This window comes from Actinia tenebrosa, unplaced genomic scaffold (genome assembly GCF_029948245.1).
Source record: "Actinia tenebrosa isolate PJP-AT-01 unplaced genomic scaffold, QUT_ActTen_1.0 PGA_scaffold10__47_contigs__length_13832649, whole genome shotgun sequence".
Taxonomy (NCBI): Eukaryota; Metazoa; Cnidaria; class Anthozoa; order Actiniaria; family Actiniidae; genus Actinia; species Actinia tenebrosa.
In genome coordinates, this window is record NW_028292570.1 from 12,197,191 (window position 1) to 12,265,008 (window position 67,818).

The 67,818-nt window shown below is 37.6% G+C and overlaps 4 protein-coding genes across 6 annotated transcripts; all 4 read left to right on the forward strand.

Moving 5' to 3' along the window:
• Positions 1 to 964: 964 nt before the first annotated feature.
• Positions 965 to 11,135, forward strand: LOC116307460 (NACHT, LRR and PYD domains-containing protein 3-like). Its single transcript, XM_089026979.1, has 7 exons — positions 965 to 1,114; positions 1,835 to 1,897; positions 2,345 to 2,563; positions 3,376 to 3,558; positions 3,892 to 4,054; positions 5,906 to 6,591; positions 8,894 to 11,135. Exons 6-7 carry the CDS (start codon positions 5,919 to 5,921, stop codon positions 11,011 to 11,013), a joined length of 2,793 nt encoding a protein of 930 aa, XP_088883105.1. The 5' UTR covers positions 965 to 1,114; positions 1,835 to 1,897; positions 2,345 to 2,563; positions 3,376 to 3,558; positions 3,892 to 4,054; positions 5,906 to 5,918; the 3' UTR covers positions 11,014 to 11,135.
• Positions 11,136 to 15,520: 4,385 nt separating this feature from the next.
• On the forward strand, positions 15,521 to 31,434 carry LOC116307462 (uncharacterized). Of its 3 annotated transcripts, XM_089026991.1 has the most exons (7): positions 17,487 to 17,616; positions 18,021 to 18,118; positions 18,232 to 18,313; positions 20,292 to 20,840; positions 21,373 to 21,534; positions 25,939 to 26,187; positions 30,575 to 31,434. In XM_089026991.1, the coding sequence occupies exons 4-7, from the start codon at positions 20,312 to 20,314 to the stop codon at positions 30,610 to 30,612; spliced, it is 978 nt and encodes a 325-aa protein (XP_088883117.1). In that variant the 5' UTR covers positions 17,487 to 17,616; positions 18,021 to 18,118; positions 18,232 to 18,313; positions 20,292 to 20,311; the 3' UTR covers positions 30,613 to 31,434. The 3 variants fall into 3 exon arrangements, with proteins under 3 accessions (XP_088883116.1, XP_088883117.1, XP_088883115.1); XM_089026990.1 differs by lacking the exons at positions 17,487 to 17,616; positions 30,575 to 31,434 and adding an exon at positions 15,521 to 15,669 and having other exon boundaries at positions 25,939 to 26,444; XM_089026989.1 differs by lacking the exon at positions 30,575 to 31,434 and having other exon boundaries at positions 25,939 to 26,444.
• Positions 31,435 to 33,406: 1,972 nt separating this feature from the next.
• LOC148913082 (importin-7-like) lies at positions 33,407 to 37,328 on the forward strand. Its single transcript, XM_089026399.1, has 5 exons — positions 33,407 to 33,417; positions 34,501 to 34,640; positions 34,773 to 34,843; positions 36,411 to 36,537; positions 37,169 to 37,328. Exons 1-5 carry the CDS (start codon positions 33,407 to 33,409, stop codon positions 37,321 to 37,323), a joined length of 504 nt encoding a protein of 167 aa, XP_088882525.1. The 3' UTR covers positions 37,324 to 37,328.
• Positions 37,329 to 43,431: 6,103 nt separating this feature from the next.
• Positions 43,432 to 58,253, forward strand: LOC148913083 (uncharacterized). The gene is made up of 9 exons (XM_089026973.1): positions 43,432 to 43,542; positions 43,665 to 43,682; positions 44,572 to 44,952; positions 46,064 to 46,159; positions 47,592 to 47,675; positions 51,324 to 51,404; positions 52,000 to 52,116; positions 52,882 to 53,565; positions 56,025 to 58,253. The coding sequence occupies exons 1-9, from the start codon at positions 43,449 to 43,451 to the stop codon at positions 58,136 to 58,138; spliced, it is 3,669 nt and encodes a 1,222-aa protein (XP_088883099.1). The 5' UTR covers positions 43,432 to 43,448; the 3' UTR covers positions 58,139 to 58,253.
• Positions 58,254 to 67,818: the final 9,565 nt, after the last annotated feature.

Consider the following 67,818-nt stretch of genomic DNA (forward strand, 5'->3'; position numbering starts at 1 on the left):
CATCATCAACATCATAATAATCACCATCACCACCATCACCACCATTATTTTTATCATCATCATTCATCAATATCATTACACCACTATTTTAATGGTGCTGCTTCTGCTGATATGATGAAGTGTCAACTTGCTCATCAGAACCATCCAAACCAGTAGCAGCAGCAAGGCCAGCATCAGCCAGGAAAAATACCAGACCCAAAACAGCCATGTCCAGGCAGAGACCATCATCAGCCATGAGGCAACGTCCAGGAAGCTATATTGGTCAGCGTCCAGGTTCATCTTTAGGTTCTTCTGGTAATAGTTTTGAGCTGTCTGGTATATTTCAGGGTGATGACAGCAGCGATCTTACCCATGGTAGGATTTGATTTACATTTTAGAATATGAAGTACTGTACTTAAAAGGTACCAAAGTGTGATGTCATGAAATTCTGGATTTTGCAATTCCATGTTCAAATGTTCATTTTAGAAGAGAACAACCACATTGCCTTATACATTTCTTCAATGCATGTCAAAAAATGTCCTGAAAATATTGCTCCAAGATTATCAGAAGTACTTACTAGTATTACACTTTTGGCTTTTGCACCACACAAAGTCTCTTTTTTATGATTGTTTTCTTGTTTAGGTTCTGGTGAGGTAATCTGTGGAAATATCTCAAAAGCCCTTAAGGCAAGAAGAAAGGTTAGTACCTGTCATATATGTCTGACTGACTGACTGAATGAATGAATGAATGAATGAATGACTGACTGAATGACCAACTGACTGACTGACTGACTGACCGACTGACCAATCCACTGATTGACTGATTGACCGACAGACGGACGGACGGGCTGACTGACTGACTGACCGACCAACTGACGGACTGACCGACCAACCGACCGACTGACCGACCGACCGACCGACCGACTGACTCACTAATTCTGTCTCATTCATTCATTCATTTATATTTCTTATTTTTAACGGAATATCAAAGCTTTTAATTCAGTTATCCCTCCTTTTACCACCAACTCACCAATTCATACTCCTGAAAAAAGCTATGAAGAAGAAAACAACAAACAATTCCCTTCAAAACACGATGTCTTCACGGAGCTGAGGGAATGGAGGCAACAGTTTGCAAAGTGAGTGACAAAACAAGGCAATTTTATTAGTCAATGAATTAATTTTAAAATGAGACTTGTTATTGTCATCTTAAGAATCAATTACATTTTGCACATGGGGTGGGGAGGGAGGGGGAAAGGGTATGGTTTGGGGGGGGGGGGGGTTAGTATAGTAAAGCAACCCTAAGCGAGTATGATTTAAAGAAGGGAAAGAATTTATGGTATTTAATTTATATTTCAAATCCATGTTATGCCTATTATATTTCTATTTCTGTAAATTTACTGTTATGTTATATCAGGACTCCAGTTAAACTAACCTTGATAAACTGTTATGTTATATCATGACTCCAGTTAAACTAACCTTGATAAACTGTTATGTTATATCAGGACTCCAGTTAAACTAACCTTGCTAAACTGTTATGTTATATCAGGACTCCAGTTAAACTAACCTTGCTAAACTGTTATGTTATATCAGGACTCCAGTTAGCTAACCTTGATAAACTGGATGTCTCTGTATAAATATTGACTTCAATTATCTCTTCAATAATCTTCTCCTAACACTTCTCTTGTGTTCTGCTAACCCCTGCGAGTTTTATAACTGCACACAGCATGTGTGGCATATTCTATTTCTTCAGTATTACAACTTGATGATGGCTACAGTGAAAGTAAAGTGAGAAGTGGCCATGTATTCTCAGGCCAGTCCCTGAAATATTATCATCATATTATTCTTTGTTTGTTAAGATTCTAAGAGGAAGATCATAAGTTACCAACAAGTGCTGATACAGAATCTAGCCAATCAGAAGGGTGAGTAATGACTACACATTATGATGCCAATGATGATGATAGTTATGATAATGTTTGTGATGGTGATGACACTGATGATGATGATGATAGTGATAATAATGTTGATGATGATGATGGTGATGACACTGATGATGATGATGATGGTGAAGATGATGATGACAGTGAAGATGATGATGAGGATGACAGAGATAATGGTAATGAGATAAGGATGATGATGATAGCAATGATGGTGATGATGAACATGATGATGCCAGATGGTGATGATGATAATGACGATGGTGATGACGACGACAATGATGATACTGATGATAAAAAGGATAATAACTATAAATAATAATAATTAATCAGTGGTTGAATGAAACAACTAAGATGATTAGCCAGAAGAAAATTAATATCTTGAGCATACAAAAATAAAAAACTCAAAAAGAGATGTTGTTTACATTTCAGGGAATCCCCTTTTTCCTCACCAAGAAAAACTGAAGCAGCTGACTCCATTTCCTCGGCATCACCAACCATTCCTCGACCAGAAATGTCACCCTCCCCTCCCCCACCCAAGGAACATCGTCACAAAAGACCATCTCCTTTGGGGAGATCATTACCTACAGCACCCCTGGTGGGGAGGGATCTCCAACGACCACACACTTCTGGAGAGTTTAGGATAAGAAGGTATTGATCAAGACATTATCTACAGTGGTTTTGGTATGAGTGGGAAATTATACGGCAAATGTATAGCCATAACTGTACTGTAGCCGTAACTATGCTATGTGATTTGATGAATTACTGAAGACAATGGGAAGCCATTTTGAATGTTACGGCATGTAGTACCTTGTACGTGCTGTAAGTTAGTACCGTATGTTAACCACTCATACAATAACCATTCTTATGGAAAGCCATTTCAATGTTACAGCATGTCATACCATATACGTGCTGTAAGTCAGTACTGTATGTTTCCCACTCATACGATAACCATTCTTATGGAAAGCCATTTCAATGTTACGGCATGTCATACCATATACGTGCTGTAAGTCAGTACTCTTTGTTTCCCACTCATACGATAACCATTCTTATGGAAAGCCATGTTTCCCTTGACTGCTTATCAGAGGTTTGACCTTTCTTTATCATGGGCTTCCTGTGGAATACAATTAACTTTACCCCTCCCCCCTAAAATTGAACATGTCCTGCCATGTACTGGCATAAGCCTTTTCACAGTTTAAGAATCGATTCCACTGCGCATGCGATTTTATCCCAAATTTCTCACCTTCTTTTGTCTAAACCTTCTTTTGTTCTTAATTAAACAAAAGAAGGTGAGAAATTCGGAATAAAATCGCATACGCAGTGGAATCGATTCTTAAACTATGACTTAGGCTTATTCCCTTGGCTGCTTATCAGAGGCTTGACCTTTCTTTATCATGGGCTTCCTGTGGAATACCCCTCCCCCTACAATTCAATACTGACATATACTTGTATTCCCTTGCAAGGTATCGACAAACATCCACAGAAGAAAAAGTAGAACGGTTACTAAAGAATAAGTTGGATTTGGACGTCAATGAAAATCAATCAATATCTACGGTGGTTGCCAGGACCCCTCCATCAGCTTCATCTGTGGTAGAGACTGAGCTGAGGTCGTCTTCAGCTCCTGTCAGAGCTCTCAGGCGTTAAAGGTATTGATAGTTAATAAATAATCAATATATAATTATCGGGTTCCCTAAGGCATGATGCATTCTGGTCTAGCATGGGTACAAAGCAACACCACTTTAGCCATTCGGAGGTTGAGAAAAACTGGGTTGAGTTGGCATTGCAGTGCATTGTGGGACTGTCTAAGGGTAAACATTTCTCAGATGGCGTCTATTTCGTCCCCTAAACAGTCCCACAATGCAATACCATGCCAACTTGACCCAGTTCCCCCTCAACCATGGAGGGGGTAATATGGTGGTGCTGTAGCAGATTGTCATCTTCTATAGAGGGTTTTAACGGCGGCCATGTTTTTTTGGTAGAGTTTTACCAGACCCACCAAGTACTCAGAGAACATCTGAAGATTCGCCTCAACCATCCAGCCGGTCACCTGTCACTCAGGTATCCCATGGTTACAGGCCTGGTACAGCTGCCGCTGCTCTACAGAAGCGAAGGCTCAAACCAAACTAGTAATAGGTTTGATTGGTAGGTTAGCAAACAGTATCCCCAGGAGGGTGGGGTCAGGTACTTTTAATACAAACAAGATTGTCCGGTGTTAGCTGTAAGAAAAACCGGTGTAAAATGTGCAGTACTGTGCAGTGCCCATTCTTTCCAATACACTGTGCTTTCATGATAGCTATGTTGTTGGACAACAAGCCTAGCAAATTTAACGAGTCATATACCCGGCTACTGGGGAAAGAAGGGGCATAAAATCCCGTTGTGTGTCCGGGATTTGTAAGTTTCATTAATATAACTATAACGAGCGTTTATGTAATGTTTAATAAACGAGCAAGAGTGTTTTATCGGGTATAAAACACGAGGCGCAGCCGAGTGGTTTTAGACCCGATAAAACACGATCTGCGAGTTTATTGAACGGCTTAGAAAACTTATGATGTTTGTTCTCATTGTGTACCGATTTTTTTACGAAATGAACCAAGTTTGATAGAGAAAATCCAAGTTAAAGTTTATGCAAATGAGAACGAATCTATATCAGATATAAAATCACCTTCATGGTCATGATTTCTATTGTGTTTTCTTCATGAATTATTAATGAGTTTTCTAAGTTAAGTTAAACAATTTATTGTAAATAAGGTGCTAAGTAAAGTTTTGATTGATTGATTGATTGATTGATTAATATCCTACACATTCAATCTTTTTGTTTATAAATTAATTAATTGAGATTCATTTTCTCTATTTTTGAGTAAAATATGTTATTTATTGAGCCAAAAACCTGGAATTGCTCTAGAAAATATATAGGAAGGATCTGAAATAGATTTTTGAGTTCAATGGTGGGCAGATCTAATACTTATTCTCAGAGAATGAGGGGGACCCCACGTTTTACATAGTATTGAAAAATATCACCTGTTAATGTTCATTGCATAATACAATTGTTTTGTGAGATGTTTTAGTTCATGTTTATTACATTATGGTATTTTTACTCGAGTGAATATAATAAATCTGACTGGCTCATTGGTCACAATGAACCCTTCTTAGAAGTATTGTGGATGTGAGACTAACATGAAGAAATCCCACTTTTTCTTGATGGATTTAGTGGCATTTCTTTTGTATTCCCATGTTAGCCACAAAGGATGCATTCCGTTTACGTCCTATGCAGCAAATTCTCCTACAGATGATTATGAGGCATTTATTCGCATCTCGTTTGTCGATTTGTGCTGCTTGCAGAGATGAATAGAATTTGAAAGAAAAGCTCTCTCCATTATTGTGTTAAAAATACTAAAATGATTATTCACCTCATCCTCAGGGAATATTGAGGATTAGTAAAAATACACAGGTGATTATTGAAAATCTTGTGTGCTGATTGGTTGAGAAACTCACACTATCACACGATATATAATCACCTCCAGCGATAATCCAAATGTCCACAAAAATGTGTCTTTTATCTTCTTTTTTTCCTAATTTTTCGAAAGAATCACCTGCGTACTTATACTAAAACAATTATTCGCCAAAGGCAAAGTGAATATCGTGGAATATTTACTGAGATGCTAGTCTGTTATATAGCTACCAAATTTTGCAATATAACGAACACTCTCATTGGTTGAAAGATGACCACATCACACTAGCTAAATCCGGTCAGGAAATAAGTTGCACGTGACAAGAATGGTGAAAATAAACAAGTGCACGTGATCAGAGCGTGAAAAAAGCTGATTGTCATTATCATCCATCTACATTCATTAAAAAAAATTTCACGACATATCACAAAATTTGTCGACATATACACACATGACCTCACTCCTTGAATAAAACTTTACTGACCTTCCCCTCCCCAACCTTTTTTCCTGGAACAAAAGTGTTTATTTTTAACTTGTTATTCAACAGAGATAAACCTGATATGGCAACCAGTTGGGCATCTTCAAGTAAAGAAAATCTAAACTTTGCACGCCTTTCTAAGTTATTGATTGATGGTGGAACACGTGCCTTAAGAGATGTATTTGACTCAATCCATTCACCAAGCTCCCTTCACAGGACACTACTCAGTACAACAGTGCATTCTACTCTAAATGGACTGAGGGCAAAGAGGATTCTAAACAAACGACAATGGGACAGACTCTATCCTGCTAGCCGAAGCACAGCTGTCACTTCAGCAGATTTTGACATCACACTGTTATTTGTTCTACTGCGTAATATATGTGGTTTAACACCTCCGTCAACAGGATGGGACAAGCCTCCTGTTGCTACAGACCTGAGTAGAGAAGCTGATTTGGCTCGGGTCAAATATTATAGAAATGAACTTTATGGCCACATCACAGAAACAGTTGTTAGTTACAGTGATTTTGAGAAATACTGGAGTGAAATCTCAGATGTGTTGGTGAGACTGGGTGGACCTCATTACAAACCAGAGATTGAGAAGATGAAAATAGATACAATGGACCCTGAAGAGGAAAAGAATTTTATTGGAGCACTTGAAGAGTGGGAAGAAATGGAGCAGAGATTAATTAGAAAGATGGAGGAGATCCTTGCTAAGAGAGTGAAAAGAAATTCAGCTGATGCTTCACAGGCCAAAGGTGCGTACAATTGTAGCTTTCAGTATAATCATTTAGTATACTCCTAATGTTTTTTCTTTTTTCTTTTTTTTTTTTTTTTTGTTTTGTTAATAATGAATCTCTTGGAATATAGTTTTTTTATTTATTTCACACCACAACTTTTATATATGCCTCATAAAGAAAAAAATAAAATGGGATGTAATCAAAAATGGACAATTAATAATGCAGTGTATATCATTAACTATGGATATTTAGGATATTTATATACTTATTGTAAAGAATTCCACCTGGTTTCCATCTAATTATCCCATCAACTTCCACAACTCAAAGAATACAAAATAATATTTATTTGGACTTAAGGTGTTTCGATACAGTTTCGTGATCACCAAACAGAACTTTTTCAATCGTCGCAATCAGGATGCTTTGCGGCCAACCTGATTATTGGAATCAGAAATCAGGAATTGTACAAGAGTTATTTTAGATTCCTGTTTTAGAAATCAGAAAACTGACTTTTCGGCACTGCCTGGGTATATTGCATGGGCGAAAATACAAGTTTGAAGGAGAGAATGCAGAATTTTGGATTTCCGTTTCCCGAATCAGAAATCGCATTTCTGTTTTCTGAATCACGAATCAGAAATCACAATCTCGCTGACATACGACAAAACACCACGTGTAGGGGAGGGGTGACCACTCGAAAATGCTCTTACTTCCGGTAACATTATCTGCGCTCTATTCCACCAATACCTCTCCCCCCCCCCCCCCCCCCCCCTCTTACCCCCTAGTCCAATAGTTGTTGCTGTTGTTGAACTTCCGCAAAGACAAACATTATAAAAATCAAGTTAGAGCAAAAACACTTGAACTGTGAAATAGAGTCAAACTAGTTACTAACAAATAGTCGCTATTTAGATACTAATAGTCGTTATCACTGAGCCAGAACAGTTTATGACACAACAAGGAATACACAAGAGACCAATACAAATTCACAGTTCAAGTGTTTTTGCTCTAACTTGATTTTTATAACTAATGGTTTGCACCATATAAAATACAAAAGGCATCGAGCGAGAGCAATCACGAAGGAATGCACTGATAGTTGTGTCAGGAATATATTAGCATAAACTTATGAACCGCGAAAAGAGACTGTAGAGTTCTTGCCTTGTGACTTCCCAACTTCAAGGGCCATTTTAAAAATATTAGAATGAATCAACCGACATGAGCTTTAGCAGGTACAGATTATATATCCTTGAGAAGACGTAGCTAAATTTAATTAACAATCGTTCGAGCCGTTTATGAGAAATCGTGGAAAACGCAAAACTTTGAAGATTTGATAAATCTTTACTTAAAAACGCTCTTCGGAAAAAAATTCGTTCTCAAGACCAGCAAGGAACTAGTTGACCAAACGCACACAGTTTAAAAACAAGAGCAACAGCAACGTTTTAAGATATTTTTGAATAATTCTATTTAATAGTAATTTTTTTATACCGAGTGCGCAAAAGCGATAAACAAAACTGAGAGTATGAAATGTTCGTGCGATTTTCTCCAAATCTAACATAAGAATTTCTTTAAATCCTTAATATTTTGTTTGTCATGAATGGGGGATTCTTAGGAGTTAACAGTTTTTCTACAGCACATCTGAATCGCGCGCACTTTTATTTTTTTCAATTTTCGATTTTTCTTCGATTTTTCTTGCGTTGAAGACTTTGATTTTAATAAAATATACATTAGTACAAACTTCAAACCAAGAGCAACAACTGGTATAAGTTCCATAATGATCCAGCAAACAGAACATTGTCAACGCGACGATTGAAAAAGTTCTGTTTGGTGATCACGAAACTGTATCGAAACACCTTAAAAACTTAATGGATTTAGTTTTATTTCTAATATATTTCCAGGAAGGTGGTGCCAGTACCATCGTGTTTCTAAACTAAAACACTTGCATGTATTCATTTCATAAAATGAATTGATATTGGATGAGATCGAGGAGACTGAGAATGACACAGCTGAGGTCTTGATGGTTTAGAATATCATGTGAAACCAAAGCAGCCGTTCTATATTGCTTTTATAAAATATTTTTGAACGATTTTGCGCGAGCGTGTCTCTGTCCTCTGATATAGACACGCTGACCAGCCAATCAGGCCGCGCGTTATATCTCTTATATTTTATAAACCAGGATTATATTATTCTTACCTTTTCTTCCCATTGGAATGACAGTGGATGAATAGCTACTCTGTAGAAATGCCACTGCTAAATCCCATTTGTGTTATTTATTTGTTTATTTTATTCTTCCTGTGTTTTGGGTGGTAAATTGTTGTGTTTTGATTTTCAGAATATACAGAAAAACTGAAGTCATCCATTAAACAGCAAACCGATTTTCTGTTGTCAGAGAAAGAGGATAAGAAAATTAGAACCGATGACATCTTTACGAGTGTGACTAGCCAACGCGGTAAAAAACACTTCGAGGAACCCAAAGAAAAGAGATTTGGCAGGAGGCAATTGGATGTAATTCAAGCGAGTAGTACAAAACTCACAAACTGTTCAGAAATGTTTCTTTGCCCAGAAAATGATGATCAGAAATCTACAGCTTCTTGCACGACCAATCCTAAATCTATCTTGTTGACGGGCAAAGCAGGAATTGGGAAATCCCTCTTTTGTCGTAAGCTGGTACGGGATTGGTCGCATAACCGATTGTTTGAGGAAGATCAAGAAAATACAAAAGTACCTGATTTTCAGTTTGTGTTCTTGTTGACATTCCGTCAACTTGTTCTTCCAGAAGAAAAAAGGCTTGACTTACGTGATATCTTAAGTCAGTCCTCCCTACTGAACGAAGACTCGGTGATAGACGAGCCATTACTGCAGTACATGATTGATAATCCTGAGAAGCTGCTCATCATACTCGATGGGTATGATGAGTATAAACCGCATCGAGAGAAAATCATCGGGGACTTTGAGACAAGATACCCAAACGACCCACATGAAAAACTACCTGTTCCTGCTCTGATTGCCAAAATCATGAAAGGCAAGATGTTAAACGGTGCAGTGGTCCTGATATCCTCGAGGCCTGAAGAAGCCGAGGAATTAAAAGAAATTGTCTTTGATGTGAGATGTGACATTCAAGGATTTTCTTCACTTCAAGTGTTAGAATACATCCAAAAATATTTCAAAGAGAACGAAAGCATGAAGAACAAAGCACTTGATCACATCAAAACGAATGAAATTCTTTTAAGTTTTGGTCACATTCCTGTGATGTGTTTTCTAATGTGCTACTGCATTAAGTGGTACATGACTGAATCAAAATCCACAGAAAAACTACCCGTCACAAGAACAGAACTTTATCTTGAAGTAATCAAAGTATTTATCAAGAAACATTCCTCTTCTAAATATGAAGAAATGGAAGAAAGTAAAGTACAAGAAATATTACATAAACTAGCTGAACTAGCGGTGAATTTAATGATGGAAAATAAATATATTTTCAACGAAAATGATATGAAAAAATTCAATCTTAACGATGAAGAAATAAGAAACCTGAAAGCGAGTGGATTACTTGACTGTTGTCCTGGCGTTAAAAAATCTCCATTCGAGAAACCACCACTTGAATTTACGTTCACCCACTTAACGATTCAAGAATTTCTCTGTGCTTTTTTGTTTGTAGAGAAAAAACAAATCCCAGAGAAAAAGAAAACGAGCGATGTGACATTCATGTTCATGGCGGGAATGTTTTCAAGAGAAAAAGATGAAAAACTGATGGAAAAGTTGATAGAAAATACCAAACCAGAGGACAAAGACGATCATAGGAATAAACTGCTAACTTTATCCTGTCTTTACGAGTACAAAGACGATGGATTTTCTACCAGAGTAATAAATAACCTTAAACACATATACTGTGATATGCTCGAGTGGATGGTATTTAGTGAAGTAACTGATATCGATTGTTTGTACATAAGTTACTTATTAGATATAGTGAATTTAATCAACGCAGAAAAAACTAAACAACATCCAATATTTACACAGTCATTCATTGTTAATAGATTGTGCATTGGTGGGTCATCTTTATCAGCATCAGGGATCAGAATGTTGTGTAATTCTCTTGTTAGTATTTCTACTATTGTTGAACTGTGGCTGATTGCTTGTAACTTAGACGATGAATGTGTTAAAATAATATGTGACATGTTGCCTCGTACTAAGATAACAGACCTATACCTAGCTGCTAATAATATAACAGATGTTGGTGTTATAATAATATGTGACATGTTGCCTCGTACTAAGATAACAGGCCTATACCTAGGTGGTAATAATATAACAGATGTTGGTGCTCGGTGTCTGTGTTCAGTATTAATACGTGATGATTGTCGTGTAAAAGAGTTAGACTTACTGGGTAATAACATAACAAGTAAATGTGAACTGTATTTAAGACAACAACTGATCCCTGGTGTTAAGTTGATTATTTAGATCAATAAAAATTATATATGTCCAAAGTACTGAATGAACTCATTATAAACAAGTAGAATATAATCTGCTTTGTAAATAATGTCATATTTTTAATTAAATAATAATGAAATTCTTGTACTTTTATCTTTTTTATAGTTGATTGAAAAGAGTTGTGTTTTACTCAACAAATATTCAAAAAATCCATTGAAAATCAGAAATATCCCTTGACAAATGTCCAGTAGTTTGATATCAATACAAGAACAAGTTTGTTTTCATCAATATTTTTATTTAACTAAATTAAAAGAGACTTTTTGACAAATATTCCTTTTTTCCCTTCATATTTTGAGCAAGACAAAGTGAGTTGGACTTCAAATACGAACAGCAAAAATACTTGTTTTCTTTGTCAAATCATAATATTTTTTATCAATATGAAAGAAACCATCTATATTTATTTTGATTCTTTTTTTAGAGCATTTCATTGATAAAATAGTATTTTGAGTTGGTTATGTTTTGTTTTGAAGTCAACAAACTTGTGTTGAAAAATGGTAGCAAATGATGGCTTGTTTTGTACAAGACTTTAGTTGAACATGGACGAAGAAAACACTACACCACTGGCAAGTCACCCATGTTACCCAATACAATAGTGAATATAGTGGTAGTACGTGTAGAGGGAACCTCACGTCAGAGCACCGTACGGTGAGTGGTTGTGAAAAATAATTTTGATATCATTTAGTGGAGAAAGAGCCTCACTATCAACCATGGACATCACCGCCCTACTGCCTTTCTGCTTAAAACCCAATGACTTGCAGCATGAAATAAAGGAGATTTTACTACCAACTGGAACATCGGGCTATTTTCAGCGGTCTCTCCCACTATATGAAAGATAGTTTGCATATTAATCAGTATCACTTCACACGAGGAGTCGAACCGTTCAGTAGTATGACTGAACCGTCCTTAGAAAGCGCGCCACTTGTGGGCGACGTCGAATCGGCAAAGCAGGTTTTCACTAAGAAGGCAGCTGGACCGGGAAAAGATAAGCTTTCTTCCTCTCCTAAGCAACCTTCATTTCCAACCTCAGTTGCTGCAACTCAAGGATCGTCGGGCATATCCATCTCTTCGCAACGCGTGCCGTCTTCTAAGCGAACGAATTCAGCTACCGGCGAACAAGCCGCTAGCGGTGAACAACAGGTGAGCTAACTCTAGTTTAATTTGGTCTGACATTTAAGATTGGGTGGTTTTATCTGTTCCTAGGCCGCGGAGATATGGACATAAATGCATGTGTTTCGTATAGGTTACGGACACAGAGTTGGCGGCATAAGAGGTTGTCTTACATAAGGCCACAGAGTTGAAAAGTTATAAAACTTGTCACAGGGTTGACGATTATAATACTTGGGCCACAGGGTTGGTGAATATTTTACGCTATGCTCAATGGCCTTTGTTTCTTTTGTCCTAAATATTAGCCTAATGAGCTTGAAATAAAAAGAGGGTAAAGCTGTTAGAAGAAAGCAACCATCTTTAAAAGAATTGGTTAGCGTTCTTGCTTCCATCGAGTTTTGGAGGCAATTTGCAGGGTCGGATCTGTTGTTTAAGCACTCAAGAAGCTAGAGTTGCTCTTACGCATCCTTCGTGCTAAGCAGCCTCCCTCGTGCAACCAAAACTCGATGGAAGCACGCTAATCAATGACCAATCCTTTATTAATACAAAAAAAATTTTCTTCACCATAACCTTCCTTCCAAAAACTTTTTTGCCCTTCCTTTAGTCCTTCTAGCCTGCCATTCTTCCTTACTTCTTCACTTCCTATTATATTAGCCATTCCTAGAGATAGAGGAAAGAACTGAGTCGTATTGGCATTGCAGTGCATTGTGGGGCTGTTTTAGCAAACATTTTCAAAATGGCATCTATTTTCAGCGGTCTCACTCTGCGAATCAGTAGTCCTTTCACAGTTCCCTGCGCCATCTTGAAAGGTAGCCGTGCCTTTGCATCGAAGCAAGACGAACGGTGAGCCTGCAATGATAGAGACCTTTTTTTAACACCTTGGACAATTATTCACATGTCTTTATCATTGCAAACTCACGTTCGTCTCGCTTCGATGCAGGGAACTGTGAAGGGGACTATTGTCAGCGGTGTCATGCAGAGCGTATGTATGAGATCGCTCAATCTACCTCATTGCACTTCGACACTTTATTGCCACCGATGTCATGGACGCTCAACGTCTTCATGCAAGTGTAGCTGAAGCCCAAGCTGCAGTAGCTGAAAATCAAGTTGATGCTCCAGATAATTCACCTGTACAACAACCTGTTCTTCAACCACATCCTGCTGTGCCTGTCACTGCTCAAACTCCACTCTTGTAGGTAATATCTCCCATTTCTTCAACCTTTTGTACACCTATTTTATCAGTTTTATGTTATCATACACGTGCATTTCTCCTCGGTTTCGAGTGGAGCGTTGGCGGACACAGAGTTTCTTTCGCCTCAACATATTCATGTGTGGCGTGAGATTTTTAGCTTTAGCAATGCAGTAGTTTAATTGGCCTTTTCGCCTCGAGTTGTTCCCGAACGGCGTGATTGATAGTTTTTTGTTTTTTTATTTTTATTTATCTATTTGTTTGTTTCAATCTTTGTGGTTTGCTTTCAACTTCAGCCTTAATTTGAATCGGTATTTTGTTTTCTTTCTTACAAGAATTGTCTTTTCAGTTCTTTCAACGCGCTGTGGTGCTTGATTGGCTAGTAACAAACGTCACTATGTATGTAAGTCCAACAGTTTATTGCTCATTTTCAAGGTATTGTCTTTGATTGCGGTTTTTTAAAAATCATTTAATTGCGGTGGCGCTTCTAGGCCTTTGTACTTCTCTTCCCTGGGGGGTTTAAGTCTTGGTTCATTACGTTTTGTTTTTATGCATACGCACTCTTGTCAATGGTAAGGGCTTTGATTTATTTTGTGTATGTTTAATAAGGCTGAAGCGAGATGACGTTTTACCCCCATCTCTAGACCATAATCCTTTTCACACTGCTTTTGTTCTTTAATTATTTTAAAAACTATTATGTTATAGAGTCAGGGGTAAAACGTCATCTCGCTTCAGGCTTATTAAGGGAATTTTTTCGTTTGCATTTTCGCAACTACAAACGCGCATCAAATGTTTAGAGGATTCCCAGGAGTCAACTGCTGAGAATCTAATAAAAAAGTCACCCGTTATGGTATGCGCCGTGATGAAGACTTTGACAAATACGCAGCACTGGCGTTGGCCGAGCGTTATTTGAGTTTTCTGTATTTCTTCTGATATTCGGGGTACCGTGGTTTGTTTGGTTCTCATTTCCCTCCTCAGATGACGGTCTCGAAAGGAATCTAAATTTCCTTTTCGGATTGACGGGGTCACGGCTGTCATCTCCCGGGGCTATAGTAATTCCTTCCTTTTCAAAGGATTATTTCCCTTTTCACGAGTGGGAATTTACCGAGGATTTTGATCCTTCTTCTGTTTACCTACACACTGTCCGCTGGGTTCGCGCTGATAGCTCAGATCTTCCTCCAGAGTCCAGGGAGATGTCAGCCTTCAATAACCACGTTAGCTCGGGCTTTCTTGAATATGTTTTCAGGGGTCAAACGCTAGCTGGGGCCGGTCTATTGGCATTCAGGGACCCTAACTACTTTTCGCTGCTGGTGGTTTGCATTGTCACCCTGAATCATGGTCGATGTTGTTCTATGAGGGCGAGACTTTACATAGTTTTCGCAGTGGCGCAGCCATAACTCTAGTTTTGTTAGGTCCCCATTTAGCTGACACTATTATGAGTCACGTAGGATGGGCGAACAAGCCCACCGCGCAGTATTACTTGAAAATTGCAGAGGTACTACAGTCTGGAGGTCCATCTGAAGTCTTGTCTTCGCATGAGGACCGTCTGTCTGATGCTGGTATTCGCTACACCAATGTCAACTCCTTCAGAAACTTTATATCCGCGTTTCCAGCTTCTGCTACGTTCAAATCCTTTAAAACGCAGTTTGGCCCCAAAGTTAATATACTATCCCTCAACCGACTTTTAGTTCGGGGCTTCGAGTGTGGGTATGGGTTTTTAGTATGGGTGTAGTTGGGATACTGGGTTTCGTATGACAGCATTCTTGCTGGGTGCGACTGTATTCGCCTATTCTGATCTCGTTTAAGCGCAAAGGAGATCGCTGAGAATAGGATACTATTGAGCACGGCAGACATAAATTTGTTGATTGGTCTTGCTGTGGTATTGACGTATGCTGACGAATACGGTGTTCCGCGAAAAATAGTGTGGGCTCAAGTAAATATCAAAGATGACGGCGTACATGAAATTGTATCATCCGCCATATTTGTTTACTTATGAGCCTGCGCGACTTTTAAGAAAACCGCATGCGCGTCCATACCACAGCAAGACCAATTAATTGAATTATGTACCACAGGAAGACCAATCAACGAATTTATTTCTGTCGTGTTTCCATGAGCAAATATATATGAGAAATAATTAGCATATTAGTCACTTTTCTTCAAACCTGCAGCCGGCTCAACCTCGTTCCCAGAGCCTTCTCCTTCTCTGCAACGATGTTGCAGCCGGTTCGGCAAAGCTCGGAAAGCGAAACAACAAACCACAAGTCTTTTGGTGTCAACTTTTTCAATGCCTTCTCATTCATATTGCCCTCATTATGTATCGTCAAAGCTAACAGGTTAGTCAGAACCGTCCAAAACGCATTTTTGGCATTGTGGCTGACTGCCGAACGCTATGACATTCCAACAGTTCAATTTCGATCTGAGCGGCGAAATAGTTCTGTACATTTGAGTTATGTCGTGGCCTGCAGAACAGACATGATCAGTACTATCTGTAAATTTATCTCAATATTGCCCTGGCTAGCTAGTTTATGGTTTACGGCTTCCTCGCCCCTTGTATAGCTAGTTCAACCACGTTTGTTTGTCTTCTGGTTCTGCTATGCTAATATTCTAATTTCGAAGCTAGCCCATTTACTGTGTGGATACTCGAATCATGAACACTTCAAGGTTTTTTTTTTACATTTCTACTCGAATATATAATCCAATCAGAAGCTAGATTCTAACAGAGGTTTCAAAATTTTTTAGTGCAATTTCAGTCTCTTGGGTTGTGGAAAAATTTACAATATAAAGTTTATCAATTATTTCATAACAGCTACTTCGTCAATGAACGATATTTTTGTCCTTATTTCTGTAAATTATAGAAAGTTTGCACTTTGTGCGACAATCTAGCAGTTCATTAGTTCACACGGAGTGAGCTAAAAATAAAAGATCTAAAGATTTTCCGCAGTTTGTTGTGATATGGCGTTTGATTCCTTTGTTTCTAAAGAGAGCTGTGATTGGATAGTTATGAAAAAATGTCAAAACAACCTTGAAGTGTTCATGGTTCTAGTGCACTGTAATTTCGTCACAGCTCATTTAGTCCAGTGAAGTGTTTTTTGAAGTTAGTATTTCAATTATTTGAATTATTTCATAACACCTACTTCGTTATTCTCCTACGTAGCCGCTTTTAGTGTCGTCACGCATATAGCGGCTGTGTAGGAGACTACTACTTCGTGAATGAACGATATTTTTGTTTTATTTCTGTAAATTATTGAAAGTTTGAACTTTGTGCGACAAGTTTGTTTGAAGTGCTTGGTCAAATTTATATACTTAGGGGAAAAGTTTTTAATAAATTTTCACAAAGTAAGAGTTTAAGGATATAATATGGCAAACACCTTTCTTTAGATTGAGTTTTATTTCAAGAGTTTGGGAACAATATATGCTCAATCAGAACCGCCATTCCTAGACGACAGGAAACCTTAACTGGTAACCCCTGTGATAAAGATAAAAGTAATAAGATATTTGTACAATGAAAATAATCCATATGCATTAGAGTAAAGTCATTAAACCCGTGAAATAGATGTTAGACTAGTACACTTTTGTAGACCCAAATTCCATTGTTTTCTTTTGTGTGTTTCTGACTATTACACGTTGACTAGCATTTTTCATTTCACGGGTTAAATGCCTTCGCTCTATACAAACCGGTTGACTGGGGGGCAACTAGTGGATGCTAAGTCAAAACATATCAAAATAAGTCCTCAAACTATTGTATTTGACTATTTTCACGACATCAAACCAGAAAACAAGAGATCAAAACAACCTCCAGGATTCTACAAGCCATCAAAAAAGAGCTATTACCGGAAGTGACGTCTATTAATAGCAACCTATTCTTGGTTTTCACCTACGTCATCACGAATTTCCTCACTTTACCTCACTTTAAAAAACGTTTTTTCCAAAAATTTGAATAGGAATAGTTTCCCTCGCATCCGTTTTTAGTGTTGGTCGTCACGCAACGCTCCCTCCCCACAAACGCCTAAGAACAAGAAACAGTTCGGACAGTAATAGACATATCTGATTGGCTTAGACTTACGTCATAGCTCGCATACAACGATTCTATTGGTTGAAAATGACCTGGGTGTTACCTAAAGGGCACAGCCCCAAACCAACCAGACTGTGAACTATTATATATTCAAGACTGAGATTGTCGAAGAAACTAGAGACAATTTGGAGAACTTAGAGAAATTGGTGTCGCTATAAGATTCAAGGCTAACTGAAGGCATAGTTAGTGAGTAGAGTACTTGATAAAGGTAAGGATTTAGAGGGTTCCAGAAAGTTATTGTAGTTTTATAGCGAGCGCTAGACTTTATTTCATTGTCTAGTTCTTGCATCAATGTGTTTCGCTTTCGTTTTCGTGTAGGATAAAGTCTAATTTCCCTCTTCTACCAATAAATAAGCATAAGTTCAAGTTCCAATAAACTAACTATGCCCGCACATGAACAAGATATGGTGTATTAAGTCAAGTTTCTTTGTACCAATCTCAAGATTCGAAGTTGTAGAGATAGCTGACTGACTTGGCTTTGTTTTGGAAGCAGTATAAAGAAACGAATCATTCGTGCAGTGCTATCGGACATGGAGTAAATCTAGTCTACAAGTTTCATCTTTAACAGTTTCTTTTATAAATGGCTGATGCATTTTTGTTGGTCTGATACAGAAAACAAGCTTCGAAGCGACAGACGACATAAATAAACGCGGAAGTGAAGTTTACCAGCGAATGTGTGTGGAATGAATCGTGGGATTTGAAAAATTGAGGTAAACTACATAAAAAACAACTCGAAATTCTAAAGGACATGTAAGATTAAGATAGTTTTAAACCTTCAATTTGGCAATTAATTTTGAATTGACGAGATTCGTATATTTTTTAGGTGTATGGAAGACCAGAATGGTTGCTTCGTTCTTGGTAACCAAGGAATTTGAAAATATTGCGAGAAGTAAGGATACTAAGAGGTAAGGGTACTAACTGAAAGTGAATTTTTAAAATCATATTTATTTGTGGTCGCTTAACGAACCAATTTTGTATTGAAAATCGAGAAATTTGCCGTATTCAGTTGGTATTTTGTGTGGCGTTCAAGTTCAAGTTTATTTCACAAAATATAATACTACATATAATAGAATATATGAGAGTTATGCTATTTTTGCAGTTAGCGACAGAGAACTCGAAACTGGAGTATCGCTTGCCACTCGTGTATGATTACAGAAACACTCGTAACTCGCTTGCTTCCTTTTTTGTCGATACTTCTTAATCTTACAATATCTTTATCGCCTGATTCTGTAATACACAGCGGTACAAAGTTATTGAACTATCTGAGTGTTTTTTGAATTTGTTTCTTGAGTTTTGACTTAAATATGTACATTCAAATTAAACTGCATTGTAAATTATATATTTCACTATCAAAGTAGATTTGAAATTGAATCACGAAATACAAGTTGTTGTTATATATACAATATTTGAGTCGGAAAAACCATTTTGCAGTGAAGTAATTTTTATTTCCGGTGTCTTCCTTCGTTTTATGGGGCTAAAGGAAATTTGCAAAGTTATAGTCAAGGCACGCTGGCCAACGGTCTTCGGTTGCTGCGGGGGCGCCTTCAGGGGCTTCATAGCACATGGCATGCTAAGTTTGTTGATCGTCGCGGATCAAAACGTTGCGCTCGATTGCTGTTTTTTATCTATCTCTCGGGCCAACGGAAATTTGTTGAATTCTGCCAACAGTTAGGAAAGCTGCACCAGTCTGGCTCTCCTTGTCGGGCTGATGAGTGGACATTTTGTTTGTTCGTTACCCATTTAGCAGGTTCGTTCAACATAACAGCATGAAGGTTTATTTGTCGGCGGTTCGAGCCATTAATATCGAACAGGGGTTGGCTGATCCTCTGTCTAATTGTCTTCAGCTTCAACGGGTCCTCCGGGGTGTAATTTTTACTTCCGGTATCTTCCTTCGTTTTCTTAAAACCAATCACGAGGAATATACTGGAGTTTTCCAGAGCCTATTTGTTTCGTCGAGCATGCGCAGTAAGAAATAATGGGTCTGGGAAGGGGATTGACTTTAACCTTGAAGTTAAAGCATCATAAGACTGAACTCCTTTTAATAAGTTCAAAGTATCGCCGAAGTCATGTTTTTGGTTCCATTCATTTTGATGTCAAATAATGTTTGAAAGCACAGGGGGCGGTCCTGCAGGGCACCGGACAGCCCCCAAATGCCGCAATAGACCCTTTTACCGCTGTGTTTCTTGATTACAGACTCATTTACTCAGTCTTAGCCTCGATTTTGTGTAGGATATTCACGTGTTCCACTCAAGGTCCGTCAAGTTTCAAAATGTTCGTACTGTTGAAGTTTTGCATTCTTTACTTTACCGTTGGTATTTGTGAATATTTAGACACTGATACGAGGCTAAGCCTGAGTAAATGAGTCTGTAATCAGGGAACACAGCGGTAATTTGGAACTTGAAAAGGGTCTATTACTCTTTTTTGAAGCAATACATATCTCTATATAATTTTTTTCATGTGGGACACCCATAACAAATTCCTGGATCCGCGCCCCTGCTATTCTAATTTAATGTTAGGAATTTTCCTAGAAATGCTATCTATTATCAAAACTATCCTATTAACTGGTTTAGAATTAAATCTCGCTGTTCTGTGGCTTTTATCTCTTTCAGTTGTTCCCAGATTATTGCTGTTACGGCCAGCAAACCATGCTAGGGAAACGACAACTCTCAGTCTCCCTTGAAGCAATTCACATCTATGTTCGATTTAGAGAATATATCACTTGTGATTAGAATAAGGATAAGAAAGAAAGAAAAAGAGGAGGGACGTCCGCTCTTAATCACTGTCTTTGACGTCGATGTTAACTTGAGTAAATGAGACAGGACCGCAATAATATATTTGAGATTTGGATTTCATTTCTTATATTTCTTACCTCTTTTTATTCAGCTCATTTTCAGTTAGCAACGATGCCTACGGTGCATTGGCGTATTGCAGGAACAGCCACTGTTAACCTGACAATTCCGGAAAGACCCGAAGGACATGTGGAAGCATCTTCAAGAAACATCAAATTCCCAGGATGCTTTATAAAAAACGATGCCAATCTTCAATATTTCGTCAAGGAATTCATACGTGATTCAGCCGACAGGAATAGATTAAATCCGAGAAATTCAAAATACGTTTTCTATAGTCCTGCAAGTGTTGGATACTCTGGAGGAGTTGTGACCGAAGCTGTCATCAGCTATGAAAAGATTTCAAGGAAGCTTGGCGTGGATAAACAGAGCACAAGAACATGTACAGTGAATAACCCGTTGGTTGTTTCATTTTATGAGCATTTCTTTTTGTTCTGTGATTCTCAAAAGCTAAACGAAAGCAAGTTTATGGAGAATTACAGCATGGAGGTTAGAATTAATCAAGCTCTAGATACCAGCAAGAGGTTTTATGGATTAGGCATGGACGATGGCCAACTTCAGTTCATTCCCTTCAACATGAGCCAAGGTCAATCACGGAATAATATCTATACAATTAGTGATACAAGCATTTATGAGAAACTGAAAAACGCTGGACCACTTCTCCTGGACGATAAAAAAACTTTAGTGGGGTATTACAGAAAAAGAATTGACGGTGTTTACAGAATCGAGATTGATCCGCTATAAGCAAAGTTTATTTATCACTCAACCAGCATTTTTATTACACAAAGATAAATACCCAAGAGTTGTGTAATGAATGTTCTGGTTGAGTGATAACAACTATTAGTCACTAAATAGCTACTATTTGTCAGTATCAACTTTGTTTTTATTTCCATGGTTTTACTGCATGTGCTCTATAAGCTTTATAGATTTTTTATGATCCAGTACCCCGAATGTTGCGATTCTTTATTCATGTATTCGTTACCTCTTCCCTTATTCAATGAAAAACTATGACAAGAACGACAGTGAAAAAAAGATAGTAATGTAGGAAAAATATTTTAGCGAGGGAAATACCTTTCGATAGATGTACCAGTCAAGCAACTATACATTTATTATCGTAGGCGACCCACTACAAGACAGCTCACCACCCAGCCATTTAGAAGCAGCATCCGTACCTCCAGAAACAGATCGAGCAAGAGACCTACCACTACCCAACCCTCCAGAAAGAGATGTAGCATCAATCTTCTTACCACACGGCCCTCGAGGAGACAATTGGCCATTAGGTATCATTTCATATTCTTTTGTGCGACTTTTGTTTTTTATAGAAATAATTAGATGAAAATCTTGTATTGTAAGAATGAATATCTGACACAGGTATTATGGATTCACTGAAGATGTAAGATATTCTGGATTGCCCAAAATTTTATGAGTAAATAATGCCTGTCTTATCTTATATATATTTTCAATATAAAGGATGCCTAACAGCTTAAAGTATGATTTCGGATCATCGCTTCTCTTGAGAAAGAAAATGCATCTCATACATTTCCTTAGTTGAGAAGACAGTTTGTCAGTATTACTTTTATAAGTACCTCCCCAGCTCATGATCCCATAGTTGACATAAGGATATATTAATGCATAATAGAGGTTTGTGAGCATCTTAATGCTCAGGTATCTACGCAATCTATATAAGATTCCTATATTTTTAGCTATTTTAATACTAACATATGACAAATGGTTTTTCCAGTTCATAAATTCATCAATATATACACCTAAGTACTTAATGCAACTTTTTTGCTTGATGTTAGGAATAGTTAAATGGGCATGTTTCCGCTGAGGAGTTGTTATTAAGATATAGTTTGTTTTGTCAAAGTTAATTGTCAGTTTGTTGGCACTGCAATATTTATATATCTTCGGAAGTTCATTATTAACTACAGATTGAAGGTCGGCTAGATTCTTAGAAGAATAAAATATATTAGTATCGTCAGCGAAGATTCTGAACCTTAAAATAGTTGATGAGTCAGGCAAATCATTTATATAAAGAAGGAATAGTAAGGGTCCTAGCGTAGATCCTTGTGGCACACCACATTTCATGAAGAGATGGTTTGATTTTTCATTACCAATTTGCACAAATTGTGCTCTATTAGATAAGTAGCTACGGAACCACTGTAGAGGGAGGCCTCGTATACCATATTTCTCTAGCTTTTTTAATAAAATACTGTGATTTACTGTGTCGAATGCTTTCGAGAAATCAAGAAAAATTCCGCAAGTATATGGCAGTTCTTACATAGTCGCTAAGTTCAAGAATGGCATGTTCAGTGGAGAAACCGAGAAAAGTTTTTAGGCAAACTTCTGACATTCATATGAATAAGTGAAAAATGTTCCAACCTAGATTGTTGATCAAGCATTTCATTTACAGCGTCAACTGAACAATAATAAGAACTAGGACTAATGAGCATATGATCCGAATCCATATCATCAAACCGGTCTGGATTAGGTAAGACATCACACAGATCTTTTAAGTTAGATAATAATGAGTTATCAGTATCATTTGTAGGATCCATTTTGAAAACTTAAAACATTATAATGAACAATAGATTAGAAATATTTATAATAACTTATTTAAACTACTTATCTGAAATATATGTGTCCTTAAACTCATCAAACTTCTCATGAGTAAGGAATACATAACTTCTTGCTTGTTCGTTCTCTCTCAAGTAGATTTTACCCCCATTCGTCCAAATAAACTTAAACTTCTGTGTCTTCTTGAAATCATTTATCCTAGCAAATAGGCGTTTCCTATATGCGGTGAGGGATTCATTGATGTGAATCCGATTGCGAGCTTGCATTCCAGTAATTGAGCTTGTGGTTTTGTTATACAAATTACTTTTCTTCTTATAGAATTCTTCCCTCTTGTCTCTTGATGCAAATTTGACAATGATTCGGTGTTTTGTTTTTTTCGTATCAGGCAATCTATGAGAAGTAGATATGTCATTTTGATTCATATTTACTCCTATTACTTTGGCAACTTCTTCCACAATTTTGTTAGTGTTTTCATCCGACTTAAACGGAATGCCTGTTATCTCTAGGCAATCCCGGCGAAGGTACTGTTGTGCATCGTCGATGTCAACGTTGAGATTATAGATTTCTTGTTTGATTGCGTCGATATCTTTATCTATTTCATTTAGATCAGTACACATTTTACTGACTTCTTTTCTTGTGTTTTGGAAAGCTGTTAACATGCTGTCATGTTTAGCTGATAAGAAAGATTGCGACTTTTCAACTTCAGTGAGAGTGTTCGTGAGTTTCGTAATTTTGCTGTTAACAACCGCCACTTCATTTCGTATAACTGCTTTGACCTTAGGAAGCAGTTCGCTTTCCCAAAACTTCATAAAATTCTCTTTAGTAAGGAAGTCAGTTGACATTTTGAAGATATAGAACCAGTATAAATCAAAAACCAGAGTTGAAGAAATCTGACCCGTCCCGCTTGATGACTCGCGATGAATGAATTTAATCTAAATTTTTTTAAACTTCCCGCATGCATAGAACATGAGGTGAATTTCAGAAGACAATGAAATCCTTTGTCTTTTATTAAATTTCCCTAATTTAGTATATGTGACAGGAAGTAATATTTCAAAGCCTCCAATATCGGACTGGACGGGATTTCAAGTCCGCGCAATTAGTTCCAGTCGTCGGCTGCGCCTCGGACTGGAACTAATTGCGCGGACTTGAAATCCCGTCCAGTCCGATATTGGAGGCTTTGAAATGACTTCTCATCTCATTGATTATTCGACTTGGAGTAACTGGAACAAAATTAATTCAGTCCAGTTACTAGGACTGAATTAATTTTGTTCCAGTTGCTAGAGAATGAATTCAGTCCTTTCACATGACTTTACCAGGTTTCTAGTAACATCATGTGACCCAAAAATAGCCCATTGATTGGCTGGTTTACTCATGAATCATTAATGAGTATGAAAACATTTAGTAAAAGACAAGGGATTTCTTTGTCTTCTAAATTTCCCTCAAGTTCTAAGCCCTTGGAAGACAAAAGAATCCGAGGTGAACATGGTATTATGATACGAACGCTAAAAACAAGCATCATGTTAAAAACTTGTCTGAATAAATGTTTGCCATTCGAATTATCAAATTTTAGTATAATTATAGACTTGAATATAGAGTTTCTCGAGCTGTGATTCGTCGAGCGACCTGTGATTCTTAGACGACAATCACCGCTGGAGCGGTGGTTTTGAAGTTCTCCAAAGTTTTCCAGATCGGAAGTAATACTATAACGTTTTTTTTATCCTGAATTTCCACTTTTCTCTGATATTCAAGTCTAAAATTATACTAGAACAATTAGTCCCCTCAGGCTCAGTGATTGTGGTGATATTTACCTCGCCGCTCGGTAAATATTCCACAGATAATCACTTCGCCTTCGGCGAATAATTGTTACTAATAATCTTTTCAACTTCCAGGCTCTATGTGTTCCGGAATTAGGTTTAATTTACAAGGGAGTTTTTTTTCTTATTAAATTCGCCTTCTTCCAAGAACAACATTACCTTTCCTCGTCGTTATTATTTCTTTTGAGTAGTTTTAGAAACGTTTCAAATGAGTAACATCTCGGACAGTTTTCTTTCGCTTTTCTAGTTGTATATCATCGATCTTCTCTTTGGTTTTGTCGTATAAAATATAGTTTTAGGCATGTTTTGATCTCTAGTTTATCGTTATTGTGAACAAAAACATATTAAACAGGATCTTAGTGAGTAAGTCTTGGTATGTATACTTATTTCAATAAAGTTAGTCACCAAAAACCAAGAAAGCTGTGATCGCTGAGAATCATGGGGAAATGTTTTATATTCAACAAGTGAAGCTTTTGACACAAACTGCAGCAGTTGAGGATGCTCACAGGAGGTTAACTTGTAACTGGTAGAAGATCTCAAGTCTATCAACAGTTATCAAGCGGTTGAAACATGTAAAATGCATCTACCCATAATCCTTGTCGGTCTCAGCTTTGTAGCTTTTCGGGTGACTAACTTTATTGAAATAAGTCCCTCGTGTGCATACTTGTAAAATGATGTGAATCATTGTCTTTATGAAACCTTTTATTTTGGGATTGATTCTTGGTGTTCTTGTTTTTAAAATTAGGAACAAATTTAATTTTTTATTTAAGATTTAATTAAGAACAAATGAAGGTTTAGACAAAAGAAGGTGAGAAATTCGGGATAAAATCGCATGCGCAGTGGAATCGATTCTTAAACTATGAAAAGGCTTATTCCCACGTGCAGATTCCAGGCTCTGACCGGGTTCGCAGTGCACAGGTAGCCCGTCCGGATAACTTCGTATAAATTCGCACTTTTGTAGGTTGTAATAATTTATTTTCCTCTTGTTTCGGTTTAATATGTTTTTTTTGTTGTTATTCTTTTTTCAAAAAAAATTTTTTTCCAAAACTTTTGGGGGGGCCCGTGCCCCCCCGTGCCCCCCCCCCCCCCCCCCCCCCCCCTCGCTACGTTACTACCGGGCAATCACAACCCTTAGTGCCGACAGCTTATAGTAAATATCTCTCATGATTGTAAACGCCTTGGACTATAAAGGTGCTATATAAAACATAAATTGTCTTAAAAATCATTTCACTTCACAAAAATTGGACACTTGGCATTTTTTAACAGATATCTTATCTGTACATCGTTTTACAGGTGCCATACCTAAAAGGCAACAGAAAATGGAAAGAAACATTTTACTTACACCATCAGAAAAGGAGCTAGATGAACTTGCTGGAGAAATCAAAATTTGGAAATCTCTTGGTAGAGAACTTGGAGTGTGTAACAGTAAAATAGAAGAAATTTTAAGAGACAATATACAATATACAGAAATAAGAAAAAAGGCCTTCCAGATGCTTTTGGTTTGGAAGGAATCCAGTGAAAATCCATCATATCGTACCTTAGGTAATGCTTTAATAGAATTAAAAATGCTCGACCTTGCACGGCGGTATTGTGACATGTAACAGCTTGTTAGACGAAATCTTTGGTTTTCTAAGATATGTTTTGATTGCAAAGTAAAGTTTATTTTCTAGAGCAAGATGAATCAGTCACCGCATAACTGACATATGCGTAAAAGCTACTAAAAGCTATAAAATGTTTTTAACTAACTTTCTAAGGTAAAACACAAAAATATTATAAAAATACAGTTTCATTCGCATCTATTAATATTAATATTATCCACTATTTGTGAAGCTGGATCGTAATGTAATGATAATAATAACTTCATTTTAACTGCTAAAAATGGACCATGTGATACTGAGCACAACGTACTCGTATTAACCCATGAGCATGCAGATGAGAAACCATGGGTTTATATTTACTCAGCATTTGATGGTCACGGTTTGTTTCTTTTTTGGAAACATTTTTTAGAACAACTGTTAGCCATTCCGAGGTTGAGGAAAATACTGGGTCGAGTTCGCATTGCAGTGCATTGTGGGACTGTTAGGGGACGAAATACGCGACATTTCCCCTCGACCTCGGAATGACCAATGCACTTTACTTCAGTATGAATGGCTTGTCATTTTCATGTTTTGTATGCTATATATGTGTTTACTCCGACGAAGGACTAGCGTCCGAAACGTCAGTAAGTTTTTTCATTCTTTCATCTTTTCACGGTATAAAATTTACTCTTTTATCATTACTATTTAATTATTTATTATATAGACATGAGTGCTTTATTTGGAAATACGCCACTCGTATTTTTCGTACAAACTACATCCGGGACCTGAGTAACATATTTTCCATCTCTTCACTAGTGAGAATATCGATGACGTCACTTGCGATGTTTTCCCGCTCACTTGAGGAGCGTTGTAATAATTAAGCAATAGAAAACTTTTTCCGTTTTTACATAGCCTGATAGCAACACGAGGGGAGGTTGGGAGAATTCGAGACAGTTATGCAAACCCGAGACGTAGTCGAGGGTTTGCATAACTGTCGAGAATTCTCCCAACCCCCCGAGTGTTGCTATCAGGCTATGTAAACACAGAGAAAAAGTTTTCTATTACTTTTATAAAATAAATACTAAGGGAAAACATTACCAGTTGCAAGAAAATAAATCTTTATTTGAATTTGATTCTCATATTAAAATACAAATTCTCCATACATCACAAACTTCAATCGTTAGCCAATCAAATTTCGTGTATTAAACGCCAAGGAGGCAAATGTGAAGCGAGAAAGAATCGCTAGCTATTTTTAACATTTATCATTCTAAAACTTTAAAACAAATACAAAGAAATGTTCAAAGATTGAATAGAAATCTTAATAAAAGATTTCAGAATTGTAATGATTAAAAGGTAAATTATACACCGTGAAAAGATGAAAAAACTTACTGACGTTTCGGACGCTAGTCCTTCGTCGGAGTAAAAGAGAAAGAAGTGGTAGAAAGGAGTGTATATATGATAGAATAAGACAAAAGAAACCAATGAGAGCAAGGTAGGCAAGGAAACAAAAACAAACAATCAAAAGACAAAAGAAAAGGTTAGTTGAAAATAAAGCGTTCATTAATCCCGTTGGGACTAAGAGTGCCCAATAGGTGAATAAGCCGCATTTCTTTGGTCTTGCTACAATCATTGTTGCCGTTAAGCAAAGAAAGACCGAAAACAATGAAGTCAGAAAGAGAATGGTTAGCTAGATTAAAATGGCGGGAAACTGGTTTGGTGGGATTGTTATTGCGAATATCATAAAGATGATTGCAAATGCGATCACCAAGACGGCGGCCAGTCTCGCCCACATACAAAAGATTACAGCGGGTACATTTAATACAATATACAACATTAGAAGTGGTACAAACAAAATGGTCAGTGATTTTAACAGTTGATTTAGGACCGACAACAGAAGTGTGAGAGACTATGTGAGGACAAGTATAACAACGTTTACGAGAACAGCGAAAAGTACCAGGTTCTTTGTTAGAGGGAAGAACTCCCTTGACCAAGAAAGAACGGAGATTACGATCACGTTTATAGGAAAAGAGAGGGCATGTGTTGAAAATAGCAGAAGTGCGAGTATCAGAGTCAAGCAGAGAAAAGTTGCGGTTAACAATGGGTTTAATGGAAATGTTAATAGGATGATACGTAAGAGTGAAAGGAATGCGGTCATTAGAGGGACGAGTGTGAGGAGTGAGAGCGGTGGTACGATCAATAGTAGAAACTTTACGAATGGCGCGATCAATAACATGAGCAGGATAATTACGCTTAAGGAAGAAGGAACGCATCTCAGAACATTTAACAGAAAAATCAAGATCATCACTACACAAACGACGAAGACGAAGAAATTGCGAGAACGGAATAGCGTTAAGAGTGTGCTTAGGATGAGAAGACGAGTAGAGTAAATAAGAATGAGAGTCAGTAGGTTTGTAATGGACACTAGTGCTAAGACGGTCGTCATTAACACTAAGCAAGATGTCAAGGAAAGTGACTGATGTTTCACTAACCTCCCACGTAAAGTCTAAGGCAGGGTGAAAAGAGTTAACAAAAGAGATGAAAGAATCTAAGTCATTACGCGAACAAGAAGTAGCACCAATACAATCATCAATATACCGTCCAAAAAACTCAGGTTTAGGTCCAGTATATTGTTGAAAAACAAGTTTTCGATATAACCAACAAACAAATTGGCATAACTAGGGCCCATCTTAGTACCCATAGCAACACCGTTTATCTGCCGATAATACCGATCACCGAAAGAAAAACAATTAAGAGTAAGAACAAGTTCAGCTAAGCGTAACAAAGTGGGAGTGCTGGGCTCGAGGACAGGACGAAGATCGAAAAAATGCTGAAGAGCACGAAGGCCCTCATCATTAGGAATAACAGTATACAAAGATTTGACATCCATAGTAAACAAAAGCTTAGAAGAGTTATCAGGAAAGCGAAAATCATTAAAAATACTAAGAGCGTGATTAGTATCCTTAATATAAGTAGGTAAAGACTAGACAATAGGCAGCATGAGAGAATCTAGATAGCTAGAGATGAGTTCGGTAGGACAACTACAAGCAGAAACAATAGGACGGCCAGGGTTGTTAGCTTTGTGAATCTTAGGAAGAAAATAGACGTGAGAAGTACGAGGAGTAATAACAAAAAGGTTTTTAGCAGTGGAGGGTAAAGAGCCATCAGAAATGAAAGAGTTAACAGTGTCTTTAACTAATTTTTGATTGTCAGGGGTAAGATCCTTATCCACTTCACAATAAAAATTAGTATCGTCTTCTCATCCTAAGCACGCTCTTAACGCTATTCCGTTCTCGCAATTTCTTCGTCTTCGTCGTTTGTGTAGTGATGATCTTGATTTTTCTGTTAAATGTTCTGAGATGCGTTCCTTCTTCCTTAAGCGTAATTATCCTGCTCATGTTATTGATCGCGCCATTCGTAAAGTTTCTACTATTGATCGTACCACCGCTCTCACTCCTCACACTCGTCCCTCTAATGACCGCATTCCTTTCACTCTTACGTATCATCCTATTAACATTTCCATTAAACCCATTGTTAACCGCAACTTTTCTCTGCTTGACTCTGATACTCGCACTTCTGCTATTTTCAACACATGCCCTCTCTTTTCCTATAAACGTGATCGTAATCTCCGTTCTTTCTTGGTCAAGGGAGTTCTTCCCTCTAACAAAGAACCTGGTACTTTTCGCTGTTCTCGTAAACGTTGTTATACTTGTCCTCACATAGTCTCTCACACTTCTGTTGTCGGTCCTAAATCAACTGTTAAAATCACTGACCATTTTGTTTGTACCACTTCTAATGTTGTATATTGTATTAAATGTACCCGCTGTAATCTTTTGTATGTGGGCGAGACTGGCCGCCGTCTTGGTGATCGCATTTGCAATCATCTTTATGATATTCGCAATAACAATCCCACCAAACCAGTTTCCCGCCATTTTAATCTAGCTAACCATTCTCTTTCTGACTTCATTGTTTTCGGTCTTTCTTTGCTTAACGGCAACAATGATTGTAGCAAGACCAAAGAAATGCGGCTTATTCACCTATTGGGCACTCTTAGTCCCAACGGGATTAATGAACGCTTTATTTTCAACTAACCTTTTCTTTTGTCTTTTGATTGTTTGTTTTTGTTTCCTTGCCTACCTTGCTCTCATTGGTTTCTTTTGTCTTATTCTATCATATATACACTCCTTTCTACCACTTCTTTCTCTTTTACTCCGACGAAGGACTAGCGTCCGAAACGTCAGTAAGTTTTTTCATCTTTTCACGGTGTATAATTTACCTTTTAATCATTACTGTTTCATTAGAAACACCGACGCAGCTCACACTAGTTTTTAGCTAGTTATATCTTTTGATTTCAGAATTGATTATCTTTACGAAAGTGATCAAAAGTGGATAACAAGTGTCACTGTGACTGGAATTCTCGGTTGAAAGAAACGTGGTTTTGCTCAATTTGACAGCGAGAAAACATGGCAGCGAAGTTGAATGTTTAGTCTTGCTTCGAGAAGATATTTTGTGGAGCTGAAGAGCTATCGCTGGAGAACGCTTGAAGCTGCTGACTGTTTCCTTGAAATAGTTGTATTCCTTATCGGGCGCGGTGCATTTAAATCATGAGAAAGCACGTCGCTGAACAACCGAAGCTGTCCTGACAAAGGACGTGTGGGGTCGTGTTGTAGCTCCTGAGGGAATTCTCTTTGCGGTGACCAACGAGAGATTGTCATGATATTACGATCAGAAAGACCTGCATGAGACCATAGGGTTATATCTGTGGCCCTGACACGAGTCAAAATTTGGAACTTCGTCTTCAAAATACATTTTTGGGGGCGTTTTTTTCCTCGAAACAAACTGTAAATTTTTGAACTTGTACCGGGAAAACACGAAAGTTGTGACGTCACAACTGTGTTTACATACCCTCATGCAAACATGGCTATCAACCAATCACAGCGTGCGTACTATTTAATTTATTTTATAATAGTTTTTCTTTGTGGATTTGTCTATATGATATGAAGTTTATCTTCAAGTGGTGAAAAATATTTCACTCGTTCGCTGCGTTCACTCGATCGTGTGAATATTTCCACCACTCGAAGATAAACTTCATATCTTCGCGCCACCGTGTGACATCCTCTACATATATTTTTAACAAACATTATAGAAGAACAAAGTTATAATAAACCCTCGTTAAAGTTATATAAATATATAAATAAAAAAGAGACACAAATCAGTTTGTAATTTGAGTGTGAAATATTTTCGTTATCGATGCCAACCCATTCCCGTTCCCAGACCTTTAAACGCATTACCAAATCGTAATATATATATATATATATATATATATATATATATATATATATATATATATATATATATATATATATATATATATATTATATTTTTATATTCTATATATATTTTATATTTTTATATTCTATATATATTTTATATTTTTATATTCTATATATATTTTATATTTTTATATTCTATATATATTTTATATTTTTATATTCTATATATATTTTACTTTCGTTATGAGGCTCTGCTATCCCAGGTTGAGAAAATATTGGGTCGAGATGGCATTACTTTGCATTGTGGGAAGTTCTCTTACCATAAAGCCGCCCTTCAAAGTATTTTCACCTGCAACAAAAAGGCTGAATTTTCGGTTGTTTTTCTTTTGGAATTTCACTTGCTATTCTTAGAACTTATTGCGATTTTAAGCCGACAATACCGGTTTATATTGGCGGCTAGTTGGGAGAAAATATATTCCGTATTGGCCGTAGTCGCGTAGTAGTATTAGTATTAGTCGTATTCCCTTCCTTACACGATCGTAAGCCATTAGGATCGGCCGAAACCAAAACACTACGAGGAACGCCTGTCACAAGATGGGTTGCGCGCGCTAGATAGATCAACCAAGAACAATGACTTTCCTTACACAAACAGTAAATGCTAAATTTTCTCTCAAGTTTAAAGTTTTTTAAACTTTTGACTCAGTGAATTCAACAAGTTTATTCATCGAAAATCCGACTCTTTCGTAAACGAGTCCGATCTACCTTCATTTTAGATGTCCATTAGATAACTTGTCATTTTGAAAACACTGAAGTTCAGGTCAGAAGTAAGTGTTCTTGGGATACAGTTTAGGTGGAGATTTGTGGAATAACTTACAGTCTCATCTATAACTGCAATCAACTCCAAAATGAATGAGTCTCAATCGAGCGACCATTGTTTTAATTTAAAAACAAGCTTGAATGATGTTGTCTCAGCTGAGTATTTTTTACGTATGTTGTTAATGGATTCCTTCAAAAACCTTTCAGAATTTCTCAAGGAATTCCTCTAAACACATTTTCTCGTCAAATTGAGTAAAGTTTGGTTTGCTTGCTTTGTCACTGCCGATCTCTTGTGTACCCATGAAGTCACTACAATCTGACCAATCAGGGATAGCATGTTAAAATAGCCTAGGCTTGCAAGCGGAGCTAAAAATAGATTTTCAAGAAACTTTCATGGGTCACACAGGGATATGCTCTCTTACTTCATATTCTCTTGCATGGGCCTTTTTCACGCGGCAGCCATGTTGGTTGGAACAATAGATTCTTCCACGCATAGCCTCGCATACAAGAGTTTGAGAATGAGTTTATGCGGGTGAAACAAAATTTTTTATTCTCATGAGGATATAACATGGCTGCCGTGTGATAAAGGTCCATGAAAGGATTTTTTGCGTGAACAAACGGTACCTTCGGCACCAAAGAACTACTACAATGCCAACCCCAACCCTAATCCTAAACCTAACCCCTAGACCATGAAGTGAATTCGGTTGGGTGGTCTCATTTTTTAGTCATATTTAAACGATGTATCATCAGCATGTGCACATAAATATTTATTATAGTTTAATTCATGCTATCATAGGGTACGATTACTAGCCGATTACTTGAAATTTGAATTTGAATAGAATTCCCCTGACACTTCCCGTACACGACAATACAACTGTGTATTCAATGTAAAAAAGAAAAAGAAAATGGTGAGGAAATTAAAGAATGTTTAAGGGATATTTTGTAATACTTTTTAAATCTGTAATACCTTTCATACTCATTTATTTCATTGACCATCCAGGTTGGACAAACATTTTTGTAGTTTCAGTGGTGAGATTTATAATCTTCCTTCATATTCTAATTTTCTGATTTTATTTCTATAATCTTCATTAATACTAAATGTCCAAAGAGTAATTCTTTTTCCTTCTCTCTAGGGATATTTTATTGATGGAAGTAGAATTTTTAACTGTATTAGTTGCTCCTTTTTTGTCATGTTCCCTCAAGGTACGCTTAAAATGTGACTTCTAATATTAACGTTATTGAAATCTGCTTCATCAACGGCACCATCATCAACACCAATTCCTGCAGTTTTCGATGTTCTGCAAACTCAGACATTTCAACGGCATGCTTTGAAATTGGTTTTCACTGAGAATTAATCCCCAAGGCAGATTTGGGTGGCATGGGTCGTGTAGTGGTTTACAGCTCGCCTCCACTGTGGTCCTGGTTTAAGCCCCTGCTCAGACTAGGTCATCTGTTTGTTGAGTTTGTTTGATGTGTTGTTCTCTCCCTTGACACAAGGGTTTTTCTCCAGGTTTTCTCTGGTTTTCCTCCCTCCATAAAAATCAACATGTGAGTTGAGTTTGTTTGATGTGTTGTTCTCTCCCTTGCCACGAGGGTTTTTCTCCAGGTTCTCTGGTTTATCTCCCTCCATAAAAATCAACATGTGAGTTGAGTGTTGTATATTGTAAATATATAATGTAGGGGTAGTGCGTGTGGAGTGAACCTCATGGAAGAGCCCCGTACAGGGAGTGGTAGTTGTATAATATAATATATCAAAATTTACTCCCACCATTCATTTGATAAATTGAAAAGGTACCAACTGATTATTTTTGACTGAAAAGACCCTGAAACCACCTCTGGGCTGATCTAAGTCAGGGCACGGCTAACTCACAGATCAAACCCTGAAACAACCTCTGGGCTGATCTAAGTCAGGGCATGGCTAACTCACAGATCAAACCCTGAAACAACCTCTGGGCTGATCTAAGTCAGGCCATGGCTAACTCACAGATCAAACCCTGAAACAACCTCTGGGCTGATCTAAGTCAGGGCATGGCTAACTCACAGATCAAACCCTGAAACAACCTCTGGGCTGATCTAAGTCAGGCCATGGCTAACTCACAGATCAAACCCTGAAACAACCTCTGAGCTGATCTAAGTCAGGCCTCGGCTAACTCACAGATCAAACCCTGAAACAACCTCTGAGCTGATCTAAGTCAGGCCTCGGCTAACTCACATGAAAAGAGCATCTTGATATTAGTAACTTGTTTTTTAAAAGATGATTATTCCTTATTCACTTCAGACCGAGGAGGAGAAGAAGAAGATAGCGATGATGGGGATGAAGAATTTGAAGAAGGTAAACTGTACACACACAAGACATATAATTAATTAATATGAATCAATACTGCAGTTTCAAGCTCGCAATTGCTCAGAGGTAGCCTCAACTTTGTACAGAATATTTATATTTATATTTTTATATGTTTTATAGATGAACTAGAAAGTGATGAGGATGAAATAAATGAAGGTGAAGTGGAGTACATTGAGAACTTAGCAAAGAAGGTACAGTAAGCAAGGAAAATAAATTCTGTAGGACTAAGAATCTGAGAAACCAAGAGAATATGAACTAAGAGAAGGAATCCTACCTATATAGCCTTGTAACCATCATGTGCACACAATGATGCTATTTTTAGCTTGGAGATATTTTGAGCGAAGAACCTGAGTGTTTGATTTCTTGAGGGTGGGCGGCTTCCAGTCTTGCAGTAAACAAAGCCTGTGTTTTTGTCGTGGACGTAGCGAAATATGGCGCTTTTCGTGTCCTAAAACGAGGCATTGAAGGGAAACATGATTATTGCCCAGGCATGGTAAGGAGTTAAAAATAGCGTCAATCATTCTAAAAATAGCATCAAAGTGTGCACATGATGGGACATGGGAATTCCTTCTCTTAGTTCATTTTCTCTTGGAGAAACTTTATGATGCAGTTATACCACAATAATACACAAAACCTTCTAATAAATGTCTCTTTAATGTTTTCCATTTCAGGCCACATAAAAAATATTCCCTAGAGTATCATATAGAATCATTTCTTTGTTTAATGGTTGCACATGAGAAAACACATGAATATGGATACAACTCAAAGAAAGAATCTTATTCTCAAGACCACGTGTCATTCCCTAGAGTATCATTTCTTTGTTTAACGGTTGCACATGAGAAGACACATGAATATGGATACAACTCAAACAAAGAATCTTATTCTCAAGACCACGTGTAATTCCCTAGAGTATCATTTCTTTGTTTAACGGTTGCACATGAGAAGACACATGAATATGGATACAACTCAAACAAAGAATCTTATTCTCAAGAGAATGACACGTAGTCTGGAATGGGAAAACGATGCACACAAGATGAAGGCGTCCATTCCACCCAGAATTAAGAGTCGCTTTATTTTAATTGGCTGACAGCAGAGGTTTGCAGTTTTGGAATCAGAAAATCTTTCACTACTGTTATTCCGTCACTTCTTGAGTGATTTGTCGTGGTCTTTCGTTAATGTGTTGAAATTGAGGTTTGTTTTGGTATTATACGAAGGAAACAACCCCTTCTTGTCAAACGAAAGACCTTGTGTAACGCTACCCGGGGGGTTAGAATATTTCATTGGCGTCACGGGACATGTGATGTTTGCGTTACAGCGTGACGCCATATTTGGTCAAGGCTTGTCATTCAGTCATTATTTGTTTCACTGTGATCCTTTCATTTTGATTTGTCTCTCTTGATTTGTACAGGACAGGAAATCGCACGATCTCGAGTACAATTCGAAATTTATAGGTACGAGTGATGTTTTGAAAGTTCTCAAAATTAGACGAGCTTTTAGGCGAGTTCAATTTGAGAACTTTCAAAACATCACGAGTATCTATAAATTCCGAATTGTACGAGAAGATTATGCGATTTTTCATTTATAATACACTCAACAAAATTACGCAACTTAATTGGGACTCTTCAGAGTACAATTTGGGATTTAATTGTACTCCTCTTGTCCAATCAGAATCGAGTAATTTTGTAGAGTGTATTATGAATTGTATTATAGCACAGAAAAAAAATGATTGAATGCAATATTGATTCTTCGTTGATGTAGGCATCTGACCACCTTGCCGATGAAGATGAGGATAACGATGAAGAAGAGACACCCCTCGAAGGATACACAACAGCAATAGATGAAGAAAGCATGGATGAATATATGGCATTTAAATCAACCCTATTAGGTAAAGTTGCAATGCATGATGGGAAGACTTGGGATCAGGGCAGAACAAGACATTGCCTAGGGAAGGACATCCCTTCTACAACTTGTCTCCCAATGATCATTTATTTATTATAATTATTTCATTATTCTTAATAGAGTACAAACACTAAAAGTATGCAACACAATAGGAAAACAATAGGATTAGCATAATTTATCAGTATTTAGTGGTATTTATGTTACATACTTATAGTGTTTGTACTCTATCTCATTTATTTATTATTATTTATTGCCTCTCACCATTATAATCAATTTCATTAAACTCATTAATAATTCACGAGGAAAACACAACAGAAATCACGACCGTGAAGAGTTCTGTAAATCTGATACAAAATTGTGTTCATTTGCATAAGCTTTAAGTTGGATTTTCTTTGCCAAATTCACTTTAATTTTGAAAATTTTAGTGAAACACAAAGGAACTAACCTAGACGTTTGATAAGTTATATACAGTATTCGTGTCCGTGTTGTATCAGATATACAATCACTCGGCTATGCCTTGTGGTTGTATATCTCATACAACACGGCCACTGTGACACAAGTTGCATGGTGCGAAAATAATTTTATATCATGCCAATGATTTCTCCATCTCATTGAAGCGCTTCAGTCACGTGACCCCCAATGGTATGCTGCCATGATGAATGCGCTGACCAAGGAACAAAATAACGAACTTCAGCAAGTATTTATGATCGCTGACCAAAGAACTGCAGCAGCAGGTAAAATAAAATGTCTAGCTTTTTTTACATACACATGAATGTAAGATAGACTTGAGTGTAAGATATAATGCATGTTACAAAGTTGCCGAACCTCTGTTAAGTGGCCACCCTTGGGAATGTGTTAATTAGATCTTGAATAGAGGTTGGTTGCTAAATTAGGTATTAGTTTGAGGGGGGGGGGGGGGGGGGGTTCTCTCTTTGGAACGTTGAAAGTTGGCTGCTTCATAAGGCCCTTACAAGCAGTTCTAACATGTGACCCAACATTTATCTAACATTTTTTGGGTCAAATGTTGGGACCGTTTGTCAGGGCCTATAAAATTAGATACAAAAAAAAATTTATTTGATACTTTTACAACTGGCTGCTTAATATAGACTATTGGAAGTTAATGAAAAAATCCTTTTAAATAGAGTGCATAGAGTGACCACAGTAAATCCGTGAAACACTAATTACTAAATAGTACAAAATAGTGCTAGTTAATTAGTAGATATGAAATGGCGGTTCTACATCAGGTGCCACCGGTTCGAACCGGTGCTCTCCCCCAGACCCTACTCCGGGCCCGTAATAACGTCGACGTCATAGCTATTCTAAGTGAGGTGCTGTAGGGGGAGGGGTGGTCAGTTATATTTATTCTTAGTTGGCTGGATTGCACCACATCCTATATTTTACGTCAAAGTTTAATCCTAATAAAAGTTTCTAATTATTCATAAAATATAGTTTTTCTATCTCAAAGCCTTAAAGGCTTAGTTTAGGCTTTTGTTTCATCCTAATTGAGTTCTACGGATATTGTCCTTTGTCTTACTACCGCGATAAGATATTGAATACTAAAGATTTTGAGATTTTATGCCCAACTCTTTTACTACCGTCTAAAGTAAGAATTGCACCACTCACAGGCAATACCGATATCGTCATATCTATTTTTAGAATTAGGAATTGCACCACATCCTATATTTTACGTCAAAGTTTGATCCTAATAAAATGTTCTGATCTAATTGCCTATTGTTAAAGGATTAGACTCTTTTTACTTTATGCTTTTGTTTCACCCTAATTGAGTTCTACGAAGTTGACTCATCAAAAAACAAACAATTAAATGACTTGCCCAAGGAAAAAGAGCAAACACGTTTTTCAAAAATCTTTTTTTTATTCATTTATTCATAAAACGCTCAATGCATGTGAATACAAAAAAAAGTTTAGTTACAGCTCTTTTCATTTTTTAACTAAGTATGATGTTTTGATTGTCAGTATATATTTGTTCAATAGAAACACCCGTCACTTGAAACAATAGAGGACTGTGTTCTGCAAAATTTGCGAGTCAAAAAAACCTACTAGATATCAAGACCTACTAGATATCAAGGTTTTAGCGTATTTGATTTTAAAGAAAGTGTATGCATTAAATTACAGTCTTCGCAACGATAAAACATTTGTTTTGTATTTTTGGCACTGATAACAAAAGGGTGTATGCAAACATCACACACGACTAATTCGTTTTGAGGACTGTGATACGCTTCGTGCCAACAGCAATTCGGGCATTGTGCCACTGATATCTTTGAAAACGATTTGGGTTCTTGACAAGCGTGACACTCTCTTTCTTCTTCTTCTTCTTCTTCTTCGTCCTCACTCTCCGATTCTGAGTCCTCGCTGTCAAGTTCCTCTTGGGATTCTTCAGCATCATTGTCACTTTCAGTTTCACTATTGCTAACATCCGTATCATAGTTATCCTCTGGTTGCCTGGCAATCAGATCTGCCAATAGTATTTTGTTGCGAATAAGATTCTTGTCCAAATCAAGCTCTGCCAATCCACTGGTAAAAGTCTTGAGCCCTCTTGGGGCGTTAACTTCTGGGTTGTAAGGTAACAAAGCATACTCGATTAATTCTTTCATGTTGGCTAGTGGAATTCTACGTTGATGATGAGTCATTTCTCCATGGGAATTCCAATACAAAATATCTTTGGATGCTACCATGCTATGAAGTAAATCATGTGCCTTTTGTCGCGGTATGCTTTTAGGGAGCTGTCGTGCCATTCGATTGATTTCATTCTCATCCGATTTCGAAAATTGCTCCTCCTCGCTAGAGGAATCTTCGCTCAGCTCGGGTTCTGTAAATTCTTCTTCTGAAACTCTTCTTCTCTTCATGATGACCTCTACTAGTAAAATGAAGTTCTTGGCATTTGGCTGGGTTTTTTATAGCAGTAAAAGACTCAGAGCGCTCATTAGAGGAGGCAAGACCTCCCCCACCAAGCCCTCGCCTTTTTGAATCAGAATTTTATTTCTTGGCCTTAAATGGTATTGATCCATGAGCTAACTCTCTTATATCATCCTTGTGCGGTCTCAATCTTTCCTTTTGCCCTTCTGATATGGGAATTGTTCCTTGTAATAAATTATGACAGACCTCACATATTACATGAACTTGTTCGGGAGTGGCTGTTGCAAGCAAAACATTTCTCTGATGCGCTGGGCATTTAGTCAAAAGATGTAAATAGCCAAAGTTATCACGAAGTAAGACAGACATGTTTTCTCTCGGGATGGTTTGTTCAAATGAAATGACAACGGAAAGAACCATCGTATTTGTTATACAACTGGTTGTATACTATCTATACTAGATTCTACACTAGATTCTACACTAGATTCTACACTAGATTCTACACTAGATTCTACACTAGATTCCACACTAGATTCTACACTAGATTCTACACTAGATTCTACACTAGATTCTACACTAGATTCTACACTAGATTCTACACTAGATTCTACACTAGACTCTACACTAGATTCCACACTAGATTCTACACTAGATTCTACACTAGATTCTACACTAGATTCTACACTATATTCTACACTAGATTCTACACTAGATTCTACACTAGATTCTACACTAGATTCTACACTAGATTCTACACTAGACTTTACACTAGATTCTACACTAGATTCTACACTAGATTCTACACTAGATTCTACACTAGATTCTACACTAGATTCTACACTAGATTCTACACTAGATTCTACACTAGATTCTACACTAGATTCTACACTAGACTCTACACTAGACTCTACACTAGATTCTACACTAGACTCTACACTAGATTCTACACTAGATTCTACACTAGATTCCACACTAGATTCCACACTAGATTCCACACTAGATTCCACACTAGATTCTACACTAGATTCTACACTAGATTCTACACTAGATTCCACACTAGATTCTACACTAGACTCTACACTAGACTCTACACTAGATTCTACACTAGATTCTACACTAGATTCTACACTAGATTCTACACTAGACTCTACACTAGATTCTACACTAGATTCCACACTAGATTCCACACTAGATTCCACACTAGATTCCACACTAGATTCTACACTAGATTCTACACTAGATTCTACACTAGATTCTACACTAGATTCTACACTAGATTCTACACTAGATTCTACACTAGATTCTACACTAGATTCTACACTAGACTCTACACTAGACTCTACTAGATTCTTATAACTACACTAGAATCTTATGTAGACTAGAATCTTATGTAGACTAGAATCCCTGAATTCGTATAAAAAGCGCTCCCTATAGGAATTGGCCTCATTCTTCGAAAGACGCACGATGACACGGTTCTGTCCTATTTGCGAAAAGCAGCAAAAGAATTTATTGGCAACGAAAGTATTGGATCGGTCAAGAACAAATGCGAAAAAGCAGTCATCGATTCACTCCGTACCCATTGCCTCAAAATGTTGAAGATCACACGAAATGTGACAGGTTTCAGTTACTCCATCCGTTCACTGCTCTGGTAGCTGGAATGACTGGATCTGGAAAAACGGTCTGGGTTCAGAATTTGCTTGAACATGCAACAAAAGTCATAAATCCATCACCACAGCGTATTGTATGGAGTTACGCACAATGGCAACCTGCTTACGAACACATGTTAGCAACCATTCCCGGGATCGAGTTCGTGAAAGGCATACCCCACGATATTGACGAGGATGGTTATTTCGACCCAAAAATCAATAATGTGATTGTAATTGACGATCAAATGACAGAGACACCCAACGACAAGAGAATCATGAACCTATTTACCAAAGGATCTCATCATCGCAACCTCAGTGTTATTTTCCTGATGCAGAATCTCTACTTTCAAGGAAAAATCATGCGCACCCTGAGTTTGAATGCGGCTTACCTTGTTCTTTTTAAAAACCCAAGAGACAAACTACAAATGATGATGTACCCGGGAAAAACAGAACAGTTTGTGCAAAAGTACGAAGCCGCTGTTCAAAGACCTTATGGGTATCTTTTCGTGGATCTCAAACCAAACACACCAGAAGAATGCAGGCTTCGGACGAATGTTCTTCCCAATGACCTGCCTGCTTTGCAGACGAAGCTGTCAAAAACAGCAATATCGCAACTTGGTGGTGGACAGTCAGATGTCACGCAATCTATTGCTAACTATTTCGAACGTCAAAGCTATTTACAATTGCCTATATTAAAAACAATGCAGAACTTAGAGGAGCAAATGACTAGCATTCTCAGGGATTCCAATACCCCTGCGGAACTAAAAATCAAAAATTATTCGCAGCTATACGATCGATATCTTAATCTACAACAGCAAATTCGAAGTGGTTCGCCCCACAGCTCAATGCTGGAAATGGTGCAATCACCACAGGTACTACCATTGACAAGTCCCAGTCTCCCCACTAGTCTAACATCCCCAGAAAATGTTACTTCAACAAGTCTCACTGATAGCGGCTACACCACACCCAAAACTAAAACGCCTTCATTCCTAGAGCGGCTAACCTCAAAAATTAGAACTCCTTCTCTGGAACTCAATCGAGCGAGAGCTTCAGCTTCACCGGAGGTTCCTTCCACTCCATTAAGAACCACAACTAGTCTTGATCAACCCTCTTCAATTGCCTCCTCATTCAGCACCCCCAAAACACAATCCCTGCCACCTCCACCTGATTTCCTACCAACTCCTCCGTCAAGCAAAGAAAAATCTGTGAAGTGGATTAGCTATCAAGATTCAGATAAATATCTTGGTAAAATCTTAAAACCACCGCGACGATCAGAACGATTGAGAGCGATAGCCAAGTCGATACCCGACTGGCAAAATGTGTAGTTCGGAGTTTAGCTGTAGTGACTGAACTATGAAAATCAATCAAAACACTGTGTTTGTTGAGTCTTCTATTGTTTACAAACGTGGTCTTGATATCTAGTAGGTTTTTTTGACTCGCAAATTTTGCAGAACACAGTCCTCTATTGTTTCAAGTGACGGGTGTTTCTATTGAACAAATATATACTGACAATCAAAACATCATACTTAGTTAAAAAATGAAAAGAGCTGTAACTAAACTTCTTTTTGTATTCACATGCATTGAGCGTTTTATAAATAAATTAATAAAAAAAAAAGATTTTTGAAAAACGTGTTTGCTCTTTTTCCTTGGGCAAGTCATTTAATTGTTTGTTTTTCGATGAGTCAACTTCGTAGAACTCAATTAGGGTGAAACAAAAGCATAAAGTAAAAAGAGTCTAATCCTTTAACAATAGGCTTTGTGACAGAAAAACTATATTTTATGAATAATTAGATCAGAACATTTTATTAGGATCAAACTTTGACGTAAAATATAGGATGTGGTGCAATCCAGCAAACTAAGAATAGACATGGCTAGAAACACGGGGTAGTAAGAATAGCCATGACGTCACCGTTATTACGGGTTCGGAGTAGGGTATGGGGGAGAGCACCGGTTCGCACCGGTGGCACCGGATGCAGGATTGGAACCTCACTGGAACCTCATTCTACGGGCCCGGAGTAGGGTCTGGGGGAGAGCACCGGTTCGCACCAGTGGCACCGGATGCAGGATTGGTACTTCATATCTACTATCAAACCAGAAAACAAGAGATCAAAACAACCTCCAGGATTCTACAAGCCATCAAAAAAGAGCTATTACCGGAAGTGACGTCTATTGATAGCAACCTATGGAGAGTTTGTACTTCTAGCACTGACATTTTTGATATTAATCCAATACCAAAAAATATCATGACTTGAAAGAACATGTTATTATTTTGTTAGTAAAAGTTAAGAGTTTGAAGAATATTGCTGCTTTGATCTAGCACCTGAGTTAGTGACCATAACAGATTAATCAGATACATTTACGGCAAATTGTACTTAAGAACATGGTGCTTGGGCTGCATGTGATACAAACGTGTATAAGGTTCTCATATATTTATATATATATTCTTTCAGGAATATTCAGGAAAACATTCAATGGTAATTATATGATGACAATTAATTAATTTATTAGTTTGTGACGTATACCTCTTTGTATATGTTGTTGTCTAATGTTATTAGTTTATTTATAATATTGATAAATGACTTCTTATTTTTCACAGCTGCAAAAGGAGCTTCAGGTGAGTTATTTTATATGTTGCATTGTATATGATTCCTGGAACATGTAATATATTTGATAAGAATTTGATAAGAATACTAGTTGTAAAAGACAACGTTTCGCTGTCATCTCGACAACATCATTAGGTCTAATGAAAACTGTAAACTGTACTTTATGTAAATATAGCTAAAGTAAGTGTGAAAGTTCAATATATTATTATGAACCAAGAGAGTCATTATTTATGAAACACTGGGGGGGGGGGGTTCTGATCTATTTTCTAAATGACAGGGTGTGGTTATGACAAGCAGGGTTATTTCTTTATTTATTAAGAAGAAAAGCCTCGTAGTGTTCTGACTTCATTGGAATAATAGGCTCCAACAGACATGCATTTACAGTGGAGTGATAATCTTTAAACGATATATACTGGGTCAAAAATTAAATTAAACACTTTAAAGGGGTGGGTAATGGAACCTCATGAGAGCTTTTAAGTTGTGTCGTGTTTCCAGGTCCAATTGCAAACACAAAGCAACTACAATAAAGCAAAAAATGTCCTCGATGATTTAAACTCTACCTGAAACGGTTTTGATTTTGGAAAACAAATCTTCTCATGACGAGAAAGTCAGACAAATCTGGGTCCTTACCCCGCCACAGGGAGTGGCAATGTAAGGCAATCAATAGGCGTTAAACTAAGGTATTTTCGAACAAAATGGGGAATAAGGCGGTAGGGCAATATAACGCAACCTAAGGTGATCTAATTTAAAAATCTTAGGTGATCTAAGGCGGGGTAATTTAATGACCCAGAGTAGGTCTAGAATATCAAAAGCTGGCCATTAAAAGCTCTATTTGACAGACTACATGAGTCCCAGGCCCTAGATTGAAACATCCTTATTGTAAATACAATCTCTTTTCAGGAACAGTGATACATTTGACGACTAAACTATCAGTAAAAGGAGTTCTACTAACCTTAGCAGGAGCAACCTTAATTGCTAAATATGGGATGGATCTTGAAAAACTGCAATACTTTGAAAGACTTATAGGGCTTTTGGATCGAGTGGTTGCACTCTTTAGTGGCTCGGTTGTTATCGTCTTAAAACCCTCAAGCATTTCATCACTAAAACGGCTATGGCAGAGCTACAAGGATGGCTCATTGAAAGAAAAACTGAAAAAATCCTTCAATGAGATGGAAGAATTGAAGGAACTGAGCCAAGGAGAAGAGATTGACGTGGAGGTTACAATAGATGAGGAAGAATACCATGCAGTTCTTTGGAATCTTATCCTCTTTGATGTAAAAGGTAAAAATATTTTTCTCAAAATTAAGTATGGTTTTGGTTGGTTTAGACAGGCCGACACTGTTAGCATTAGTAATTGTTTTAGTTTTACTCTTAAACATATAAGGTCCTGTTGTATGTACATACAAAAAACGTTTGTCTCAAGCTTACACGACTGGACCGAAAGGGAGCTGTATGGATCATCTTTCAAGTGCTAAATTATTCGCTCTGAATTAGTTCCCACTTGCTAACAAAATAATAATTGCAATCAACAACCCATAACCCGGGCCATGGGCATATTTAAAATTATGTGTTTCGGGTTTTGCTAAACGAAAACTAAGGTTGTTATTATACATTGTACTCACTATCTGAAATTGGTCGAGAACCTACGGAAATTTTTAGCTATCGGCATGCGCCAGTAATTTTTCAGTGTTCGATAATTATCTGAAGGCAGTTAACTGCAAAAACTAACCTGCATAGTTCAGCGGATGGCGGTTATCTGTAGGTTTTTTTTAAAAATATATTATTTTGAAACTTTTTTAAAATAAAGTTTATTATAACGTTTCTATCTTGTATTATCAGTTAATCTGATAGACCTTTTGGAGATACATAGTAAACATGGTGCATTCTGATCTAGCTTGAGTACAGCCATCTTTAGTTCATTATGCCTTATATGGTGTTGATCAAAGCTAGACCTGGAATAGGGAACAAGGTGCATTCTGGTCTAGCTTGGGTACAAACATCTTTTGTTCATCATGCCTTATATGGTGTTGATCAAAGCTAGACCTTAGATAACGAAAAAAGTGCATTCTGGTCTGGCTTAGGCATAAATTAATACCTTTTGTTCATTATGCCTTATATGTTGTTAATCTAGCTAGACAGAAAACGATATCAAGGTGCATTCTGGTCTAGCTTTGGTACAAACATCTTTTGTTGAATCTGTTTATGGAACGGTAGTCTAAGGTGATGTTAGGCGATCTAACACAGAGGAAGGACACAGAGTAGGCCTGATGATACATATGTATCAAGGTAGCTCCTTAGCTTCAGTGGTTCGGCCTACGGCCATACTCCCTGTAATTTTGAATGTTTCAAACTATTGATTTTTCTAATGTATTTATATAAATATGTATTACAGGTAAATCAATGAAGAATGTTAAAAGTCAGCGAAGGCACTCAGTATGCTGTGAACGAGATGTCTCTGAAGACAGAAGTAAACCAATGGATGTAAAAGGTAAGTAGAATATTTCACACAAATATTGTTTTCTTTCTCTTTGTTGGTTGGCTGTTGGTGTTGATTCTCTGTAAACAAAGTGTTGCATTTTAGCATTCTTTTAGTTTTTTTCTTTTTGAAAAAATAGCCTGCGTAGCGGTACTCTGGTGAGGAATCCCCACTCCTCACCAGAGGATCCTACGCAGGCTACTTTATAAAGTGCTATTATGATCAAACTTCTGACTTGCTTTTTTGTTCTTGTCTGGATTAAAAGATCTTGGATAATGAAGTGAAATGGCACAAAGTATACTTGCAATCAAAACATGTAACATGACAATAAACAAACTATGGAGATTAAATCACTTTATTTAAGTGTCTAGTCGTTCTAGCGCTTTCGCACTAATTGGGGACACTTTTCGCTCTCACGCACTACCACTTCATTTAATATTCTATGCACACAACGCTCAACTCACATGTTGATTTTTACGGATGGAGGAAACCGGAGAACCCGGAGAAAACTCTCGTAGCATAGGAGAGAACAACACATCAAACAAACTTAATTCACATGTGACGACCGCAGGACTCGAACCAGCGACCCGACCCGTTGGACTCATAGCGGTGAAAGACGACGCGTTAGCCGCGAACGCCATCCATGCTACCCATTGCTATGGCAACTGCCTTCTCTGTTGTCCAGGGCCCTAAGAACAATTTTAGCATTTCAGCAATTGATTGTGCAGAAAATCGTTGGTATGAATTTTTGTGTATGACCACAATAGACATTTTAACATAGGCTCGTGCGGTATCTCTCATAAAGGTAGAATGTCAAGAACTTGAATTGTAGGTAGGAATGGCCTGGAACTGAGGCTGTAGCAAAGACAACTTATCTAGATAATTAATTTTGAAGAACAGCTATATTCCTATAATACTATAGGTAATAAATTTGGTTGATTTTGTTTGAAATTGGGCTGACATGTAGCTTACCATAATCCTATGCTGGCTATAAGTATTGAGAATATGAAATTGGCAGCCATTAGTTTTAAATTCCAATTTCTTTTAAAGGAAAAAATATATTTGAAAAAGGAAATGACATTTCATCAAATATTTTCAGAAATATACTGGAATCTATGTTGAAACAAAAAAAAAAATTTTTTCCTTCAAAAGATATTGGAGTTTATAAAATGGCGGCCATTTTCCTGATGACGTCATATTCTCAATACTCAGCCAGCATGGGATGATAGGCAAACTGTGAGTTGAAAATATGACGTCATCAACCTCCTAATTAGCATCAGCTTAAACTTGAATATCTCTCTAACAAAAAATGCTACCAAGAAATGGAGACATGTAAAATTTGATCATAGTGACACTTTATTAAAAACTGAGGCTTGACTGTATGTTCTAGACCACTGCTCAAAAATTAATTCTTTTCTAATGTATTTCCAAATATGTATGTCAGGTGTCCCAATGAAGGGTACTACAAGAAAGCGAAGGCACTCAGTAAGCTGTGAACGAGATGTTCCTGAAGACATAGATGTGAAAGGTAGCATATATTTCTAACAACGTATCGTTTTGTTAATTTCTTAGCTGGTTCATGGTGTTGGTTGCTGATTTTTGATTGCGGTACCGACACATTTCCTTTCAAATAGCAAATTAGAATTTCGTGGTGTCAATGTATTTCATTATTTTAAATAAGGATTCTAAAATCAAAAATGCTAAATTCCTAATTTCTTTTTTAATATCTATAAAACGATATATTAAAACTACAAAAATGGCCAATTTTCCTTATCCAATAAGCCTTTTGCAACAACAGGTCACGTGACCCTACCCCCTAAGAGCAACTTGGTATTAGTTAGAAGGCAAAGTTTTAGCTCATAGTGTTGACTATAGGAAAAAATGACATTAAATATAAAATCGAATATTTTATAAATATTTGTATGGGGAAATGGGCTGGATGGCGAGGTTTGAAGGACTAGCGTCCGAAACATCAGAAATCATCTTTTAACGGTGTATAATTTACCTTTTCATCATTACTGTTTCATTAGAAACACCGACGCAGCTCACACTAGTTTTTAGTTAGTTATATTTTCTTATTGTTCTAGATCTTGTTTACAAAATGTATTATATACCGTTCGTTCAAATGTCCTAGCGAAAACAGGTGTAACGCTTATCCCTCGGAGAGCTTGAAACTGTGTGGGCTTGTCAACAACCATCATTTAGTCAATAATCATTTAGCTTATCCCTAATGGTTTTTGTATTTTGATTAATCACTTGGGAATATAGTTTTTATTTCAGACTAAAACTTATAGCTTTCCTTTAAAGAGATATGGTCAATAATCAAATGGGATGTAATCAAAAATGGACAAAAAACACAGTGTATATCATTGACACTGGATATTTAGGATATTCATATGCTTGTTCAAAAGAATTCCACCTGGTTTCCATCTAATTATCCCATCAACTTCCACAACTCAAAGAATACAAAATGTTATTTAGTGACTTTAAAACATATAAGGCTTCAGTCTTATTTCTGATATATTTCCAGGAAGGTGGTGCCAGTGCCATCGTGTTTCTAAACAAAACACTTGCATGTATTTATGTTATAAAATGTATTGGATGAGGTTGATTAGACGAAAATGACACAGCTGAGGTCTTGATGGTTTACAATATCATGTGAAACCAAATTCGTGCGTGTCTCTGTCCTCTGATATTAAAATAAGTAACCATGCAGCCAAGCAGCTATATCTCACATATTTTATAAATGATATGAATTTTATAATAACTATCACATCCTGCAATCTGATTGACTCTCAGCAGTGCGTGATTTAATCATGACTTTGTGTGTCTTTGTTGTCATCGTTTGAGTACGCTTTCCAGTTCATCAATCGAACGAAATGCTGATTTTTGATTTTATTTTCAAAACTTTATTTGCATATTTTAAGTTATTTATTGAAATTAGAGTTCAAAGAAGATATTTTGAGAAAATTACTTATGTGCGTTTTCTAATTTCAGAGTTTTGATTTTTCGCGTGCAAAGCTTTATTCCGGGCGAAAGACCCTTGGAATTAAATTCTTAAGGTCCTTAAGGTCACCAAAGTGAAGCTAGCGTCGGATTGGCAGCGTCGGATTGATATTCATTGAGATTCAGAATCATTTCCGGGGGAGGTCAAACAGGTCATTCTACTAAAATCCTCTTTGTCCCCTAACGGTGGTAAAATCACAAACGAATTCCGATTAAACTTTCTTCTCTGATTTCTATTCATAATATTCTATGCTCTTAGTAGAATACACTGCCTATTCTCGACGAATTTACGGATTTTGATCTCAGCCTCGGATTGGACTCGTATTACAAGTCACGTTCAAAACATTCAACTGACAACAACAGACTGACGATTTAATTTTTATCAAACATTCAATTTATTCACTTCTAACCTTCATATAGTGAACTCGATTTTACTTTTAACCTTCGTATCGGAATCTACATTTCATGATACTGATTTTGCTCTCAGCCTCGGATTGGACTCGTATTACATCTCAGCCTCGGATTGGGATCGTATTACATCTCAGCCTCGGATTGGGATCGTATTACATCTCAGCCTCGGATTGGGATCGTATTACATCTCAGCCTCGGATTGGGATCGTATTACATCTCAGCCTCGGATTGGGATCGTATTACATCTCAGCCTCGGATTGGGATCGTTTTCGATTCAAAGTTGTTTTATTAACTGATATCTAAGGAATGTTAACTTTATAAACTTGTTCTTGGAAAGCGTGATAGTCAGGGTAATCAATAGCCCGGCAAGAAACTATAGCTTTAGAATCCGTGTCCAATAATACGAAGCTTAATAAGTTTTGAACTTCGATTTAAAGAGATGTTTACAACTGCTATTAATATATTTTTTTACTTTTATCAATCAAATTAACCATGAATCAACAAATTTGCTATATCTAATGCCATCGCGATGACAACTGCAGGCGGCGATAATGTAAACTTAGTAATTTGTACCCACGTATACAAATTTTTGGCTAATTTCCTCGAGCTTGAATATTAAAACTTTTCGATTAAATAGTTTAAACAAATGGCAAGGTGTTATGAAGTATAATTCTATAAGCCTCACACCACCTTGATTTCATGTCTGCATTGTTTATTCAGTTAAATGTGTTTCTCCATATCTTGTCAAGAAAGATACCTTAATGCCAGTGATCTTTATCAATCCACACGGCTCGTGTTTCACATCTAAATTCAGTTCCATTGCATGCAACAATGTAACCGGGGAAGGGAAAAGGTCTTTAAAATGTTGAATCATATTTTTTAAATTTAATATAAAAACATGATCAATCCGAGGCTGAGATGTAATACGATCCCAATCCGAGGCTGAGATGTAATACGATCCCAATCCGAGGCTGAGATGTAATACGATCCCAATCCGAGGCTGAGATGTAATACGATCCCAATCCGAGGCTGAGATGTAATAGAAGTCCAATCCGAGGCTGAGATGTAATACGAGTCCAATCCGAGGCTGAGAGCAAAATCAGTATCATGAAATGTAGATTCCGATACGAAGGTTAAAAGTAAAATCGAGTTCACTATATGAAGGTTAGAAGTGAATAAATTGAATGTTTGATAAAAATTAAATCGTCAGTCTGTTGTTGTCAGTTGAATGTTTTGAACGTGACTTGTAATACGAGTCCAATCCGAGGCTGAGATCAAAATCCGTAAATTCGTCGAGAATAGGCAGTGTATTCTACTAAGAGCGTAGAATATCATGAATAGAAATCAGAGAAGAAAGTTTAATCGGAATTCGTTTGTGATTTTGCCACCGTTAGGGGAAAAAGAGGATTTTAGTAGAATGACCTGTTTGACCTCCCCCGGAAATGATTCTGAATCTCAATGAATATCAATCCGACGCTGCCAATCCGACGCTAGCTTCACTTTGGACTTAAGGTCGTGGGTTCGATTCCCAGCGAGGTCGGAAATTAATTTTTCCGAATTTAATTCCAAGGGTCTTTCGCCCGGAATAACCTCGTTCCCAAGCACTACTATAACTTATCTATATTTCTATATCTTCATCAGTCCTTACAAATGCTTAAATACAGTGCATATTAATCCAAAATTATTCCACTAACTCGTTGTACTTGAACTGTCATGCGCATTAGTTCTTCTCTTATGTATTTCCAAATATGTTTGACAGGTAAATCAATGAAGTTTGATAAAAGTCAGCGCAGGGAACGAGATGTTCCTGAAGACAGCAGTAAGCCAATGGATGTAAAAGGTAGAATATATTTCTCACAAAATATCTTTTTTGCTTTCTTTGTTGATTGGTTGATGGTTAAAGTTCAAGCGTTAGATCCGACCCTGAGTAATGTCCACTATTTTGTACAAAATAGCAGCAATATAGCTGCAAGTAGACGATACATCTTTGATTTTGTCTCTGGATTGCATTCTACACAGTCGAATGTTTAAAAGAAAAACTAAACTAATCTCAGAGTGCAAACACTATCCCCCCCCCCCCCCCCCCCCCTTCCTGGATGAGCTGATATCTACTGCATTATTGGTGTTTGAGTTGGAAAGCAAAGGGTACACCCCTTCCTAAAACAAAAATCCTGCAAGGTGCTTCCCATTAGAAAAAATCCCGAATCCAACCTGTTACATTGTGAACAAATATGTATTTGTTTATTTCGTGGCTGAGTGAATTCTTAGCTATTTTACGACTAAATACTTGATAACTACGCTACATGGCTAGTAAAGGTTTCACGGATATATGGCGTGCGCTCTATGATCCAGTTTGTACATAAGTTGTAATGGTTTGAACTATTGCTCTTTCGATAATTATTCCCTTAAATATTTCCAAATATGTTTGCTCTCAGTATGCTATGAACGAGATGTTCGTGAAGACAGCGGTAAACCAATTGATGTAGCACAGATACAAACACGAGTAGGACGACCTGTTGCAGAACTAGAAAAGTCGGGTGACGGAATGAAACGTAAGTCTAATTTTTCGTCTATTTATCTGGTCTGTTCTATTTTTTATTACAACTAAACTAATTACTGGGAATCAAATCTTATAAAAGTTATTATACGTTAAGCCCTTCATAATAACGACAAGAGGTTGGATATTAGTTTAACACTGAAAAGTAGCCCTATATATTAAGACTTAAAGTATAAGTTGTGGATGTATTAACGAATTTCTTTATTTATTTCAACAATATCTTTACGGGGATGTCTCATTTAGCAGAGCTAGTTAAAAGAGACCCCTGTGAAAACAAAAAAATAAAAAAACAAATAAAAGAAATAAATCCATAAACACTAATTACTAATAATAATATTTAATAGTTTAAGTATTCAGAAAATGTCTCAGTTTAGAAAGTATACCTATAGTTCGAGAGCTGATTTTTAAAGAAGCTCTGAATACATAGCCTTTCCAATTATGATCAATTATAATATCATAGTAATCTACTCGTTTAACTCGAGATCTTTCTTTCCTTTGTTCTTTTTTTGTCATGTCTGTTTGTCTTTTTCTTAGTATTTTTATTTGTTTTATTCATTTCTCTTATTTAATTAATTAATTAATTAATTAATTAATTATTTGATTAGATCATTAATTAACTAATTAATTCATCCATCAATCCATCCCATGCCCCCTCTGTATTCGGTTTATTTTTGTACAATTTCCGAAATCTAGCTGTGTATCTTAAATATGTCGGGCTTCCCACCAGCATGAAGAATATAATGTAAGTTTTATTCAACAGAAAAAAACCTGATGGCACCTGGTTGGGCATCTTCAAGTAAAGAAAATCTAAACTTTTCTCGCCTTTCTAAGTTATTGATTGATGGTGGAACACGTGCCTTAAGAGATGTATTTGACTCAATCCATTCACCAAGCTCCCTTCACAGGACACTACTCAGTACTAAAGTGCATTCTACTCTAAAGGGACTGAGAGCAAAGAGGATTCTAACCAAACAACAATGGGACAGACTCTACCCTGCTAGCCGAAGCACAGCTGTCACTTCAGCAGATTTTGACATTACACTGTTATTTTTTCTACTGCGTAATATATGTGGTTTAAAACCCCCACCAACAGGGTGGGACAAGCCCCCTGTTGCTACAGACCTGAGTAGAGAAGCTGATTTGGCTCGAGTCAAATATTTTAGAAATGAACTTTATGGCCACATCACAGAAACAGCTGTTAGTGACAGTGACTTTGAGAAATACTGGAGTGAGATCTCAGATGTGTTGGTGAGACTGGATGGACCTCAATACAAACCAGAGATTGAGAGGATGAAAATAGATACAATGGACCCTGAACAGGAAAAGAATTTTATTGGAGCAATTAAAGAGTGGAAAGAAATGGAGCAGACTTTCCATCAAGAGATTGAGGAGATTTTTGGTAAGAGAGTGAAAAGAAATTCAGCAGATACTTCACAGGCCAAAGGTGTGTACATTTATAGCTTTCAGTATAATCATTTAGCATACTCCTAATGTTTTTGTTTGTTTGTTTGTTTGTTTGTTTGTTTCTGTTTTTGTTTTTTGTTTTTTTAGTTTTTCGTTTTAATCAGGATGCTTTGCGGCCAACCTGATTATTGGAATCAGAAATCGGGAATTGTACAAGAGTTATTTTAGATTCCTGTTTCAGAAATCAGAAAACTGACTTTTCGGCACTGCCTGGGTATATTGCATAGGCGAGAATACAAGTTTGAAGGAGAGAATGCAGAATTTTGGATTTCCGTTTCCCGAATCAGAAATCGCATTTCTGTTTTCTGAATCACGAATCAGAAATCACAATCTCGCTGACATACGACAAAACACCACGTGTAGAGGAGGGGTGACCACTCGAAAATGCTCTTACTTCCGGTAACATTATCTGCGCTCTATTCCACCAATCCCTCCCCCCCTTACCCCCAAGTCCAATAGTTGTCGCTGTTGTTGAACTTCCGCAAAGACAAACATTATAAAAATCAAGTTAGAGCAAAAACACTTGAACTGTGAAATAGAGTCAAACTAGTTACTAACAAATAGTCGCTATTTAGATACTAATAGTCGTTATAACTGAGCCAGAACAGTTTATGACACAACAAGGAATACACAAGAGACCAATACAAATATGTTTTTATCCAGTTTTATTTCAAGCAAATTTATTAGAGTAATTAGGACTCAAAAATTAGAGTGCATTCAGTTAATCCGTGAAACACAAATTACTATTTGTACTAAATAGTGTAAGTTAAGCAATAGAAACCAAAGGCTTTTGTACAATTTTGTGCAATTTTGTATTACTAAAATTTCACGGATTAACTGAGTGCACTCTAAAATGAAAGCTCTAATGAATATGTTCATTATGAAACTGGATAAAAAACATTTAGAATTGATGGTCTCTTGTGTATTCCTTTGTGTGAGTCCTAATTACTCTAATAAATTTGCTTGAAATAAAACTGGATAAAAACATATTTGTATTGGTCTCTTGTGTATTCCTTGTTGTGTCATAAACTGTTCTGGCTCAGTGATAACGACTATTAGTATCTAAATATAGACTATTTGTTAGTAACTAGTTTGACTCTATTTCACAGTTCAAGTGTTTTTGCTCTAACTTGATTTTTATGACTAATGGTTTGCACCATATAAAATACAAAAGGCATCGAGCGAGAGCAATCACGAAGGAATGCACTGATAGTTGTGTCAGGAATATATTAGCATAAACTTATGAACCGCGAAAAGAGACTGTAGAGTTCTTGCCTTGTGACTTCCCAACTTCAAGGGCCATTTTAAAAATATTAGAATGAATCAACCGACATGAGCTTTAGCAGGTACAGATTATATATCCTTGAGAAGACGTAGCTAAATTTAATTAACAATCGTTCGAGCCGTTTATGAGAAATCGTGGAAAACGCAAAACTTTGAAGATTTGATAAATCTTTACTTAAAAACGCTCTTCGGAAAAAAATTCGTTCTCAAGACCAGCAAGGAACTAGTTGACCAAACGCACACAGTTTAAAAACAAGCGCAACAGCAACGTTTTAAGATATTTTTGAATAATTCTATTCAATAGTAATTTTTTTATACCGAGTGCGCAAAAGCGATAAACAAAACTGAGAGTATGAAATGTTCGTGCGATTTTCTCCAAATCTAACATAAGAATTTCTTTAAATCCTTAATATTTTGTTTGTCATGAATTGGGGATTCTTAGGAGTTAACAGTTTTTCTACAGCACATCTGAATCGCGCGCACTTTTATTTTTTCCAATTTTCGATTTTTCTTCGATTTTTCTTGCGTTGAAGACTTTGATTTTAATAAAATATACATTAGTACAAACTTCAAACCAAGAGCAACAACTGGTATAAGTTCCAAAATGATCCAGCAAACAGAACATTGTCAACGCGACGATTGAAAAAGTTCTGTTTGGTGTTCACGAAACTGTATCGAAACACCTTAAAAACTTAATGCTTTAGTTTTATTTCTAATATATTTCCAGGAAGGTAGTGCCAGTACCATCGTGTTTCTAAACTATAACACTTGCATATTTCATAAAATTAATTAATATTGGATGAGATCGAGGAGACTGAGAATGACACAGCTGAGGTCTTGATGGTTTAGAATATCATGTGAAACCAAAGCAGCCGTTCTATATTGCTTTTATAAAATATTTTTGAACGATTTTGCGCGAGCGTTTCTCTGTCCTCTGATATAGATACGCTAACCAGGCAATCAGCGGGCACGTTATATCTCATATATTTTATAAACTAGGATTATATTATTCTTACCTTTTCTTCCCATTGGAATGACAGTGGATGAATAGCTACTCTGTAGAAATGCCACTGCTAAATCCCATTTGTGTTTTATAATTATTTATTTTATTCTTCCTGTGTTTTGGGTGTTAAATTGTTGTGTTTTGATTTTCAGAATATACAGAAAAACTGAAGTCATCCATTAAACCGCAAACCGATTTTCTGTTGTCAGAGGAAGAAGAGAAGAAAAATAGAACCGATGACATCTTTACGAGTGTGACTATCCAACGCGGTCCAAAACACTTCAAGGAACCCAAAGAAAAGAGATTTGGCAGGAGGCAATTGGATGAAATTCAAGCGAGTAGTACAAAACTCACAAACTGTTCAGAAATGTTTCTTTGCCCAGAAAATGATGATCAGAAATCTACAGCTTCTTGCACGACCAATCCTAAATCTATCTTGTTGACGGGCAAAGCAGGAATTGGAAAATCTCTTTTTTGTCGTAAGCTGGTACGGGATTGGTCGAATAACCGATTGTTTGAGGAAGATCAAGAAAATGCAAAAGTACCTGATTTTCAGTTTGTGTTCTTGTTGACATTCCGTCAACTTGTTCTTCCAAAAGAAAAAAGGCTTGACTTACGTGATATCTTAAGTCAGTCCTCCCTACTGAACGAGCACTCGGTGATAGACGAGCCATTACTGCAGTACATGATTGATAATCCTGAGAAGCTGCTCATCATACTCGACGGGTATGATGAGTATAAACAACGAAAGAAAATCACCGGGGACTTTGAGACAAGATACCCAAACGACCCTGATGAAAAAATACCTGTTCCTGCTCTGATTGCCAAAATCATGAAAGGAAAGATGTTAAACGGTGCAGTGGTCCTGATATCCTCGAGGCCTGAAGAAGCCGAGGAATTAAAAGAAATTGTCTTTGATGTGAGATGTGACATTCGAGGATTTTCTTCACTTCAAGTGCTAGAATACATCGAAAACTATTTCAAAGAGAACGAAAGCATGAAGAACAAAGCACTTGATTACATCAAAACGAATGAAATTCTTTTAAGTTTTGGTCACATTCCCGTGATGTGTTTTCTAATGTGCTACTATATTAAGTGGTACATTACTGAATCAAAAACCACAGAAAGACTACTCGTCACAAGAACAGAACTTTATCATCAAGTAATCAAATTATTTATCAAGACACATTCCTCTTCTAAATATGAAGAAATGGAAGAAACTAAAGTACAAGAAATATTACATAAACTAGCTGAACTAGCGGTGAATTTAATGATGGAAGAAAAATATTTTTTCAACGAAAATGATATGAAAAAATTCAATCTTAACGATGAAGAAATAACAAACCTGAAAGCGAGTGGATTACTTGACTGTTGTCCTGGCGTTGAAAAATCTCCATTCGAGAAACCACCACTTGAATATACGTTCACCCACCTAACGATTCAAGAATTTCTCTGTGCTTTTTCGTTTGTAGAGAAAAAACAAATCCCAGAGAAAAAGAAAACGAGCGATGTGACATTCATGTTCATCGCGGGAATGTTTTCAAGAGAAAAAGATGAAAAACTAATGGAAAAGTTGATAGAAAATATCAAACCAGGGGACGAATACGATGAGAGGAATAAACTACTAACTTTATCCTGTCTGTACGAGTACGAAGACGATGGATTTTCTACCAGAGTAATAAATAACCTTAAACACATATACTGTATTTGGGGTGGGAGGATTGTATTTAGTGGAATAACTGATATCGATTGTTTGTACATAAGATTTTTATTAGATATAGTGAATTTAATCAACGCAGAACAAATTAAACAACATTCAACATCTACACTGTCAATCATTGTTAATAGATTGAACATTTGTTTGTCATCTTTATCAGCATCAGGGATGAGAATGTTGTGTAATTCTCTTGTTATGGTTTTTACTCTTACTGAACTGTGGCTGATTTGTTGTACATTTGACGATGAATGTGTTAAAATAATATGTGACATGTTGCCTAGAACTAAGATAACGCACCTAGAACTAAGTACTAATAATATAACAGATGTTGGTGTTAAAATAATATGCGAAATGTTGCCTCGTACTAAGATAACAGACCTAGACCTAAGTTGGAATAAAATAACAGATGTTGGTGCTCAGTGTCTGTGTTCAGTATTAATACGTGATGATTGTCGTGTAAAAGTGTTAAACTTACAGGGTAATAATAACATAACAAGTGAATGTGAACTGAATTTGAGTCAGATCCCTGATGTTGAGTTGTTCATTTAGGTCAATAATACTGTCCAAAATACTGAATGAAACCATAATAAACGAGTAGAATATAATCTGTTTTTGTGAATAATATCATATTGTATTCAATAATAAAGAAATCCTTGTAGTTTTATTTTTGTAGTTGATTTGTGTTTTACTCAACAAATATTCAAACAAATCCATTGAAAATCAAAAATATTTCTTGACAAATGTCCAATAGTTTGATATCAATACAAGAACAAGTTTGTTTTCATCAATATTTTTATTCAACCAAGTTAAAAGAGACCTTTATTTGACAAATATTTATTTTTTCTTCATATTTTGAGCAAAGGGAGTTGGACTTGAAATACGGAAAACAGCAAAAATACTTGTTTTCTTTGTCAAATCATAATATTTCTTATCGATATAAAAGAAACCATCGATATTTATTCTTATTTTAGAACATTTCATTGATAAAATAGTACTTTGAGTTGGTTATGTTTTGTTTTGAAGTCAACAAACTTGTGTTGAAAAATGGCAGCAAATGATGGCTTGTTTTGTACAAGACTTTAGTTGAACATGGACGAAGAAAACACTACACGACTAATACTTAGATCTTATTAACCGAGCGGAAGGTCTGTACGGGATAATCTTGACCGAGGTCTGTACCCGGCCGAGGTCAAGATTATCCCGTACAGACCGACCAAGCTCGGTTGATAAGAGTTTTATTATATGACCACTCTCTTAAGATAAGAGCATCCGTAAGTATTGCTCCAAAACAATATAGGTGTTAGGTAGGTTAGGTTAGGTAACTTACGAGTGTTTTTAAGCTTTTTTTATCTTAAGAGAGCTTTATGCAACTAGGCCCATGTGTCATTCCCTAGAGTATCATTTCTTTGTTTAACGGTTGCGCACGAGAAGACACATTAATATGGATGCAACTTAAACAAGAATCTTATTATAGAGACCACGTGTCATTCCCTAGAGTATCATTTCTTTGTTTAACGGTTGCACATGAGAAGACACATGAATATGGATACAACTCAAACAAAGAATCTTATTCTCAAGGGAGTGACACTTGGTCTGAAATGGGACAACATTACGTCCAAGCCGAGGAGGTCTATTAAATTAAATTTCAAAAGATATCAGAAATAACACTAAAAAAGCTCGCTCAGACTAGCACTTGTGTACAATCATACTTAGTGAGAATAAATAAATATTTATCACTATTATTATTATTAAGATTTTGCATTACTTACAAAGGATCTGCAAGAGGTAAATTTTGGGTATTTATGAAAGATGCATAACAGATTTATTTTGGCCATTTTCGGTCAAAAACAGGGGCTATAGCCCATGGTTTTGATCTATTTTGGGCCATTTTCACACCTTTTGAAAAGATATGCATTATTAATAAAGAGTGAAAAATAGGGCATTTTTTGGCCATTTTCGGTCAAAAAGCATGGACTATAGCCCATGGTTTTGAACGATTTTGGACCATTTTCACAACTTTTCATGAGACATTGTTTTTTTATGAGGAATAAAAAATAGGGCATTTTTGACTATTTTCGCGCAAAAAGCATGTACTATAGCCCATGGTTTTGATGGATTTTGTGCCATTTTCACAACTTTTGAAAAGATATGCATTATTTATGAAGAGTGAAACATAGGGCATTTTTTATCATTTTCGGGCAAAAAGCATGGACTATAGCCAAGGGTTTTGATAGATTTTTGGCCATTTTCACACCTTTTGAAAAGATATGCATGATTTACGAAAAGTGAAACATAGGTCATTTTTTATCATTTTCGAGCAAAAAGCATGGACTATAGACCATGGTTTTGATGGATTTTGTGCCATTTTCAAACCTTTTGAAAAGATATGCATTATTTATGAAGAGCGAAAAATAGGGCATTTTTGGCCATTTTCGGGCAAAAATCATAGACTATACCCCATGTTTTTGATCGAGTTTAGGCCATTTTCTCATCTCTTGAAAAGATATGCATTATTTATGAATAGTGAAAAATAGGGCATTTTTTATCATTTTCGGGCAAAAAGCATGGACTATAGCCCAAGGTTTTGATGGATTTTGGCCCATTCTCACACCTTTTCAAAAAATATGCATTATTTATGAAAGATGCAAAATAGGGCATTTTTTATCATTTTCGGGCAAAAAGCATGGACTATAGCCCATGTTTTTGATCGAGTACTAGTTTGGGCTATTTTCACACCTTTTTAAATGATATGCAGTATTTATGAAGACTGAAAAATAGGGCATTTTTAGCCATTTTCGGGCAAAAAGCATGGACTTTAGCCCATGGTTTTGATGGATTTAGGGCTATTTTCACACCTTTTGAAGAAATATCCAATTTTTATGGGGAAGACCAAACAGGTCATTGTTGGCCATTTTGACGAAAACCGCACGGACTATAGCCCATGGTTTTGATGGATTTTAAGCTATTTTCACACTTTTTGAAAAGATATGCATGTTTTATGAAAGATACAAAATAGGTCATTTTTGACCATTTTCGGGCAAAAAGCATACACTATAGCACTTGGTTTTGATCGATTTTGACCCATTTTCACACCTATTGAAAAGATATGCATGAATTATGAAAGATACAAAACAGTCCATTTTCGTGCAAAAAGCATGGACTTTAGCCCATGGTTTTGATGGATTTTGGGCCATTTTCACACCTTTTGAAAAGATACGCATTATTTATGAAGAGTGAAAAATAGGGCATTTTTTATCATTTTCGAGCAAAATGCATGGACTATAGCCCATGCTTTTGATGGATTTTGGGCCATTTTCACACCTTTTGAAAAGATATGCATGATTTATGAAGATTTTAAAAAAAAGGTCATTTTTGAGCATTTTCGGGCAAAAAGCATGGACTGTAGCCCTTGGTTTTGATGAATTTTGGGCTATTTTCACACCTTTTGAAAAGATATGCATTATTTATGAAGAGTGAAAAATAGGTCATTTTTGACCATTTTCGGGCAAAAAGCATGGAGTATAGCCCATGGTTTTGATGAATTTTGAGTCATTTTCATACCTTTTGAAAAGATATGCATGATTTATGAAGAGTGAAAAAAAGGTCATTTTTGAGCATTTTCGGGCAGAAAGCATGGAGTATAGTCCTTGGCTTTGATCGATTTTGGGCCATTTTCACAACTTTTGAAAAGATATGCATGACTAATGAAGAGTGAAAAAAAGGTTATTTTTGACCATTTTCGGGCAAAAAGCATGGAGTATAGTCCTTGGTTTTGATCGATTTTGGGCCATTTTCACACCTTTTGAAAAGATACGCATTATTTATGAAGAGTGAAAATTAGGGCATTTTTTATCATTTTCGAGCAAAATGCATGGACTATAGCCCATGCTTTTGATGGATTTTGGGCCATTTTCACAACTTTTGAAAAGATATGCATTATTTATGAAGATTTTAAAAAAAAGGTCATTTTTGAGCATTTTCGGGCAAAAGGCATGGACTATAGCCCTTAGTTTTGATGGATTTTGGGCCATTTTCACACCTTTTGAAAAGATATGCATGATTTATGAAGAGTGAAAAATAGGTCATTTTTGACCATTTTCGAGCAAAAAGCATGGACTATAGCCCATGGTTTTGATCGATTTTGGGCCATTTTCACACCTTTTGAAAAGATATGCATCATTTATGAAGAGTGAAAAAAAATTCATTTTTGAGCATTTTCGGGCAAAAAGCATGGACTATAGCCCATGGTTTTGATCGATTTTGGGCCATTTTCACAACTTTTGAAAAGATATGCATCATTTATGAAGAGTGAAAAAAAATTCATTTTTGACCATTTTCGGGCAAAAAGCATGGAGTATAGTCCTTGGTTTTGATGGATTGTGAGCCATTTTCACAACTTTTGAAAAGATATGCATTATTTATGAAGAGTGAAAAATAGGGCATTTTTGACCATTTTCGGGCAAAAAGCATGGACTGTAGCCCTTGGTTTTGATGAATTTTGGGCTATTTTCACACCTTTTGAAAAGATATGCATGATTTATGAAGAGTGAAAAAAAGGTCATTTTTGACCATTTTCGGTCAAAAAGCATGGACTATAGCCCATGGTTTTGATGAATTTTGGGTCATTTTCACACCTTTTGAAAAGATATGCATGATTTATGAAGAGTGAAAAAAAGGTCATTTTTGAGCATTTTCGGGCAGAAAGCATGGAGTATAGTCCTTGGCTTTGATCGATTTTGGGCCATTTTCACAACTTTTGAAAAGATATGCATGACTTATGAAGAGTGAAAAAAAGGTTATTTTTGACCATTTTCGGGCAAAAAGCATGGACTATAGCCCTTGGTTTTGATCGATTTTGGGCCATTTTCACAACTTTTAAAAAGATATGCATTATTTATGAAGAGTGAAAAAAAGGTCATTTCTGACCATTTTCGGGCAAAAAGCATGGACTATAGCCATTGGTTTTGATGGGTTTTGGGCCATTTTCACAACTTTTGAAAAGATATGCATTATTTATGAAGAGTGAAAAAAAGGTCATTTCTGACCATTTTCGGGCAAAAAGCATGGACTATAGCCCATGGTTTTGATGGATTTTGGGCCATTTTCACAACTTTTGAAAAGATATGCATTATTTATGAAGAGTGAAAAAAAGGTCATTTTTGAACATTTTCGGGCAAAAAGTATGGACTATAGCCCATGGTTTTGATCGATTTTGGTCCATTTTCACAACTTTTGAAAAGATATGCATAATTTATGAAGAGTAAAAATTAGGGCATTTTTATGATTTTCGGGCAAAAAGCATGGTCTTTAGCAGCAGCAGTAAAGGGGACTCGCGGAGGGGGTACCGGGAGGCCCGGGTATTGCCTGGGTTAAACGCTAAGCGTCCGCAGCGGGTATTACCCGCGCGATGATTCCCTTACTGCTGCTGTGTTAAGGGTCGCAAACGAGGGTTAAAATATTTCTTAGATATAGATGGACGCTATCAGGAGCATTCAAAACAAAACTGTACGCAAGCTGCGCACCCAGGTATTGGATCGTTTGGACGCCGACTTCGCCTTCACGACATTCATGGAAGGAGATACGGACGAGACTATGGACGACGCAAGGGCTGAAAAGATAATCGACTTAATGCCCGAAGGCAATTACCGCTTGGAATTAACGTTCATAAAGTATTTAGATGGTGACTGGGTAATAGAAAGGGGCCGCAATCCTATCCGGGCGTCTGGTAAGCAGAACCTGTTTGTCTTAAACAAGCACACCCCCCCCCCCCCCCCGGAGCGTTGGTGGGCATCGACATGCTGTTCTACGAAGTTGCCTATCCAGTCACCGTAGTTATTTATGCTGCTTATGAGATCAAGAAGCCGGATGTTAAAAAGCTTAAGCCAATGCGGCATCCTGGTAACTGCGTGGGTAAGTTGGTGAGGGAGTTCTTTGAGGATTCCTCTCGTGGTGGTAAGCTTACGTTGAAAAGAAGAGAAGCCATCAGAAAATGGGAAGATTCTACTCGTAGGGCCGGAGCAACGATAGACAACATCAAAAAATTAGAAACTGCCTTAGAAAGGCGCATACACGTAAAAGATATCACAGACGGGTACATTTACCCTGGGACGCATAAATACGGCGGCAGAAGTGCTCCTATAGTCATCTACCAGCATAACGGACACGCTTGGCAAGAACTTCGATTCCCGCGAAAGAAAGAAACCAAGGTCTACGAGAATTCTCCATTGGCGGAGTTAATTCATGAGAATTCTATTTGGCTGATGGATTCAGAAGGAAGTCAGTTTATGACGCAAGATGGTACTCTTTACCGCCCCGAAATCGAACATCTACGCATCCAGAGCGCCTGCAAAACCCTTGGGGAAGACTTCTCAGATGAAGTGCTCAGCTCTCGTAGCTTGGACTTCTTAGCGGCCAAAAAGAGAAATGGATGGAAACCTACCCCAAAAGAGTTCAAAGATATCTCCAAAGTGTGCGTAGAACACGGTCATGGAGGTCTTTGGAACATGGAATACGACGAAGACGAATACGTCTCCTTAGACATGAAGCATTGCTATCCTGCGTCATTTAAAGGTCTTGGCGATTGTAAGGAATATTATGATAGATACGGGCATCCAGACTCACAATTCTTTCGTGTGTCCTTAGACGGCAGCTACGACGCGCCAGCAACGGGGTTCGTCAGATTAACGTCTTGGAAGTTGGCTAAAGACCTACATCCCATAATTTACGCATGGTACGGGAAGCATCTACAAGAGAAAGAATGGATACCAGTGCCATTGTTAAATTCCTTGAAGAGCGTAAACTCCTGAAATACACAGCGCATGAAGCCATACTCTGCCATAGCGCCTTCACTAAATGGTTACCAGAACACAACCCCACGGCCCGAATTGTCATAGGAAAGTTCACCCAGGGCGCTAAGGAGGGGAGAGAAACACATGCAAAGGCGCCTAATAACAGACGAAGGTGAGTTAAGTTTCCTCATCAAGCGTGCCCATGACCAAGGAACGATGGTTGTCCGTGGAGAAGTGGGACTATTTCATAGAAGCCGAGCAAAAAGAACGCAAATGGAATGCTTTATGCTACTACCAGGACCATCGACCGCAGTATTACCATCTGCGTGCCAGCATGCCCGCATATGCGCACATTAACCTATTAGCGATGCTCCTGCGGTTTGACAAAGAAGACATTCCACGCGTAGCCCACGGATTCCTTATACGTGAAGCCGCACGTGTTGGAAAAGATGAAGGAATTCTACACTGCCGATGAACTTGCAGAAAGTGGCCAATGGCGCGTCAAAGATGAGGAGATAAGGTCTTGGAGGGCACGTGTAGAATATCACGGCGAGCACACCCAGGGCACCGTAACGCCTACCAAAGAGCCCCTACCTTCAGTTGCCGACCCCATTTCCTACCAACGCTTCTCTTACCTCTACGGTACGGGAGACAGCGGTAAGACGACGCGTGTGTTAGAACTCTTTCCTAAGATAAAGGTGCTAACGCCAACGCACCGTTTGGAAAGAGAACTCTGCGAAATGGGCCACGACGCGCAGACCTACCACAGCTTCTTTCGTTGGAATGGCCAAAAGTGGGTACCAGAAGCCATTCACGACATACCCTCCGGTGATACTTTGGGATGAGATTTGCACCGTACCTTGGAAATCCTGCAGGAGTTCGTAGAGTTCCTTCGCGGGAAATGTCAAGTAATATTCGCCGGAGATCCCTGCCAGCCTCCTCCAATATCCGGAGAAATGCCCCACGAATGGCTAAAGGGGGTTCGTAGACCATGCGGAGGAAATTAAACGCCGACTACCGCACGCAAGGATCAAATACGTAAGCTAAAAGCGGGAATTAAGGGTTTCTTAGTGATGCCGAGCAATGCAAGCACACTGCGCAAACGCGTACGAGCGAAGAAATACGAGGACTTCCTTTTACACATGGCATCCAAAGGATCTGGTGCTGAGCAGCAAACGCGCAGCACAGTCTCGCATACAAAAGGATTTGCCTAAATATTACACCGAGAGCGCTTCCCTACGCATCCCCGTACCTGTTTGCTACAAACCCCACGACACCGCATGCAAAAAAGAGACGTCTGGGTACCTGGTACCGACATCCAACTGCCGAACGCAGTAACGCACGATTAAAGCCTGGGTACCCATAGAAAAGGTGGAAAAAAATAACCTCCCATCCAGACTGGCGCTTGGGCTATTGTATGACAGTCCACAGCGCGCAAGGGCTTACCATAAAAGAAATCTTATGGATCCATACACCAGCGGCTGTGCTGTGGAGGCACCTATCTACACCCCGATAAAGCGCGTGCATGAATATGTCCATAGCAACTAAAAAGAAGCCTGGGGTCCGCAACTGCGCTACGATAAGACGCCCAGAGGGACCGTAGCTAAGGAGAACATTGCTAAGAAACTCCCTTCGCTACAAAATGACACGACGAAGAAAAAAATATGACGTTTCCGACCTATGGTGGACCATGGACGACCGTCCTATAAGAAAGGGGCAAGGTGTGCCAAGTCAAGTAACATACCTCTGACTATGGAGGTGTTTACCCAAATGACGATCAGGAGTTCGTCCGTGGATCGTATCAACAACAACAGGCGGGGGCAATTGCATAGGCAACGTAAGGGCTAACATGCCTAGAGTGTGAATCGGGCTCGTGGAGCAGCACTCAATCGAGTCTTTTGGGGACTATGAGCAGCTTTCCTTGACAAATCCGCGACTTGGGCCCATAGATAATACAACGGGTTGCCCTTATTGGTGATGTGATGGAAGTTGAAATATCATACGGTTTCCAAAGACCATTTAGGATCCGTAGGCTCTTTACTGCCACTTTCGAGTTCCCCGGCTGGAGGAAGTATTGACCATATGATTGCGGGGGAGCTTTTTTTCCTTTCAGTCCGACCGCCCCGAGCTTTTTAACGTAGGATTTTGCTCTCCACGTGTTTCTTTTTATGGCAACCTTGGGTTTCATTCCCGTAGCCCTGGCAGCCTCGATGTTCGAAGCCGCCGACGACCTGGGGGGAGCCTCTGAAGTCAATTCCTGTTGCGTTGGACGGATCTTTCAGCTTTTCAATAATGTCCCCAAAGAGACGCTCGGCCAGGGTTTATTGAATCTTTCGACGATGCTCTGACACTGTGGTACAGATGAGGCTCTCATTAATCTTAGTGTCGTGGTCTTTCAGGGGGTCTGGGACCACGCCCAGAATCCGGTCCCCGCAATCCCAATTGCAGAGCTTAGGCACTTTCAAGGACGCCGCTATAAATCTTCTATCCGAGGGCTTCTGCGACTTCCCCAAGAATCTGTGGTTGTGGTTCCGGCGGCGTCTTATATCTGCTTGCGATATCACAATACTGTCAAAGGTCTCATAGGATCTTTCTTCGCACTTGTGTGCGCTAAGAAAAGCAACTCTGCCTGATGAACTGCATTCGGGGCATTTACGGTGACTGAAGCTGGGCCTGGGAATGTACTGGGAACGGGAAGATAAACTGCCAGAGGGTTTGCTTTTTTAGCCATTTTTTAGGCGTTTCTTCTGATAACCCTGGGCCGCGGTTCTGCGAGTTTCTTAATAGCTGAGTCCTCTCAATAGCTTTCCAGGCCCTAGTAAATTCCTTTTGAGTTTGTCCTCAGTTGACCATTATATGAATTTCCAAAACAAGAGTGATCTTGCCGGTCCGTTGAAATCACGTCTTTCCGCTCCACTTTAATGGTGATGTTTTGCTTTTACACCAATTAGACCAAGCTCATAGCTTAAAGAACTGGGAGTGTATTCTACGTGGGTCACATGGATAACTTTGGCCCGAAACTTGGACATAAGAGAAGACTTTTCCCATTGTTGTAACTATGGACCCACGTCGCAAGACTTCGTAAGAGGATGGACTTTCCATTTCACAGGTCTGGCGTGTCGGGGGTCATTGTCTTGCCTGCGCACATAATAAAGATCCAAGGGTCAAACTTTCCAAAAGTTACTGAATAGTTTGGACATTTATGTTTGAGGGTCATTTCGTGCGGCAATTCCGTGGTGAGAGTATACCGCGCTTGGCGAGTCCTTCAGCAAGGGGTTGATTGGGTGTAATTGTGTGTCATCGGGTATAGGTAGATTTCACCTTGATATTTGTTAGGAGCCTTAAGAACGGTGACCAAGGCATTGACTTTACAATTGATACCAAGAATGGGACAAAGACACAACTAAACAGCCGCAACCTGATGGGCTTTGAAATGGGGGG

Bases quoted from the DNA above. Each gene is read 5' to 3' on its own strand.
- LOC116307462 (XM_089026990.1), top strand. From the start codon at position 20,312: ATGCCTACGGTGCATTGGCGTATTGCAGGAACAGCCACTGTTAACCTG. The intron at 20,841-21,372 runs GTCAATCACGGA...TTATTATCGTAG, and splicing joins TCCCTTCAACATGAGCCAAG to GCGACCCACTACAAGACAGC. The intron at 21,535-25,938 runs GTATCATTTCAT...ATCGTTTTACAG, and splicing joins AGGAGACAATTGGCCATTAG to GTGCCATACCTAAAAGGCAA.
- LOC116307460 (XM_089026979.1), top strand. From the start codon at position 5,919: ATGGCAACCAGTTGGGCATCTTCAAGTAAAGAAAATCTAAACTTTGCA. The intron at 6,592-8,893 runs GTGCGTACAATT...TTTGATTTTCAG, and splicing joins TGATGCTTCACAGGCCAAAG to AATATACAGAAAAACTGAAG.
- LOC148913083 (XM_089026973.1), top strand. From the start codon at position 43,449: ATGGTGCTTGGGCTGCATGTGATACAAACGTGTATAAGGTTCTCATAT. The intron at 51,405-51,999 runs GTAGAATATATT...GTTTGCTCTCAG, and splicing joins TAAGCCAATGGATGTAAAAG to TATGCTATGAACGAGATGTT. The intron at 53,566-56,024 runs GTGTGTACATTT...TTTGATTTTCAG, and splicing joins AGATACTTCACAGGCCAAAG to AATATACAGAAAAACTGAAG.
- LOC148913082 (XM_089026399.1), top strand. The intron at 34,641-34,772 runs GTAAACTGTACA...TATGTTTTATAG, and splicing joins GGATGAAGAATTTGAAGAAG to ATGAACTAGAAAGTGATGAG. The intron at 36,538-37,168 runs GTAAAGTTGCAA...ATCTCATTGAAG, and splicing joins ATTTAAATCAACCCTATTAG to CGCTTCAGTCACGTGACCCC.